This window comes from Hemibagrus wyckioides, unplaced genomic scaffold (assembly GCF_019097595.1).
Source record: "Hemibagrus wyckioides isolate EC202008001 unplaced genomic scaffold, SWU_Hwy_1.0 Contig20, whole genome shotgun sequence".
In the NCBI taxonomy this organism is placed as follows: domain Eukaryota; kingdom Metazoa; phylum Chordata; class Actinopteri; order Siluriformes; family Bagridae; genus Hemibagrus; species Hemibagrus wyckioides.
In genome coordinates, this window is record NW_026690781.1 from 1 (window position 1) to 72089 (window position 72089).

General features: G+C 38.4%; 3 non-coding genes across 3 annotated transcripts; all 3 read left to right on the forward strand.

Annotated features, from left to right (window-relative positions):
- Positions 1 to 16471: 16471 nt before the first annotated feature.
- trnar-acg (transfer RNA arginine (anticodon ACG)) lies at positions 16472 to 16544 on the forward strand. Its single transcript has one exon. It is a non-coding gene; the product is annotated as a tRNA-Arg (tRNA).
- A 328-nt stretch (positions 16545 to 16872) lies between these two features.
- Positions 16873 to 16944, forward strand: trnae-uuc (transfer RNA glutamic acid (anticodon UUC)). The gene has a single exon. It is a non-coding gene; the product is annotated as a tRNA-Glu (tRNA).
- Positions 16945 to 48149: 31205 nt separating this feature from the next.
- On the forward strand, positions 48150 to 48222 carry trnar-acg (transfer RNA arginine (anticodon ACG)). The gene has a single exon. It is a non-coding gene; the product is annotated as a tRNA-Arg (tRNA).
- The last annotated feature ends 23867 nt before the right edge of the window (positions 48223 to 72089 follow it).

Sequence of the window (72089 nt, forward strand, 5' to 3'; positions counted from 1 at the left end):
ATTAATGGAGCTTGTCGTCTTTCTTTCCTAAAGCTTAAGGGAGGATTCTTGGGCGCCTGTTTGCGGCTCATCGGCATGTGGGAGGTAGGCGTGTGGAAGCCTGCAGCAAAGGACCTACTTTAAAGTGCTTATTGTAAGTGTCTAATATCTTTACTGATGCACCTGTGATCCACTAAATTCTCAGTATTGTATCCTAAACTCCAGTGACACTATGTTGGATTGTGACAGTGATGATGTAATTTGTCCTGGGATCAGCTTACAGATCTCGCTGAAGTGCTATTTACTCAGCCCCGGAGTTCTACCAAGACCCAGCAGCCTTAGCCCTTTCAAACCAGACCTTTCCTCAGATTGAAATTAATCAGAAGATGATGGACATTTTTATTGGAAGCTCTGAGCTGTGTCCTTCCTTCTACCAAATTCCTCTTTTCTTCCTTCTGTTCCATTTCTTTTCCCTCACTTCTTTTCTATACATTGCTCAAGCTCTCCCACACGTAAGTAGAAATTAATTTTATTCTTATTTTTGATGAACTTAATATTAAAGTATACTCTTTCTTTCCCTACAGGTCTGTACAGTGAACCCAGCACCCAAGGAGTGGTTTTAGCCTCCACTCTCATCCCTCCTTAAATGTCCCTTATCAATCTATCCCTCTATCCTTGTCTATATAGATAACTACTAATAGTAATTAAGTATAAATAGTAGCTGCAAATAATAATGTTGTAAATAAACTTATAGTTGTATAGTGTTTATATGGTTTACTTTAATAAATGTTTTTCATTTGCTCCTATTACCATCTTTCTGATTATTTTTAATGTCATCAGTATAATGCTGTATAACTTTGCAATAGTGTGAATGAGAGTACATTCCTACACACCATAAAGTCTGATCATCTTTATTTGCACTGACCTTCATCAGTGATGCCTACACTGCTGGAGCCACCACTACTTTTAGAACATGGTTGGGAAGAAGCAGAAGACAGGGGTTTCACCAATTAGAGGCTTAGGAGTTGGGGATGGTGATGGAGTCAGGGTAGGGGATGTGTACTCTTAGATGTGGAGGAATTCCCAGACTGAGGCTCTTTTTCAGATCAACCTTCTGTGGAGATTGTAGGCTGAGTGTTAGGTTAGATTGATGGAAATGAACAATACTCATAAAACACACTGACTTGGTACAGTTAATATATAGTAGTTTCTAACAGAGATACACACTCGCTCACTTATTAAGACTATTTGTACAGTCCTCTGAAAATACTCAAATGTTTTTTATACTTTGAAGACAATTTGGCTTTAAGTTCCAAAAACGTATATAAGGCTATAGACCAGAATTCTCAGATTTCATTTCAGATATTTACATCTGGAGATGTGTAAACAACAACCTGTTATTTGAAATCATCTTATTTTTCCACAATCAAAATACTGGACATGTGACTGGTGTGTCCTGTTGCACAGATGTCCTGTGCTGACTGAGATGAATGTTACTGATATCTCTGAACAATTGGGGAGAGAGCTGGTACAGTTCACAAAGTCTCAGAATGATTTTGCTCTCTGAGGTCAGCTCTCCTCATTTCTCTAGCTGGCCATTTAAACTCAGTAAAGATGAGCGTTTTGCCTTTCAGATTACCTGTATTTATTTCAGACATGTGTTCAAAACTTTATCTCTAAAACTTTATTATATTTATTATTATATCTATTATTTATTATAAACCCACACATTTCATCTGTTTTTGGGGAAAAAACAATGCCAGAATTCGGAGGAACATACGTCAAAAACCAAAGGTTGAGGGTGGGCTTGCTCCTTCATAATTTCTTATTTTACAACTGGGTGACAAATATGGCCAATCTACACTGTTCCTGGTTTCAGGAGTCATTTTTGGGCTCTGTGATTGGGTCCCAGCTTGGGTCAGTATTGAAAGAGTGTTCTTGCTCCTCTCGCCTGACCAGCTGGTACTACTGTGTGGTCCTCTTACTGCCGTCTCAATGCGTTCTTCTTAAAAGTAATTCCTTTGTCCAGCAATTATTACCAATTTGGTCCCCAGAATTTTGATCCATAACTTTTTTTTGGCTATAAATCTTTAAATGTTTTTCCACTGTGACAAAGAAACAGATCAAGCGCTTGTCCTTTGATTTGCATTTTTATCGGATTTCCTCCGAGTGGGTCACAGGTTTGAACCGGATGTTCTGCAAACGCTTTTTGCTTTTTAACATTTATTAGCTAGATGTGCAATATTCTTCTGCTATGGAAACAAATTCTCCCTCCATCTTTGATGACTGGCAGTAAGATGTTATGAGGCTTCATCTCATTTGGATAAAATTAGGTACACAATAAAGGAGCAATACTGGTATGTTTTCTGGAAACTTGGGGCCATTAATTAAGGCCCGAAAGCACCAAAGGAGCAAGGCCAGAGGCCTTGCACTGTAGGTGTGGAAGCCCCTATTGTTTTTGTTAGAATTTATATTTTATTTTATTATTTTATTTTTTCAAACTTTCGGGACATTTTTGGACCCTTTAACATGTTCAAAACTCACCCGAAAATCAGCAGACAGGTTGGAATCTTTGGCCATTAGGCTTTGTCACCGTGGCTCGGCCCCACACACCCGTTACAGCGCCCCCTGGAAAATCTTGCTGCATAGCTGATACACACTTGCACGTATCCATGGTACAACTTGGGTACACACTCCTAGATCTTGCATTAGATCTGAACAACTTTCACGTTGCATGTCATTGCCAAGTCTAATCCACAGGAAGTCAGTTATTTTTGAGGACTGTTTGCAAACGCACTCCAATGGAATTCTGATGTACTCCTAGAGAATTGATACAACACGCCACCAAACCCAGGCTAATATGATCTCAAGACATTGATACAACCATGCCACCTCAAACCCAGGCTAATATGATCTCAAGACATTACTACAACCGCCACCAAACCCAGGGGCTAATATGATCTCTAAGACATTGATACCTTACCGCCACTAAACCCAGGCTAATATGATCTCCAAGACATTGATACAACCGCCGCAAACCCAGGCTAATATGATCTCAAGACATTGAGTACAACCGCCACCAAACCCAGGCTAATATGATCTCAAGACATTGATACAACCGCCACCAAACCCAGGCTAATATGATCTCAAGACATTGATACAACCGCCACCAAACCCAGGCTAATATGATCTCAAGACATTGATACAACCGCCACCAAACCCAGGCTAATATGATCTCGCAAGACATTGATAATGCAAAGGTTGATGAGTGATTTTTTGGATCTCAAATCTTGTATTCAGCTGTGAGAAGCCCTTAAACTTATGGCGAATAAAGCGAAACAGGAAGTGGCTAATAACTTCTGTGTACATTATGTGATCTACATGAAACCTTAGGATTATGTTAAGCACTGAAAGCTTGGATCACACTGATATGACAACTGTGAGTCTTCGGTCATAGCGCCACCAACTGGCAGCAGGAAGTGTGTCACTTTTTAGAAATCTCTAATATTTTCTCCCTTACTTTCACCTGATTTGGTTGAAAATCAGTCAGAATAATGTCAAGACATGGCTGGGATGTGAAACTGTGAAGGAATTTGTGAGATTGTGAATGATGTTGCTGTTATTGTGAGGACATAATAGAAAAATTAATGTTCTTTTATCTTAACAGTGGAAAGTCTCTAATGTGTCAAAAAAAAAAAATTTACATAGAAAGAACAACTTGGTTGTGTAGAGAGTAATTCTGCTTAGTTTCACATGATTTTGTGATGCTCAAACGGCTCACAACAAATTTTTACATTTAGATCAGTCCATTGACTGGACATGGTTTTGTAATCGACTCCCTGCAGTACCTAGACTATGTCCAACTAGAGGCTCTTTTCACATTTATTTTAATTTCTTTACAATATGGTTTCATTTTCACAATTCCATATATACAGAGTCAAACAAAAATGTATATACACTTTCAGGAGAAGAAAAAAATAGTATGATGTAAATTATATTAGTATAATATTAATAATATTAATCATAATATCATCATATATATCAATCTATGAACGTGATAAGCAATAAATTTAGTAACACAATACAATATTGGGCCCTAGTCATGCGAGGGCCCGCCATTGCTGCTTGCAGCTAAACTATTTATTATTTTTTCTGATTATGTGAATTCTTCTTCTATAGTTGGTCAGTCTAATCATTAGGATGTCACTTATAATTGTGGCTTGATCTTGATTCAAAAGTGTATTATTACAGTACAAAAAGTATGTGCACTGTGTATACATAACGAATTTATATATTAATGTTTTGTTTGCTGATATAAAGCGATTGTGATTATATTTAGTTAGTTAGTTAGTTAGTTAGTTAGTTAGTTAGTTAGTTAGATAGTTAGTTAGTTAAAGTTAGTCTCTAAACTCCAGAATTCAGTTTCTTCTGTACATATTTGACATACACTATTTTTTGGTTTTGTATAACTGTATATATATATAATCAGAAAGAGGACATTCTTTAAAAAAGAGGAGATTTGATTTGAAACCTGAACTGCTATCAGGTCCATACTGAACACCTTCTGACCAATCCAAATCAGAGAGTATAAATTTTAATCTCCCAATACTGCACATACAGTCTTATGCAAAAAGTTTAGGCACCCCCTTGATAAATAACAGATTTTGGTGGATTTTTAATTGAAAAGATGTTAACACCGCCTCTCTCTTGGAAATGGAAAAAAATGCACAATATTTTCAGCAAACATTGATGCATAGTTACTTCTTATGCCATAGAATTGAACAAAAATAAAAAATAAAAAGCATTATTATGGCACTGTGCAAAAGTTTGGGCACTCCAAGTGAGTTCCCAGAGTCTCCAGATTTAACTTTTTACAAAAGTTTCAGACCTTAATCAGCTCGTTAGATCCTGATGCATGGCAACAACTGTATCATTAGTAAATGCCAATTTCAAAGCTTTACAAATACTTTGACTCTTCAAACAGCCTTCAAACACTTGCAGGACATGCTGCAACAACCATGGGTTCTCTTCTCCAAAACAGCTGTGTAAGACTCTGAAAAATGAAAGTTATTGATGCCCACAATGCAGGAGAAGGCTACAAGAAGATAGCAAAGCGTTGTCAGCTTACCCAGTTTCCACAGTGAGAAATGTAATTAAGAGATGGCAGTTCAGGGGAACTGTGGAGGTCAAGATAGAGATCTGGAATGACCAAGAAAACTCTCGGAGAAGAGAACTGCTCATATGCTGGTCAGAAAGACAAATCAAAATCCCCCATTTGACTGCAAAAAACCTGCAGGAATATTTAGCAGACTCCAGGAGTGGTGGTGCAGTGGTGGAGGCGACATGCTTGCACAGAGATAAGACCTTCATGGAAGAGTCAGCAGAAAGAAAACCTTACCTGCATCCCCATCACTTAAAATCCAACGTCAGAAAGTATGCAAACACAACATCTACAGAAGCCTGATGCATTTTGGAAACAAGTGCTGTGGACTGATGTGAAGTTAAAAATAGAACTCTTTGGCCACAATCAGCAAAGGCATGTTTGGAGAAAAAAAGGAACAGAATTTCATGAAAAGAACACCTTGCCAACTATTAAGCATGGGGGTGGATCTATCATGCTTTGGGGTTGTGTTGCAGCCAGTGGCACAGGAAACACTGCACGGGTGGAGGGAAGAATGGATTCCACTAAATACCAGCAAATTCACTGGAAGCTTAAACATCACACCATCTGTACAAAGAAAGCTGAAGCTGAAAGAGAGGATGGCTTTCTACAACAGGACAATGATCCTAAACATACCTCAAATCCACTATGGAGTACCTAAAGAGAGCATAGCTGAAGGTTTTGGAATGGCCATCACAGTCCCCTGATTTAAACATCATTGAAGAATTTGTGGGTAGATCTTTAAAGAGCTGTGTATGCAAGACGACCAAAGAATATTACAGAACTAGAAGCCTTTTGCAAGGAAGAATGGGAGAAAATCCCAAGTACAAGAATTGAAAGACTTTTAGCTGGCTATAAAAGTGTTTGCAGTGGTGATATCTCCCAGAGGAGGTGTTACTAAGTACTGATTATGTAGGTGCCCAAACTTTTGCACAGTGCCACAATAATGTTTTTATTTTTATCTTTGTTCAATTTATGGCATAAGAAGTAACTATGCATCAATGTTTGCTGAAAATATTGTGCATTTTTTCCATTTCCAAGAGAGACTGTGTTAACATCTTTTCAATTAAAAAATCACCAAAATCTGTTATTTATCAAGGGGTGCCTAAACTTTTGCATACGACTGTAATTATCAAATAAAAGTCTATCAAGCTGTTATCCAAAAGTCTGAAATAATGTTTCTCTTAAGTGTTTTAATTCAAATCCATATTTTGGTGTGATTTATACACATGGGTTTGTCCATTCTGACTTTTTGGACGCTTTATTATGTCCATTTTATGATGAAACAGGAAAAGACTTTGAAAATCATCTGTCATTTTCTGATCATGTTAAATATCAACACAACTAGACTGAAATATACAGGTAAGATATGCAACTAATTGTAACATGAACAGAGCAAGATATAAACTGATATCTACTGGTTTCCTGTCAGGGTTGTGGACTGTTTTCTGGTCACTAGAGGCCCCCACTGCCTTTTTGTTGGTGTCCAGTCTCTGTCATTATGTCTAATAGAGTGTCTCCTGTGCTTTGTTTAGGTTTGTGTATTTAAGTCACCCTTTTCCTCCACAAAATACTTTGCTTAGTGTTTCCTGTACCTTGATTAAGTCTAGGTCAGCCATGTGCTCTGTTTTATGGCCTTGTTCTTAAAAGACTTTGTGCATCTGGTATAGTTCTTTGTTTTGATTGATTGACAAGTGCTCTTTTGAATGCCTTATGGATTTATTTTGTGGACTAATTAGAATGACTTTTTTGGAAGTATTGACTTTGTTTTTTGATTAGACTCCTGTGAACCTTTTGTATGCTTTTGGATTAACCTTGTGGATTTTGGGGATTTATTCTTTGGAACTACTGTCAAGTCTTTTGAGCTGACTTGTTGGATTTGTTTTGTGGATTATTTGACCTGCATTATTATCTAATTAAAGATAAGTAAACATTTCTCCAGAACTGTGATCTGGTTATCTGCATTTGTGTTCAGCCCCCTTTGATTGTATTCAAGTTTTCTCACTAGTCCTGCCCTCACTCACCGCCATAACCCACTTTTTTATATAGATATATTCATTCAGAGATCTAGTGAAGACCACACCTCTATGGGTCAGGGCTGCAGGGCTATTTTTGGCAGCAAAAGGAGGACTAACAATATTAGGCAGGTGGTCATAATGTAATGGCTTAAAAGTTTATGCATGTATATACACTACTGTTCAAAAGTTTTAGAACACCCCAATTTTTCCAGTTTTTTATTGAAAATTATTCAGTTTAATGTCTCATTGCTCTCTGAAATGAAAGCATAGTACAAATAAGCAACTGGAGTTAAAAAAGAAATCATGGAATCAATTTCTAGACCAAAATGTGTTCTAAACTTTTGACTCATCGAAGTAGCCACCTTTGGCAGATCTAACAGCTGAACACACTCGTGGCATTCTTTCTACAATAGAAATCAAATATTCTTCAGAAAGTTCTTCCCAAATCTGTTGCAGAAGTTTCCATAAATGTGTGGCACTTGTAGTTTTGCTTTCACTCTTCTGTCCAGTTCATCCCAAACCAGCTCCATGGGGTTTAAGTCTGGAGACTGTGCTGGCCACGCCATGTTTTCAAGCTTACCATCTTGTTCTTTTTTCCTGAGGTAGTTCTGGCATAGCTTGGACTTGTATTTTGGGTCATTATAGGATGAACCCCTGACCAGCTAGGTGCATACCAGAGGGTATTGCATGGCTCTGCAGAATGCTGTGGTAGCCGTTTTGGTTCAGGGTGCCTCTCACTCTGTACAAGTCACTGACCCTGGATCCAGCAAAACAGCCCCAGACCATCACACTTCCTCCTCCATGTTTGACAGTTGATGCCACACACTGTGGAACCATCCTTTCGCCTACTCGACGGCATACAAAGATCCTGCGTGATGAACTGAAGATTTCAATTTTTGATTCATCAGTCCATAATACCTTCTTCCAGTCTTCAGTAGTCCAATGGCGGTGTTTCATGGCCCAGGCAAGCCTCTTTGTCTTATTCTGACGTCTTAGTAATGGCTTTCTTGCTGCAACTCGTCCTGTCAAACCTGCAGCTCAAAGTCTTCTCTTCACAGTTGAAACTGAGACTTGCTTACTACGACCACTATCAAGCTGTGCTTGAAGCTGTTGTCCTGTGAGCTGCCTATCACACAAGCTGTTCACTCTCAGAAATTTGTCCTCTGATTCAGTTGTGGCTTTGGGTCTGCCAGACCTCTTCCTGTCAGAGTTTGCCCCAGTTTCTGAGTGCCTTTTGATGGTGAAGGAAACTGTACTCACTGACTTTCTTTGCAATTTCTCTGTAGGAAAGACCTACATTTTTAAGTGTTATGATGGTCTGTCTCTCTTCCATTGTTAATTGACTTTTTCTCGCCATTTTTGTAGCAACACGCTACTTTCTGCAGTACAATACTGTTCAACTGATGCTCACGAGGGTATGGTACCACAGTGTGTTCCAACACTGCTTTTATGCAGACAGAGGGGGTTGTAAGTAATCCAGAAAAGCTGGAAGACCTGTAGGAATTAGTAGCACCAGCTTTCAAGGCTTGATCAACCTCCATTGCTGCAGAACAGCTTTAAATTGTTAACCCATTTTGTGTTCCCTGAAAAAGGCCTTTTTGTATAATTCTGAAATGTACATTATTCTTCAGTTTTGGGTAACCTTACCTTTTTTTTAACCTCTGGCAGTTCACCACTTACCTTTGTACCATTTCAAGCTATTCATTGGACTTGAACGACTTGAATTGCAATAAATAACTGGAAAAATTGGGGTGTTCTAAAACTTTTGACCGGTAGTGTATGTGTGTGTGTATATACACACTTTACTGTGCAAACAGTGTGTATGTGTAAAAATAAGAATTAATAAGAAAAAAAGCTCAGATATTTAGAGACAGACCTTTTTTATTTATATATCTATTATAGAAGTCAGTATGAGTGAGAGTGAGGGGAATCACCTAGTCCCATCCCCTGTGAGCAGTCCATCCCCTCTCAGGACCCCATCCCCTTTGAGGAGGCCACCACCTTCAGGGAGTCCACAGCCTTCAACAGTTCCTTTGCCCCAGCCTTATTTCAATATCGACATCCACAACATTGTGGCTGGTATGTACTATGCTCCTGCCACAATAACTCCTGTCCCACGCCAGGGCATAAGGAGGAGGCAGGACGAAGAGGATGGCAATCAAGAAGCCCCTCTGAGTGAGACGGCATCCTGTGGATCCTGATGGGGAGGTGGAGTTCATCAGGACGCCTGTCCTAGTCCCCACTTGGGTAGTTAGTATTTTTGTGAACGAGATGTAACTTTAAAAAGCTCAGTCTTCACCTCATGTTCATCACCTCGTATTCATGATGTAAGGTATGTATCTGTGGTAAGTATTTCACCCCTAGATTTCAGCATTAGTCTCATCTCTATCATAATCTATAAATGTAAACATTTTAATGATTGTAGAATTGTAGAAAATGTCTGCTGGTTTTTACATTTAGTTTTTGTTAAATGTATAGGATCTTGTTGTTTTTTATTTCCTGTGTTATTAGTCTAATTTACATTAATAATATAATTATATTAATATAATTTGCATTGTTGTTGATTTATGCATTTCTGTAAATATGTAAATATTACATTTTTAAGATTAAGATATTTTTCAATAAGTTATTAAAATGTAGTGTACCCCCTCCCCCCCCATTCCCTTCTAAACCCCCTAAACACCCCCACCCCCAAGTTTAGAGTTTATTAAGATATTTATACCACAGCGATTTCCCAATGATAGCAATGTTTCATTTATTAAACATTAATGTTACATACAGTAAGCATTTCATAAAAATGTCACATCAACCTTTTTAAGAATCACTTTATTAAACAACAATCAGTTTTTAAATTCATTCATCGTCTCAGATTATGTCTGGCATACACATATTTATTTTAGAAATAATTATTATTAATATTAACGTATAATAAATGCTACTAAAATAATGCTAAAGTGATCGTACTAAAATGTTTTAAAATAATGCACACATTTCAATTAGATTCAAGCATTTTGTTGTGGTATAAAATATGTTAATATCTGTAATAAGTTTAAAGTTCGTCATTGCTTGTAAATAGTTATAAATAGTTAATAAATTATTTTTTTTGTTCAGTACTCGTGTCTCCAGTGTCTTTTTTCTATAACACATCATAAGCATTTCTCATTTATTTCTCATATAATTACACTGTAGAAATTCTCCATCTGCTGGAACTTTGGTGTTCAGAAGTAATTCCACTGTTTTCCTCTCACAAGCAAATACTTTCTAGCCAACAGTCTAAACCTGTTAAATCTGTAGAACTAATGATCTGGTGTTGTTGTAATGCCAAATAAACTGATAACAAGTGAAGCTCAAGATGTGATTTTAATTGTACATGTTCAAGTTAATTCACAAAGGTGATTGCAGCATGTTGGTCAAGTGATCAGTTCATAGATGAGACTTAGGAACTAACGCACCATGAGGAAGAAACTTCAGAGTTCAAAGCAGCATCAGCTCTAAATATGGAGGAAAAGCTGTCAGAGAGATGTTGTGGTCAGATAGACACCAGGGTTTATACATTATTAAAAACAAACTGGTCCATCTGTGGTGAAAAACACTGGCAGCTGTGGTTGCTAGAACTTTCCAAAAATGATTGTTACTGTTTATATATATACAGTATATCACTCATGGGATCAGTAAAGTCTATCTATCTATCTATCTATCTATCTATCTATCTATCGATCGATCGATCGATCGATCGATCCATTGTCAATGTGTGAATATACTTTGCCCCAAAAAAAGGGAAAAGCATTGAGTCAGAAATATATTTTGTTCACTACTTGTGTGTTATACCACATTATAACATGAACTGAAGTTTATTAACAGACTTGACATGAACACCATGTACCTCATAGTCCATACACAAGCACACCCTTCACATCACATGGCACCATGGCTCTACTTTCTTTTTGTACATACACGTCCTAGACTATATCAACACATTTGTCTTTACAAACAGACAATAAGAATTTACTACTTTTCCAACTCATCCCAAAACATGTTTTTTACTTTTTTTGTATTATATTTAATACACTACACTCACTGTACCACTTTCGCAAATAACACAACAGCCAACCAAAATAAATAAATGAATAAATAAATAAACCCTTAACAAAAAATCCACAGCATCTTTATCCAGATTCATTGGGGTTTTACAGATTTATCCTCTGGCATACTCTTCAGACACAGAAAGGCTTAATGTTAACAGACCTTTGAGATATTTCTGATACTACTGGTGAATTTTCACTTGCTCTTAACCCTGTTCCTGAAGTGTCACAGACGTTTTGTCTGACAGCTCTTCCATATCCTGCTCAGTATTCATTCATTTTGTTGCTTTTAACTGATCTACATGCTTTTTGTAGGACTTGCCCTTTCCCCAGACCAGGTAAGTAACTGGACCTAATGGCCTTCCACTTCTCTTCCCTTCCCCTGAACTGCTTCACATGTACCTTCTGCTGTGGATAAAATACTCTCACATGAACTGAACTTCTTATTTGTGTTTGCTGCTTTTCCTGCATTTGAGAAGAGAACTGTGGCTGTATCTGTGATAGCCTTCTTCTAATTTTCCTTTTCAGAAACAATTCAGATGGGACTGAAGTATTTCTGTAACAGAAAAAAAATCTGTCAATGCAATGTGGAAGTGTGATGCCTAATTGTTTTTGCTTGTCCAATGACTGCTTAAAGGTTTACAAATTGAGGCCCATTAGCCGAATCAATTACCTTCAGTAATTTATAGCTGGCAAACATACTACACATCACCTCAACTGTTGCTTTAGCAGTAGTAGTAGTCATTAGTGTGATTTCTTTGGCACATAAAAGTCTCTGAGCGTTTTCAAAATGTCAGCTAGTAGTGTTTCAGATGGTCTTTTTGGTGCCAATAAATCTGTGAGGAATGAAATAGTCTTTGCACCTACCATAGACAGAAAAAGTGTTGTGTGTTGTTTGCTTTCTTCGATTCCGCTGGCTTATTGTGCGAAGTGCTCTTCATAGCCTCTACAAAACACAGGCCCGATTCTGTGCTGAACACCGCCATCATCTCTCTCTCTCTTTAACGATCGCTTTTCAGCCTGGTGCTTCGTTGCCAAATTGTTGTCACTGGGTGGACACCTGGAATTTCTGAGCTGAGGAAGAAACCACATTATAACAAACTGAAGTTTATTAACAGATTCTATGAACATGATGCACCTCATAGCGTGTACACAAGCACACACACCTCACGTCACATGCCACCATAGCTCTACTTTTTTTAATACATACACATCAAAGATTATGTCAACATATTTGTCTTTATATTTGTTTTTATATACTTTTTAAAGGATCTTTAATACGCTACAAATAGCTTAAAATTAAACTGATAAAAAAAGGACATGCAGTCTTCAAAGGATAAATTCATAGTTCACTTCTGGCAATAATGTTCTTTATGTGTTGTGCTTAGGGATGGTATGGATGTCCAACAGGAAGTAGATTTACTTTCAAACCAAAAAAATTCATAGTCTGGATTTATTGATGAGCGCACCAGAGAGGATAAAGTAAACAATAATCTCTGGTAATGTAGTACTTGTTTGGAATGAAGACTTGTTTATTCTCAGCCCATTTGATGCTCCATGTAGTTACCGTATGAATATGAACCTCCAACTCCCTACAACCTAATCTGAAAGAAGTGGGCACTTATAATAATTATATAAAATATTAAATCATCATTAAAACTTTCTTGGTAGACAGATCATAATTCATGATGTCATCACTTACAGTTTCCTATTTCCACCTTTTCTCTCTTTTAATCTGTGCACAGTTCCACTTGCAGTACTGTTTCCTTTCCACTCTCTAACTCTGCACTACTGTGTGGTCCTCTTACTGCCGTCTCACGTTTTCCTAAAAGTAATTCCATTGTCTGATTGTCCAATTATTACAAATTTGATCCCAGTTTCGAAACCATTTTAGCCTCCAAAGTTTGCCACTGGTTTCACCTATTAATTGTAGTCCTATATCCCCCTGGATCCATTAATTATTATTTTTTCTGATTATGTGAATTCTTCTTCTATAGTTGGTCAGTCTAATCATTAGGATGTCCTTATGATTATGGCTTTATCTTGATCAAAAGTGTATTGAGTACAAGTATGTGCACTGTGTATACATAATTTATATTAATTACAATGTACACCATCATGGCACCTGTTAGGGGGTGGGATATATTAGACAGCAAGTGAACAATTTTGTCCTCAAAGCTGATGTGTTAGACGCAGAAAAAATGGGCGAACGTATGGAGAAGAGGCAAATTATGATGGCTATACGACTAGATCAGAGCATCTCCAAAACTGCAGCTCTTGTGGTGTGTTCCCGGTCTGCAGTAGTCAGTATCTATCAAAGGTGGTCCAATGAAGGAACAGTAGTTTATGGCGGTGAGTGAGGGCAAGACTAGTGAGAAAACCTGAACACAATCAAAGGGGGCTGAACACAAATGCAAATAACCAGATCACAGTTCTGGAGAAATGTTTACTTATTTTTAATTAGATAATAATGCAGGTCAAATAATCAAAACAAAACAAAACAAATCCAACAAGTCAGCTCAAAAGACTTGACAGTAGTTCCAAAGAATAAATCCCCCAAATCCACAAGGTTAATCCAAAAGCATACAAAAGGTTCACAGGAGTCTAATCAAAAAACAAAGTCAATACTTCCAAAAAGTCATTCTAATTAGTCCACAAAATAAATCCATAAGGCATTCAAAAGAGCACTTGTCAATCAATCAAAACAAAGAACTATACCAGATGCACAAAGTCTTTTAAGGACAAGGCCATAAAACAGAGCACACGGCTGACCTAGACTTAATCAAGGTACAGGAAACACTAAGCAAAGTATTTGTGGAGGAAAAGGGTGACTTAAATACACAAACCTAAACAAAGCACAGGAGACACCTATTAGACATAATGACAGAGACTGGACACCAACAAAAAGACAGTGGGGGCCTCTAGTGACCAGAAAACAGTCCACAACCCTGACAGGAAACCAGTAGATATCAGTTTATATCTTGCTCTGTTCATGTTACAATTAGTTGCATATCTTACCTGTATATTTCAGTCTAGTTGTGTTGATATTTAACATGATCAGAAAATGACATGATTTTCAAAGTCTTTTCCTGTTTCATCATAAAATGGACATAATAAAGCGTCCAAAAGTCAGAATGGACAAACCCATGTGTATAAATCACACCAAAATATGGATTTGAATTAAAACACTTAAGAGAAACATTATTTCAGACTTTTGGATAACAGCTTGATAGACTTTTATTTGATAATTATGTGCAGTATTGAGATTAAAATTTATACTTGATTTGGATTGGTCAGAAGGTGTTCAGCATGGACCTGATAGCAGTTCAGGTTTCAAATCAAATCTCTCTTTTTTAAGAATGTCCTTTTTCTGATTATATATATACAGTTATACAAACCAAAAAATAGTGTATGTCAAATATGTACAGAAGAAACTGAATTTGAGTTTAGAGACTAACTAACTAACTAACTAACTAACTAACTAAATATAATCACAATCGTTTACATCAGCAAACAAAACATTAATATAAATTATGTATACACAGTGCACATACTTCATCAAGCCACAATTATAAGGACATCCTAATGATTAGACTGACCAACTATAGAAGAAGAATTCACATAATCAGAAAAAATAAAAATTAATGGCCCCAAGTTTCAGAAAATCTGCCAGTATTGCCCTTTATTGTGTACCTAATTTTATCCAAATGAATGAAGCTCATAACATCTTACTGCCAGTCATCAAAAGATGGAGGGAGAATTTGTTTCCATAGCAGAAGAATATGCCATCTAGCTAATAATGTTACCGTTAAACGTGACTTTATTGGATTGCCTGCAGAGCTGGCAAGGAGTTCACCAAATCGCTCAGTTAATAACGGCCGGGAACGCTTCCTCAACGGAATCCGAAAACAATCACTGATTGCAGCCAGCAGCATGTTGGTGTTGCGTTCATTTCGATTCACTGCGCAAAACGTTACATAACCAAAGCCACAGTACCATTGACCTCTTCAACTTAAATCGTTCTTAAGCTTCTTGATGAACCGAGGTGAACTCTCTCAGCGTTGCTAAGCCTAAATGCTACAGTTTTACCTACTTCCAGTCCTATGTGACAATTCTAACTACTTTACTAAATGTACTACAGTACATTAACAACTATAGTGTTTTGAGTACATTCTATGTGTTGATTGGTTCTTAAAGTACATGTCTTGTGGCCAGCCCAGCAGGAGACTCCAGAGTGTGTAAAGGCCTGACATGAGCACACCATGGTAACTGTTAGAAAAACACTAACTGATTTGTCATCACTTATTTATTTGTAGGCGATATTGGAGTAGTGTCTGGATATTTTATTTCTGGATTAACTTGATTTGTCTAACGCTTACTCTATCTCCTTGCTATAGCTCTCAGTGTGTGACTGAGAATGCAGAACACTTTGGTTTCAGCTGTGAGTGCTGTGATCATAATTTGGGCATGAATCAGATCGTCTCGGGATATAGCGCTAACAAAGACTACAGCCATTCCAATCATGTCTAAATCAAAAGCCAGAGGCCCGCCAGAAAGCATAGCGCTACGTATAGCGGCTGCATTTTCGGAATCCCAAAACGATCACTGATTGCAGCCAGCGGCGTGTTGGTGTTGCGTTCATTTCGATTCATTGCGCAAAAACAGTATATAACCAAAGCTACAATACCATTGAACTCTTCAACTTAAATCGTTCTTAAGCTTCTTGATGAACTGAGGAGAACTCTCTTTTGGCTTATTTTCTCTCTCGGTGTCTGTGAGTGTCAGTCCCAGTGTCAATAGAACTAATCATGTAGTGTATCTGGGTTGCAGGATTTTTTAATTTATTTGTTTGTTTTTTTTTATTTAAAAAGCACAGAAGGTATCATTTGCATATGAATCTGTTCGTCTCTCGATATAGTGTCAAAAAAGATTCCAAACTATTCCAATCATGTCTAAATCAAAAAGCCACTGCACCAGGCCAGAGGGGCACCAGAACGCATATCACAACATGTAGCAGCTCCTTTTACCTGCCAGCCCAGGTGCATGGGGTGCCGTGATCGTATAGTGGTTAGTACTCTGCGTTGTGGCCCCAGCAACCCTGGTTCGAATCCGGGTTATGGTATTAGCTTTTCCACATCACCGTTGAACGCTAGGCATGGCTTTTGACCTCTAGCCGTTTGTCACTTGAAAAGCATAAGCAGGTATGACCCCGCTCCCCTTAAAGCTCACGTGGGCCAGTGGCGCAATGGATAACGTGTCTGACTACGGATCAGAAGATTCTAGGTTCGACTCCTGGCTGGCTCGGCTACCTTTTAAGAGCCCAGAGGTGTGCCCCAAACTCCAGCTGCCGAATTGCTGGCAGAGTAACACCTCCCATAATCCCTGAAATGCGGAGAGTCCTGTACTGGGAGGTATGCTGGCTTTCTGCACCAGGAACACCAGCCCACCCTCTGTCTAGCGGCTGATCTTCCACTGGAGTGACAGCTCGAGTAGCTGGATGTTCGGTCAGCGCTGGCCAATTTTGTGCTCTGCAATGCAAGGTTCCCATGCAAAGCTCTGGATGATACCGCGCCGGAAATCAAACTGCTTGGTGGTCGAGTAAAACACCGATCTCAACTCTCCTGGGGAGCTCTCCCATATGGTCTAGCGGCCAGGATTCCTGGTTTTCATCCAGGTGGCCCGGGTTTGACTCCCGGTATGGGAACGTGACTTTATTGGATTGCCTGCAGAGCTGGCAAGAAGTTCACCAAATCGCTCGGTTAATAACGGCCGGGAATGCTTCCTCAAGGGAAACCAAAAACGATCACTGATTGCAGCCAGCAGCATGTTGGTGTTGTGTTCATTTCGATTCACAGCGCAAAACGTTACATAACTGATTTGTCATCACTTATTTATTTGTAGGCTCCCATGGGCCAGTGGTGCTACTTGAAGAACGATAGTCTGGGTCAGCCGGCCAATCACAGCTCACCTGGGAAATCTTTCTCGCCCAATCACATCGGCCCGTTACATCTTTATTCCCCAATCCCTGGGCTGAAAAGATGGACAGACAATGATGGCCGCGCCCATAGCGAGCCAATCAAATCTCTCACAATTTTATCGTTCTCCGCTAATCACAACAATGGCCCGCCCACGGCAATCGATGGATCGTGCGTGCTAATGACGTGTCATTCAAGTCAAATGTATTCGCATAATTACAGTGTGGCACAGAAGCGGATTACAAACGAATTACTGCGTCAGGTAAGAGACTATGTTTTTTCAGTGTGGGATTTACCTTTTTATTTTAATAACTTTGTTTAACCTTTATTTTAGTAGGTTTTTATTTATCTTTACTTTAACGGTTGTTGTTTACACATCTAGATGTAAATATCTGGAAATGAAATCTGAGAATTCTGGTCTTTAGCCTTATATACTTTTTTGGAACTTAAAGCCAAATTGTCTTCAAAGTATAAAAAACCATTTGAGTATTTTCAGAGGGGACTGTACAAATAGTCTTAATAAGTGAGCGAGTGTGTATCTCTGATAGAAACTACTATATATTAACTGTACCAAGTCAGTGTGTTTTATGAGTATTGTTCATTTCCATCAATCTAACCTAACACTAGCCTACAATCTCCACAGAAGGTTGATCTGAAAAAGAGACCTCAGTCTGGGAATTCCTCCACATCTAAGAGTACATCCCCTACCCTGACTCCATCACCATCCCCAACTCCTAAGCCTCTAATTGGTGAAACCCTGTCTTCTGCTTCTTCCCAACCATGTTCTAAAAGTAGTGGTGGCTCCAGCAGTGGCAGCATCACTGATGAAGGTCAGTGCAAATAAAGATGATCAGACTTTATGGTGTGTAGGAATGTACTCTCATTCACACTATTGCAGTTTACCAGTCTCTAACATACAAAAGCCAACATGGTTGTGGACCATGAACGTAGACAGGGTATTCAGAAATGAACACATCTATCTACAAAATACATAGACCACCCTGAGCAAATTGTGTCAAGACATAGAGCAGGGTAAAGGTATAAACCATATCTAAGGTGTTGAATGTTCCAAGGAGCACAGTGGGTTCTATCATTGTGGAAAAATGTTTGGAATCAACAGGATATCCAGCCAAACTCAGTAACCAGGTTAGAATGGCTTTGATCAGAGAGAAAACAAAAGCCCACTGACAACTTTAACAGCTTTAGAAGTCCTCTGCAGAAAAGGGAGAACTTGCTGGAAGTACAGCCATCTCAGAAGTTCTCCATCAGTAAGAGCTTTATGTTGGAATAGCTAAATGAAAACTGCTGCTGAATATAAGCACTGCTCAATATTTGGGCCATACCACTGTTATTGTGAAGCATGGTGTTGGCAGGAGTACTTCTCAGTGGCAGGAGGGGAAAGACGGGTCAGAATTAAGGGAAGGGTGAATGCAGCCGAAATACAGAGAGGTTCTTAAAGAAAACTTGCTCCACAGTGGACACAGCCTCAGATTTTAAGACAAGGTTTAACCTTTCAGCACGACAACATGAATATATCCAAGATAACCCTGGAGTGGCTTTGGAACAACTTTCTAAATGTCCTTAAATGGCCCAACCAAATCCCAGACCACATAGGACTTCAGTGAAGCAACATGAAGATGGCAGTTACACCTGTAGCCTGTAGAGTCTTGTCAAAGTAGACTTAGAGCTGTACTCAGTAAATTGTGCATAAATCATATGTGATTTTTTCCTCTCTGTAAATTACCTGTATTGTTTTATTTACAGGTAGACATGGAGGCCTTTTTGACTCTGACTGATGGAGATCTGCAGGAGCTGGGGATTAAAACAGACGGGCCCAGACAACAGATTCTGGCAGCCATTTCTGAACTTAATGCTGGAAAGGTGTGTTTTTTAAAATCTGCTAGTCAGCGTTGTCTAATCTGGTCCCATGTTTATAGACGGTTTTGTTATAATATCATATGAATTTCAGGGAAGAGAAAGACAGATACTGCAGGAAACTATCCACAATTTCCAGTCATCTTTTGGGAGTAGCGCAGCATCCTGCAGGTTATTCACATTTTGAGTATTAAACACAAGATATAATAGATATAAGATATAAATTAAACATTATATAGATTGTAAATTTTCACATTTTTTGCAGAATCTTTGTGTACTTATTGCCATTTCACTGTATCTGGAAGCTCTAATATACTTTATATTTATTTTCTTATACTCCAGTTTGGGCAAGACATCAGCTGCATTCCCTTAACAAAAGGTAACACTTTTGGCCAGATGAGGGACTGGAGAATGGTGCCAACTCACTTCAAGACTGATCGTACCCAAAGCAAATGAGAAGTCACAAAGGACCTCACACGTTATTCTGCATAAGGGACGGCATCTTAGAATAACGCATACAAGCACTGACATAGGGTCGCATATTGGATGTGTCTATTTTGCCATCCAATTTGTGGTGTTTAATGTATTGCTAAGTTTGGGCATGATGACAAATAACTGTCTCAGATGATATGATGTACACCGATCAGCCATAACATTAAAACCACTTGCCTAATACTGTGTAAGGCCCTATCGATACAAAAACAGCTCAGACCTTTCAAAGCTTGGAGTCTACAAGAGCTTTGAAGTATGCTGTGGAATCTGGCACCAGCAGTATCTACAAGCACAGGTAATAAATAAAATAAGAAGGAATATAACAAAAAATACTAAAATACCCCAATTTAAGGGTACAAAAATATAACAAAAAATATACAAAAATATAACCAAAAATATTAGACATTTGTAGTCTAAAATTTAGCTTTGCTCCACAGACTTTCAGTGGGGTGTGCTCATTTTTGCATCACCCTAATTTGAGTAAAACTGAAAATTTTGTTCTCTAAGTTATCTTATTAACCTTACTTTCATGTTATAAAAGTTCAGATGTTATGACTAGTCCCGACTGACCTTTCTGACATGCTTTCCTTTCTCGAATCTGCTAGAAACATGGACGTTAGACGTGGTTCAAGATGTTTTCAATTTAATATTTCAATATAAAATACACTTCTGAAACTCTCAAAGTTTAGTAGAGAAAACACAAAACAATGACTAAGGAAATGTTTAAATGAAGTAGACTTTACTAGCAAAAAGTATTTCTTGCATAGAGAAAATTAAGTAATAAATACAAAGACTAGTCTTAATCTACATAATAATCTGATGCAAAAAGTTACCTTCATTTTTTAAATTAGATCAGGCTGGATATTTTTATCAGCGTACAAACAAACAGTACCATCTACATTTACAAGATTTATCAGACTCTCTTATCCAGAGCAACTCACATTTCCACAGCTGAGCAGTTAAGGGGTAAAGGGCTTTGCACAAGGGTCCAGCAGCAGCAGCTTGGATTAAATTGTTTAAATTGCAGTTTTATTTAAATAGCACACAAAGGTAATATTTCTAATCATGTCATTTCATATTTATGGCAAAAAAATAAAAACAGCAAGCCCACTCAAATCCAGTTTAAAACAAATGAGACAAGTCTTTTAAGAGCAAATGATGATATATAAAATAAGCTGTGTGAGCTGTGTCTGTGCTTATGGTATCTGTCTGTCCATCTCAGTCTGTCCATAATCTGAGGCGTTACAAACAGCAGAACTGATTACTGGAAGAGTTTAAGAGTGAACAGATATGTAGAGATTGATATGATTTTTTTTTCCAGAGGATGAAAGCTGATTTATAAGGTCATTCAGGTTCATGTACCATTGCATCTTGTTTTAATGCTGTTTAACTCTTTATATCTGGCACTAATTACACCAACAAAACCATCCTGTGCCATTTCTGTGCATGTGATTTTTTTTTTTTTTTAAAGTGGTCAGTCTGGTATATCTCATGCCATAATCCAGAATGTTACCCTTTACAACCCACGGTGACAAAGGTGTCACAAGCCCTTTAAATGTCCTGGGAAGTTCCTTTTATAGCTTTATCCCTGATTTTTAACTCATGAAGTCCTAAAGTGACACCTACTGAACATCCTGGTGGGTCATGTGATAGGTCATGTGATTTTGTGTTCCCACAACAACATTTGCTGACCTCCAAGATGCATGCGTCACAAGGTACAAGTACCACATGAGGTCACGGAGGTGGTTCCTCTACCTATTCTGGCAAACCATAATGCTTGCCTATGTCAATGCATGGCTGATCTCCCGCCGTGACTGTAAACTACTTGGTGTCCACAAGCCACTGAAACAAAGGAGCTTCCAGGCTGAGGTTGCAACTAGCCTTATTCTCCTGCATTCCCAAAGGGGTCGCCTATCACTCAACACCAACTCCACCACCACCTCCCAAGAAAGTTCATGTTGGAGTTCCAGATGATGTTCATGTGGACCAGGTTGCACACTGGCCTGTGAAGTGTGGTCGTTGCAAATTCTGCAAAATCAATGCAACCACCACCCTCTGTGAGAAATGTGATGTGCGTCTTAGTTTCACTGAGGAAAGAAATTGCTTCAAATGTTTCCATTTGGCCTAGGTTATTGCCACATAAACAAATTTCATGGGGTTTCATGAGAAATGGGTCCGGCTGCTTAATGCCCATTGTGACATATATGTAACATTACAGATCCCTGACAGTAGGGGGTGGTATTTTGAAAAAAAAAGTTGAGAAATGTGTTATTTGGCATCTATTTAGTCTGTGTTATGTCCCCCATCATTTTCCTTGAAGGAGAAAGGGGTCTGGGTTCTTATGGGTTAAGGCACAGTGAACTCTATAATGTGTGCTTTAATCGTCTCTGTATTCCACAGTTTTACACTTCTACACAAACAAAAAGTTTAAGTCCACATTCTCAGATGCAAAATGTAAAATACTGCAAAATGTAAAATAATAGTTACCCACAAAAACAGGATCAAAATGTGGAGGTGAAAAGAAACTGCGCAAGATCTAAGCATGCTATCATATCTGTAAAACGAGCCTGATGATGGATCTGCTGATTGCAGAAGCAAAATGAATTGTGAGGAGTATAGAAACATCAACTAAAGTTCAGGAAAAATGCCTCCAAACTAAAAACTTCAAAACTAAAAACTGGGAAATTCTTGTGAGAAAAAGTCAGTCACTTGATCTGAAACCTTAAGAAAAAAAGGGGGACTAGCAATAAATGCATGATATGGAGAAAATTGTGGACATGGCTGTAAATCATGAGCATCCCCTTCTAAATAATAAAACTGCTTGAAGCCCAAACTGGAGAAAGAAACAGAGTTCAGTTTTATTTATTTATTTTTTATTTACTGTACTTTAATGTACTTTTGTTAAGAAACTAGAAAGTACTAAAAACACACAAATTAAATCACTCTAGTGTTTCACTAACAGTGTTTTGGAATGACTGAAAGACAATAAGCATTCCTTTCCATTTTAAACATCTAACCAACCTTCATTTTCATGAACGGGATTTTTATTTATTTATTTATTTTGGAAAACACCTTAAAGACTACTGACATTATAAACTATTTCTTCTTAAAGAGTAACCTTGAGAGTTCAGAGTAACTGCATTATAAATGATGTGCTACAGTGGTGTGATTTGGTGTAAACTGTAAATCCACATTTTTAGTCCTCTACAATTTAGATTTTCAGATTTTTATCTCAAGATTTCAGACTTTTTATACACAACTGTGCTCTGGATGCTTAAATGTAAATGTGCAATTCCCCAAATGTTACAGATTTTTCTACATTTTGGAAACAAACTTTAAAAGACTATAAATATCTGAATTTTGTTGGATGTTATTTGTCATTTTTCACATTTTAGTAAACCAAAGTTTCTGAAGTTCTTTAAAAAGGATTTGTATATGAGTGAAAAGTTCATTTAGTGTTGTGTTGCTTTTTAAAGGAAAATTATATAGACATACTGATGACTAAAAATAATCAGAATGAGACGGTAATAGGAGCAAATGAAAACATTTATTAAAGTAAACTATATAAACACTATACAACTATAAGTTTATTTACAACAATATTATTTGCAGCTACTATTTATACTAATTACTATTAGCAGTTATCTATATAGACAAGGATAGAGGGATAGATTGATAAGGGACGATAAGCTTCCACAAAATGTCCATCATCTTCTGGACACACTGTTTGAGGAAAGGTCTCAGTTTGCTGGCTAAGGCTGCTGGGTCTTGGTAGAACTCCGGGGGCTGAGTAAACAGCACTTCAGCGAGATCTGTAAGCTGATCCTATAGACAAATTACATCATCACTGTCACAATCCAACATAGTGTCACTGAGTTTAGGATACAATACTGAGAATTTGTGGATCACAGCATCAGAAGATATTAGACACTTACAATAAGCACTTTAAAGTAGGTCCTTGCTGCAGGCTTCCACACGTCTACCTCCCACATGCTGATGAGCGCAAACAGGCGCTCCAAGAATCCTCCCTTAAGCTTTAGGAAAGAAAGACGACAAGCTCCATTAATATCATGTCATATCAGGGTTAACAACATGGAAAAATAAAATGAGATAAAATAAACCATGTTCTGAAACTACATTCAAGCATGGCTTTTAAATCTCCTGATAAGACTCTTACTGTCTCAGGTATTGAGCTGTTTGTAAAATAGCCGAATAGAAGCAGCTCGAAAAAGATGTCCACGAAGTTGTAGTGGTAGACCTGCACAGAAGAGAAAAGTTACAAGAAGAAATTAGCTTTACATAATGGAGTCCTGTTTTCTATCACATCAAAATCTTTTCGATTTAAACATTTGTCATGTTACACAAGCATTTATAAGCTTACATAGGACCCGGAGAGCTCTGCTGCAATCCAGTCCTGATAAGAAGGAGTCTTCAGGAAACGAATCAGAGCCTCGTAGTCCAGCTGTACACGACCTGCATCCTGTTAAAGCAAACAAACATAATAATCACTTTGGCTTCAGTTTTTTTAACGTGGAAACTCATTTTAAACCCTAAAATGAAGCAGTATGTAAGCCTCAGCATGTCCAGTACTTTACTAAAGATACACAGATGATGTATGACATGGGCCAAATGTCCAACTACTGCATATCCCAGAGCCCTCTTCATTATGTACATTTTATTTTAATATTTATCCTAAGAATGTCCTTTTTTTAGCAGGCTGTGATTGTTATAAAATTAGCTTTTGATGCTTGTTATTTTAATTATTATTCCTTAATTACTCATATTACTCATGAATCTGAATATAAGACAGCACATAATATAAGCTAAAGCAGAGTGAACTTCCCCTGAGCAAAAACAGCAGCTAAACAAAGGTTTTACTCACAGCGAACGCCTCATGGAGAGCATGCAGCTTCAGGCCGATATCAGTTACCCCTCTCTCTGTAAGATGGTCCCTAAGAAACAAAAGATTTACATGCTCAGTGTATTAAACATACATTACACCTTTATACCATTAAACTGTGAAGAGAAGCGTACCAAGTAAAGGGCACCTCCATCTCCTCTTGGCTAAGGCTCTCCTCACTCTCCTGCAAGACACATTAGCAATAAATCATTAAAACTCACACAGTAAATGTTACAGCCTCCCATTCAGGGGAATAGCAGCATCTGTAGATACACATCAGGTCTGAAACACAGAATTACCTCAGAGTCGTACTGTTCCTCTGAATCACTGTGGGGAGAGTCAACCTGCTCCTGCTCCCAGGTGGAGGTGTTCACCTGACCATCTTTAGCCACATGCAGGAACGTGCAGGACACCTTTTTAAAGGTTTGCTGTTAAATTAAAAAAATATATAAAAACACTGCAGACCCATATGTGTACAAAATTCCAAGAGTTACTATCTACAATAAAGACTTCATGACATTGCAATAAATTTACCACATAATCCTCAAGTGGCTCCATGATGGTTTCCACCCGGTTACAGGAAAGGAGCTCTGTAACCTTCCCATATTCAGCCTTAAGAGAACAATTTGAAGCGAACACAATTAGTCACTGCAACTAACAAAAGTTTTGTGACGCCACAACAGATAATCCCTCACCTGTATGGCAGTGAAATGGTCCTCGATGGTGGTCTGATAAGGGAATCCCTGCAAATGACAATTAGCTGAAACTCAAGATCTACTTCTCAAAAGTGTTCATCTAATAATCATTAATATCAATTCTCTTCATCAGAGTAACAAAGATGGTGATTACCAGCTGGTCAAAGTAGCGCGTCTTGGTGGTTTTAAACCAGCAAAATCCACTCTCAGGACCCCTTATCATCCCGAGGAAGTATCCCTTAATGTCCACTGCCTAGAAATAGAGAAACCAAACTAAACATTAGAACTTGTAAAGAAGGATGTGTGTGTGTTTGTATCTCAGCTGCAGCACTGTACAATACCCCAGACAGGAAGGTAAAGGTGCGTGCAGAGAGGAACTGGATATTTCGGCAGGCGCTGATCAGCTCACCAGCATCGAGCGTCTGTGAAATGAAGAGCATGATGAACATAACGGCTTCCTATCACAGCGATTTTATAATAACACAAGTAACATTCTCTCACTTTCTTTACAGTCAAAACAACCCTGTGAAATACAGTGATCAGATTTAGTAAATAAAGGAAAGGTTTGGTTACCAGAACAACAGCTGAAGATGTGGAGTGAGTTTCTGTGGGTAGCTGCGGCAGGATTGGCTCAACAACCTTAAGACACACACACACACACTTAGACAAAAGCAGCCTACACGTTTCAAATGTAGTTAAAATATTTTACTGACACATACCTGGAGGACTGAGGGAGTATCTGACGATTCTCCCAGCAAATCCACAGCTTCTCCAATAAATTAGTTTCATGTAAGTTTAATTACAAATAATATTTTCTGTTAAATGTAAAACATTAAAATGGCCAAATTTATAAGGTAGTAGAGAAAGAGAGAGAGAGAGAGAGACCTTGTAAAATTTTCTCTCCTTTCTTTCTAATGCTTAAAAGTTAATAAACCTGTGAGTTAGTTAGCTAGTTAATTTGTGAAGAAACAGACTAATTGTAGCATTAGTAGCTTGTGTAAATTCACTGTACATGTGACTGATTAAACTCTCTAAATCCTCAAGTCCAGGCATCCTGATGAACTCCACCTCCCCATCAGGATCCACACGCTGCCGTCTACTCAGAGGGGCTTCTTGATTGCCATCCTCTTCGTCCCACCTCCTCCTTATGCCCTGGCGTGGGACAGGAGTTATCATTGTGGCAGGAGCATAGTACATACCAGCCACAATGCTGTGGATGTCGATATTGAAATAAGGCTGGGGCAAAGGAACTGTTGAAGGCTGTGGACTCCCTGAAGGTGGTGGCCTCCTCAAAGGGGATGGGGTTTTATTTTAATAGCACTGTGTATGTTTTATACAGCAGGAAAGCCTCACTATCAAAACAAGAAGTATTTACACAAGTTATATTACTGTAATCTTCCTATAACAGTGCATTAAAAACTCAGTATTTACATTTTAGCTGCATTTATAGGTGTTATACAGGGCTCTTCCAGTATCACGGCTTCACTGTTAGTCACACTGTGCACTTATTTCAATGCTTAAAAATATCTTCCCCCAAAAAATGCAGATTAAAATACATTTCTATTACAGTCTATTACTTTAGCACTTTCTTACTCCAGTGGTTCACATCCCCTTTGAGTCCAATTGTGTCTCCTCTCAAAAATTCGCCCTTTATCGTAAATTACACTACTCCTAACTATTTTATTCACGACAGCTAGAAACAAAACCTTGCTGAACAGAATTGAAACAAACAGCTTGATATTTTTGCCTAAGCTGCACTCTACATTGCCACACTAGCTCCATTTATTTGTACCGATTGGTTTTGTTCAGCTAGCTGCCTTTCCTCACAGCCCCTTTCTCTCTCCGCTTTAACAACTCGACAAACACGGACAATGAAAAATCCTTAAAATAATAAGTTACTTCATGTTATTGTAAGTATTTTAACTTATTCTATTCACTCCATCAAAAAAAAACTATAAACACTGAAAAACAATTACTTAGCTACATGCTAACTAGCCGTCTAGCTAATCTTTGCTAATACTCCTCGGCTTGACTTAGTAAACTTTAGCAAACGTTAAGTAAACATTGGGACTTTTATGAAAAGCTGATGTTAACATATCTGAAAACATCAACACTGTTTTCTTCTTCCCTGCTCGTTTCACTGGAGTCTGCCATTTTGTCCGCTAGCTTTAGCATACTGATCGGGTACGTAAAGCGATTAGCCGAACAGAATTTCTCAGAACCATCTAATCATATAAAACGATATTCCTGATTGCGGTTTTTTGTAATAACGCGGTGTTTAAAAGACTTTATACTTAAGTGAAAAAGAGGAAACTCAGTAACTCACCGTTCCAGGGGTCGTACAGTCCGCTCCATCCGGGCTCGGGATCCACATCCGGGTGCTGAGGCTCGGCTCCTCCCCCGAAGTTCATCATCGCTGCGCTGTAGAGTCGGTGTAGGAGTCAAATCCAGTAGTGGAGTACAGAGAAATCCGAAACAGGGGTGTAGCAAAAATGCCAAAAGATAATCCAAATCTTGCGACCTTCAGAACCAGTATAAACCAACACTAACTAGTATAAAACAGCACTAACTAGTATAAACCAATATAAACCAGCACTAACTAGTATAAACCAGCACTAACTAGTATAAACCAGCACTAACTAGTAACAAGAGTCAATAATGAATAAATAATAATAATAATCATAATAATAAGCTGAAATGTCCGGGAAGCCCAGGGAGTGAAGCATAGCTGAAGTTTAAGGCAGCATGTAGCTGTACAGTTAGAATTCAAGCTGTAGGACCAGTTTAAAGACGATACGACCTTAAAAAAAAAAAAAAAACCTCCTGTTTACGGCATCTACCGAAAGCCTCCGAGAAAAACCGAACTGTACGGAAACCAGGAAGTGAAGTCCGTAAAAAATGCATTTACAAATTATATATTTTACATTTTATAATTTGCTCCTGCTGAATACACTCAGTGTCCTCAAGGTAGGATGATCTTTATCCTTTAATGCCACACTGTTTCTACAATAAATCATGTTAAAGTGACAGTGTTACAGTCTAATGTTATGTAGCACACAAGACACCTCATCTTGCCGTGAATTAGCCTAATGCTAGTTACCGTGCTAGCGAACCTGGCTACTGGTTTAAACTACACAATAAAATCATTAAGCTCGGTTTAAGAATTTATTTTATTTCCACAATGAAATATTTACCCCATTAGAAGTCCATTCTTAACAACCCCTTCTCCTGGTTTTAATAAAATAAATCGTGCTTAGCTTTGTGATTCAGCAGCTAGCGCGCTAACGGACTTTAGCCGATTTTTAGCGATTTCAATGACAGTGTAATATTTGGACTAATCATATCTACCGAGAGAACTTGTATATTTGTTGTAATTATTTAACACTTTATTGGTTATATTAATGTGAATATGATATTTCTCCTAATAATAGTTCACCTGCTAGTGAACATGCTGTTGTTTTACATTACACACTAAAATCCTGAACGAGTTGATGAGCTTGACCAACGAGAATTTCATTTATTTCCACAATATAATACTCATCCCCATTAAAAAGTCACTTTTAACAACCCTGACTACTGGTTTTATACTAAATCATACTTAGACTACTGATTAATCAGCTCTCGCGCTAAAGGGCATGGTTACAGATGTACACCGATCAGCCATAACATTATGACCACCGACAGGTGCAGTGAATAAGACTGATGATCTCCTCATCATGGCACCTGTTAGTGTGAAATAAAAATTAAATTAAAAATAAAAGAAGAGATTTTTTGGGATACAAAGAGGTGTACCCTGTGGAGGTGTCCAAGTAGATTATTTTGGTACTAGTTTGGGGTCACAGGGTCACATGACCTAGAAGCTATTGAAGAAATAGTGTTTTTTTTTAATAAAAATTAAATTAAAAATAAAAGAAGAGATTTTTTGGGATACAAAGAGGTGTACCCTGTGGAGGTGTCCAAGTAGATTATTTTGGTACTACTTTGGGGTCACAGGGTCACATGACCTAGAAGCTATTGAAGAAATAGTGTTTTTTTTTTTCAGTCGTACAGAAATTTGTCGACGGTCCCTAAACTACCGCTTCCGAATGTCTGTCTAATGTCTGAATATCAAGCTAACTTCACCGCGGTCTAACAAGCCGAATAACCTATCAGTATAACAAGTTTGAAATATACCCATACCCTCTTACAACCCCCATATGATACAGGTCTGGGAAGTGGGATCAACAAGCTGACTAGGAAGCAAGCAGAGGCTGCTGTTTTGAGAATGTGCCACTAACCCTTTTTCTAATAAAATAAATGAAAACCCATTAATGGAAGCTGTGATTCCTTTAAGCATAGTTAATTATCAAATATTATATACATTTTGGAATTATAGACACAAATGTTTATATATCTGATTTATTTTGCAATCTTTAATACACTAGAGATGAGGCGATATACCTCACCTCTAGTGAGTGGCCCAGATCTTTGTATATTTTTCTGCTTGTGGCCTTCAGTGAAAAAACTTGGACACCCCTGCATTAGATGATCACAAGCATACCTAATATTCTCTCTCTTTCTCTCCTCTGTTGAGCTAAACTGACTACTCCAGAGCTCCCAGTGTTCTGAGTACCCAGTGTGATGGCTTTTTCTCTTCGGACCTGCCTGATTCATACTGATACCCTACTTCTGGCTGGAATCTTGTTGCTTAAAGGTGCTCACTGCTACTGGGAATAGCTTTGCATGGACAGCTTGGAGACTCATGTGACTGCTGTGCATACAACCACTTGAATGCTATGGTGCCAGCTTTGAACTGCTGTTGCGGTGGTTGGTTTTGCACTCAGATGTGAATCATTGAACATTTGATGACTTCAGTAGGAAGGAATTAGTGTTAAATCTGTAATGAACTACGGTGATTTATAAGCTGCTCAAAGCTCCTGGTTAGGTACTTGACTATATGAACCTGTAGAAAGAACAGTATTTATAATCACACTCTCCAGCGTGACTCTCAAAGTTTCTTCTCAGGGGGATCTACCTTGACACCATTACCTCAGGTTTGCTCATCAGAGATAAATAAATAAATAAAAAAATAAATTGAATTTTAAACTTTGTAATTTCTGTTCAAAATTTTTTATATTTCTTTAAAGCTGCTTTGAGACAATGTCCTGATTTATTTGATGTTTTTAATGGTTGAATGGTTTTAAATACATCCTTTATAAATTGAGGCTGTATAAGATGTTATAAACATTTTTCTGTTAAAACTATTTACATTTCTTTTTTTTTTATATATTTGTCTGTTGAGGTCTTTGGTTCCAGCAGGAATCTGCAAAATAAAACAAACAGATTAAAACAGACTGATAGAAAACAGTGTATTCTTATTTCACACGTTTTTATGCAATTATCTTTTCTTAGTATAATTCCATAATCATGTTAAACTGTGCTACAGAACTCAATACTGATTCAATACAATCACATAATCTAGACTGTTACAGCATGCCATAGCTCGTATTTCATATGTTTAGTGTATCCTCGCTGTCTAACCTGGAGATTGTCTTAAACTCTCTCCGTGAACCACTCGTGGTTGATGATGTCCTCGATAGATGGCCTCAAATCAGGTTCGAGCTCCAGGCACCACAGCACCAGATCAACGAAATCTGTGTGTGCAGTGACGAGACAGAAGTTCAGCCATTTTGTTTTTTTTTGTGAGATTTACAGCTGCATCATAAAGGTATAAATGTGATGGACTCACCTCGAGACACATAAGGAGAGAATTCCAGGTGTCCATCTTCAATGTCGCTCTCGGATTCAAAGGGATAGTCTCCGCAGACCAGGTTGAACAACAGAATTCCCAGACCCCAGATGGTAGCAGGAATGCCCATATACGTGTTGGAAATCACCCACTCTGGAGGAGAGAATGCAGGCGTGCCTGAGTGTGAAAAGAAAAAGCAAAGTTAGCATTGTTAAACACGAAAAAAAAAATTTAAACTACGTCCTCTGCTGCATTCCCTTCGATTCTATTGCATCTCTATTTCCAAATTACCTGCAAACTTTCTGTATGGGACATCCAACAGCAATTCTCCACAGCCGAAGTCAATCAGTTTGACTTCCAGAGTGTCGGTGTTGATGAGCAGATTCTGGGATTTGATGTCACGGTGTAGCACTCTACGGTCACAGCAATGCTGAACCGCTCGAATCACCTGCCGCATGATGTCTCTTGTCTGATCTTCAGTCAGACAACCTCCCTGACTTTTAGCGAATTCATGGATGTCTACACAGGGGCTGGGTCTCTCCAGTACCAAGGCGATGTGATCTGGCATTTCAAACCACTCCAGGAGCTCAATAATATTGCTACACTGAGGTGATTCGGACACAAGCTTCATCAGTGCCACCTCCGCATGCACCTTGCCCTTCACTCCAGGCTAAAATTAAAACAGACATGGCCAGCATGGGTTTGGTGTGAATGCATCTAAACTATGATAAACAGATGGATTGATTTCCTTTATGTTAGTAGGAATAAGTAAACAGTCACATTGATGTGCACACATATTGGTCTGCATTCAGTTGCATCGTGAGCACAAAATACTAGAAAGTTCACTTACAATGTTCATGGGCTGGATGAAGTGATCCTTCTTCGTAAATTTGATGGCAACCTGTTCATGCATACAAAACATAATTAGTTATCAACATTTCTTTCCACAGCCATTTGCATTACATATAAACACAGACAGATTCAAATAAACCCCAATCTTATCAACATTTGGAAGAGGAATTAACTCTCAGGAAGCTGCACAACAGAAACTAACCATGTTTAGTTCTAACCAGCAGCTTCTATAGAGTGCAGTTTGTTTTATGAGGGGGAGGGAGAACACTTACCTCTTTCCCATCTTCGTTCCGAGTGGCCGCGTAGACAGACCCGAAGCCTCCCTTCCCGAGCAACTTTCCCATGGTGTACCGAGAAGCAAGGGCAGCTGTTAAACAGACAATAATTTTTTTTAACTGAAATTGAATTAAGAAAGGAAGCGTGTCAGGCTCAGTGACCTCTCCTGAGAGTAAAGAATGAGACTTGTGTTGTTAACAGCTATTAAACTGTATTATATTATGTTTCTGAGAACAGTAAAGTATTGCCAATATGAGTATCTAATAAAAGTATAACAAGTCTTTATCTCCTAAAATCTGTTTCCTCCCTATGGAGGATTCTAACATACCTTCTAGGTCCAGATCAGTATCCGCGAAAGCAGGCATCTTGTCCTTAACAGAGTAACTTCCTTCACTCGAGTCACTCGAGTTACTTCCTTCACTCGAGTCACTCGAGTTACTTCCGTCACTCTTTGCATTTTCTGAGTTCTGAAATTCAGAGGTGGTAGATGTCGCATGCTGCTCTGGCGCAGGATTAGCGTTTGCATCCCCGACTTTGAGTCTGTGCAGCTGCATAACCTCTTGCATCCACTCAGGTACTTCTCCATGTCCTTGCAAATTGATAAACCGCTACAAGACAAATGAGGAAAGTTACATTAGTCATGAAGACTTTACATTATTTTGCATTTCAAACCTGGAAACCATTTAACAATCATTAATAATCTTATTTACCGAAATGAGCCGTTCAGTGAAGCTCTTTTTGAAGATGTTGGGGAAGGTGATGACTGCCCTGGCGATGACCTCATAGTATTGAAGAGCTTCATCAGGAAAGTCAGTGAAGACTAAACGGTTGGCATGACACAACTTGAACATCTAAGGAAGACAGAGTCATTCATCCTCAGTATTCAGTGTTTAAATTTGACCGGTCAGTACCCATGAAACTGAAAAGAAGAGGAATTCCAACCTGGAAGTTTGGCTGTGCCAGGCCTGAGGTCAGCGACAGCACGTATTCGTAAACCTCTGTTCTCTCAATGGCTGCTGTCAGGACTGTCATACCAAATGGCAGACTGGTGCAAATAGAAAAATGTGTCAGTAGCAAGTCAGGAAAAACACAAAACACCTCTCACCACTCTCTTTCTCTCTCTCTCTCTCTCTCTCTCTTTCTCTCTCTCTCTCTCTCTCTCTCTCACACACACACACACACACATATACAAGCAAATACCTGTTGCATCCGATTAGGTCAAACTGACTCCGTGTCCCCAGCTCCACTTTTGCCGCCACGTAGCAGATGTGCGCAGCGTATGTCAGTTCCCTGCTGGCTGCAGGCGAAAGATTAAACATGCATATGAGAAAACAGTTAAAGAAATGATTACAGCATTTTCAGAAATATGAGGTTACTGTGGTGTTTATCAGTACCGAGATCATCTCCCATCTTAATAACAGCTTCTCTGTGATCATCGTCTGGGGCAGAGGAGCACAAGAGCTGTGCCAGAGGAAGACACCATTTGCTCAGGAACTTGAATTCATGAAGCTGCAGCAGAAATTTTCGAGTTAGTCAGAATGTTTGCAAAAACAATGCACAATCATGTACAGACAGATGCTGATATACTGACATTTGATGTCTTCTTCCTCAGTAAGCTGTAGCTCTTGAAGAGAGTTGTAGCGATCTGAGCCATTATCACTTTCTGCAAAAGAAATATCATGATGTTCCACATATTGATCTTTCATGAAAAAATATTTGCTTACAAAATCAAATACCACACGTACAATAACTATAACTATCACACTTACTCCACTGTTGTGGCAGAACAAGTCCATCATCTGCCAATATAAGTAAGCCTCCTTGTTGTCAACTTGGTCAGCATGCTGGAGACACTTGTTTGCCTGGCACTGGATGTACTGAATCAGATCCTTTTTGTCCATCACATTGCTGCAACACATGTTGGAACAGTGGGATTACTGCATGAGGATTACCCAGCACACATCTGAAATGCCTTTCGATATGATTTAAAATATTCCTGCTTATAACCTGTGAGTGTACAATGAGAACAGAAAGAGGGTTTCACCTCATAAGTGGGCCAGGAAAAGCTGCATCCATAGAATCTTCCCAGACGCCATCATCAGGTGCAGGCACGAAGCTGGGCGTATCTGGAGTTAAAAGCTCAGTTAGGGCTACATGACTACATGAATGTTATTCATTTTACAGTATTTTGTACAGTTCTTGTATTAACTGTCTCCAAAACTACATATTTCGAGAGAGACTTAAGTTAAATGATTACTTTTATGTGTGTGTGTGTGTGTGTGTGTGTGTGTGTGTGTCGTACCTGCAAAGAATCCATTTAAAGCACGGACATCTGCTTTCTCTTTGAAGTTGTGGTTCAATACATCCACCATTTTCAAAAATGTTCTGTAAAACTGTGGAAAATGAACAGTTAGCAATATATGTGGACATTCTGGCTCATTTTCACAGTTCTCAAACAAAACAAAACAGTTCAGAAAACAGAAAAGATGAACAATACCGGCTTTCACCACTGGAGGTCATTATGACCGAGATATTAATCAGTTTTTACACAGTCAGGATTCATCGGCTAGTAAATTTCCCTCATTAGCCGTCTACAAAGAGTCGGTGTGATGTGCTCGACTGTTTCAAACCATTTGTTTTTGTATTTCGTGACAACCGCAGTCGTTTATTAATGTTATTTATCATTTAAAATCGGATCTATGTTTTTAATATTCACTCACCTATCGGGTGAAAAAGAAGTTTAGGTTTGTGTTTGTAGTAGTTTGTAATGTGGTTGTTGTCCAAATCCTCCTAACGCGATACCAGCTCTGAAACACGGTCCAGTAACTGTTACTATGGCAGCGCTTTATAGCGTCACGGCTGATTCTGCTACGTAAAAATGTTCGATACGTATTGCTATTTTTTTTTTTTGGAGGGGGGGAGTCGGGGTAAATACAAACACAGAAAATACAAACACAGAACAGCAGGGAGCTTAACAACTATAACATATAAGAGTACACACAGGCAACATCAGCAATGGGGCACATAAATAAATGAATAAATAAATAAATAAATAAATAAATAAATAAATAAATAAATAAAAATTAAAGACCTATGGCATAACCAGAGGTGGACAAAGTACACAACTTCCTTACTTGAGTAAAAGGACAGATACTACTGGTCAAACATTACTCCATTACAAGTAAAAGTTGTAAAGACAGGTTTTTACTTAAGTAAAAGTACAGAAGTACTAGTTTTTAAAAGTACTTAAGTATCGAAAGTAAAAAGTAAATGTCAACGCATTGTTTTTTGTTGCACTGTTGTATGCAATACTTAGAGTACCTTTTGTAGCAACCTTGTGAATATACTGACCAGTTTGTAGTATCTGTTGAATTAAAAGCTTTTAGAATGTTACAAAACCTATAGAAAATAAACAACTGAATTGACAAAAAAGACGGGTATAATCATTTTCATTTTTATTTAACACTCCTACCACCCCCAACAAAAAAGTACAGGTACATCTCAAAAAATTAGAATATCATGAAAAAGGTCAATATTTTTTGTCACTCAGTTCAGAAAGTGAAACCCATATATTATATAGATTCATTACACATAGAGTGAAATATTTCAAGCCTTTATTTCTTGAAATTGTGATGATTATGGCTTACAGATAAGGAAAACCCAAAATTCTGTGTCTCAGAAAATTAGAATATTGTGAAAAAGTTCAATATTGGAAAGTCATGGTGTCACACCCTAATCAGCTAATTACCTCAAAACACCTGCAAAGGTTTCCTGAGCTTTTAAATGGTCTCTCAGTCTACAGCAACACTGCTTTAACAAAGAGTTATATATATTTCCACATTTCATTTACATCGTTTTAATATGCATTTACACCATTCTCAAGGCTCCTCCCTCCTGTGTGCAATGCATTGTGGGCAATATTATCCATTAGAGTGTGCATCGTTCTGCACTTTGAATTTCTACTGGAAGTAGTAGACCATCCAGGAATTTTTGGAATACTCTTTTCAGTATACTACGATTTAGAGCATACTAATTCTAATTTTGAATACTATTTAGGACTATTTTTTACAATTTCATAGTATGAGAATTTGGACGCAGAATACGTTTTTGTGTGTTAACTAACATCATTACCAATGTGTTGGTGGTGTATAATATACAAAGCATATCTTCGTCCATTTTGCCAGCAATTGATCAATTGAGTTCAAAAAATTACGGTAAACCACTGAACTTTACGACAGGTGATGCTACAAGAGTGAAAAAAATCATCCTCTGAATAACGTAACTACTTTCTACTCGATGACCTGGACAGAAATGTAGTGGAGTAAAAAGTAGAATATTTGTCTTTCAAATGGAGTGAAGTTAAAGTAAGAAGTATCCAGAAAAATAACACAAAAGTAAAGTACAGATACTCAAAAAGTGTACTTAACTACAGTACTCAAGTAAATGTACTTCTTTACTGTCCACCTCTGGTGGCAAGTGGTACTGGTTTTTCTATCCTTGCTAATGGGGCAGGTCTGGCTCTTCCTTCTCTTGATCCCCCTGGCATCCTCTGGTTAGTTCCTTGTGCAGCTTTCTGGTCTGCATGTAGCATGAAGCTCTCTCACTAAGTTGACAGAGGCTTGATTTTGGGGCAACCACTGTCATTTTTCAATGTGGGGATTCACCAGGGTCCTCACCAGCTCCTCCAAAAAAGCCTCCTCTTGTAGGGTTTTCCCATGTTCCTTCCAGGAAATATTTACACATGCATTGTATGCTGAGACTTCCAGTATATTGTAAAAGACAGCCATTGGCCATCTTTTGGTCTTCCGTTTGCATGTGAAGATGGCAATGACCTTGTCTAGATTATCAATTCCTCCTTTGTTTTTGTTGTAACTCATAAGCTTGTCTGGCTTTTTGTCCTCCCTACTGCTCGCAGCAGCATTCTTGTCAGGAGCGGACATCACAAAAACATTTTTATTTTTTCTGGGACGGTATGACACAATTGTAGTTGACTCTGTAAATGCAAACTTAGAGGAAAGACGAACCCTGTCTTTTATTCCAAGAAGTGCAAGAGGAAGTTCAGGTTTATTTTTCTTGACCATTACCACTATGACAATGTCACTTTGCTCTCGGTCTCAGTATCACTTTTATTTACAAAGATATGGTCAGTAACCTAATAGACACTGTATCTCTTGCTCATGTTGAAACAGACTGATGCTGCTGCAAAATGAAACTGATAACACACATGAGCCTTATTTATAGATAGAAATGTTCAGAGAATTCTGTGCATATTGTTCACACCCCATCCCCAAAAATGATATAAAATATTCTGTGAGAAAAGTTGTGTTCCCTCGCGGTCAGGTGTCCCCATGGAAGACAGGGTGGGTGGGGGAAGGGGTAAGCTGTGTCTGTGTGCTGGGTAATTGAGCCAAATTTGATTCACAGATCAACCCATAACTTTTATATGATGCATGTATGCATATAACAGTCAATATTCTCAGCGGGTCATATTTCCCCCGTAGCACCACAGAGGTCACTTTTTTAAAGACCTTTAGAATTTACTAAAATGGTGACAGTTTCTTCTGTTGTGTTAAAATAGCTGTCTTTGAGGATATCATGAAGCCTTGTTCCAACAGAAAAAGTAAATAGTGTTTTTTACATATCTTAACTTGAAAACGGGTCGAATTTGATCCTAACACAATATAAGGGTTAACAAAGCTCTATTGAGATATGACTCACTTCCTGTTTAGGTCTTTACCATAGAATTGTATTGGATTCCACCAACATCCACCTAGGGTTTCTATAGTCTGTCATAAAAAATGAAATTGGAAATGGAAATTTATTGGGGAAAAATTATTATTTTTGGTCAAAACCCTCTGTAGATGAAACAATACTACATTTGGTGGTGATAAGATCAGTCTAGTTCACAAAAGCGTGTTTTTCAGATAATTCAAAATGGCGGTAAATTCAATATAGCTCACTTTAAGCCCAGTGGGTGCATTGGTATCACTGTGACACAAAGATTCAGATCACAACTCTAGGACAAACAATTCAAAGGTTATAAGCAACAATGTACAAGTTTGGCCTGTTGGTGGCGCTACAGAGATTTAGAAAATGGCCTCTGTTGCAGTTTGCCGACTGTGAAAGTTTTTTGTCTTCAAAATGTCCGAGTTGTGATTAAAACCGAACAATTTTCTTCTGGTGTCACACTGATGAACATTAAGGAGATTGAAACTAGACTATTTTTATTATTATTATTATTATAACTTCACTGTAATTTTATTAAACACTTTAATTAAACATTTTCTTTTCTTTTCTTTCAAAAGCAATTATAGCATTTATTACAGGTCTAGAAAGCAAACTGTACATTACAGACAGAAAACAGTACAAAGCATTGATAACATAATATTTCTTACCAAAAAAAAACCTTTCATGCTATATTTCAGTTAAATAAAATGCACTTTTAGTAAAAGAGAGAGAGAGAGAGAGAGAGAGAGAGAGATAATATAGCACAGAAACAATTAGATACATTAAAGCAAAGACATTAGACATTCCTGCAAGAATAAATATATATAATGTCTTTTTACTGCATATAAATACAGTTTGTGGTGCACACACACATATACATTTATTAAAGCCACTATCCAAAAATATATATTATTCAATTACTATTTCTAAACATCTACATATTTTATTCCCCCGTTTATTCAGTCCTGATTATACAAATTTAATTATACAAAGTAAATAGTCCCTTGATCCTATATTCTATGAGCTGTTTGATTGGGTAGACTGCACACACACTGTACAATCTGCAACGATGCTCGATCTCTGCTGTTTATTTACTAACAGCTTGCATTTACTCAGTATTCTCACTAGGTGGCAGCAGCGGGTCTTTTGTATTTCACCTCAGCGTACTGGACACGCTCGTATTCCTTTGTACCACCAGTGGTCAGAGACGAGCCCTGAGTGCGGGAGGAGAAGAGAATGCTGGAGTAGTGAACATCATCCTGATGTGTGACACATACCTGTCCACTCTGGAGATCCGGGTCTTCAGTGGAGCTGTGACTTTGCCCTGATTTGGACTTTCTCCTCCTGAGAAAATTGAAAGCATTTTAAGCAAATGCAATGTGTCACTGATCCTGTAAATGATCTAACTCTGTACATACCACATCCACAGAGCTCCCACGATGATTATTAATAAACTTCAGTTTGTTATAACGTGGTTTCTTCCTCAACTCAGATTAGAGCTATAGATATAGATTATAGATCAGCTATAGATTACCTAAGGTAATTATTTCGGCTAATGGACCTCAATTTGTAAACCTTTAAGCAGTCATTGGACAAGCAAAAACAATTAGGCATCACACTTCCACATTGCATTGACAGATTTTTTTTCTGTTACAGAAATACTTCAGTCCCAATTGAATTGTTTCTGAAAAGAAAAATTAGAAGGCGGCTATCACAGATACAGCCACAGTTCTCTTCTCAAATGCAGGAAAAGCAGCAAACGCAAATAAGAAGTTCAGTTCATGTGAGAGTATTTTATCCACAGCAGAAGGTACATGTGAAGCAGTTCAGGGGAAGAGAAGTGGAAGGCCATTAGGTCCAGTTACTTACCTGGTCTGGGGAAAGGGCAAGTCCTACAAAAAGCATGTAGATCAGTTAAAAGCAACAAAATGAATGAATACTGAGCAGGATGTGGAAGCGCTGTCAGACAAAATGTCTGTGACACTTCAGGAACAGGGTTAAGAGCAAGTGAAAATTCAACAGTAGTATCAGAAATATCTCAAAGGTCTGTTAACATTAAGCCTTTCTGTGTCAGAAGAGTATGCCAGAGGTTAAATCTGTAAAACCCCAATGAATCTGGATAAAGATGCTGTGGATTTTTTGTTAAGGGTTTATTTATTTATTTATTTATTTATTTTGGTTGGCTGTTGTGTTATTTGTGAAAGTGGTACAGTGAGTGTAGTGTATTAAATATAATACAAAAAAAGTTAAAAAAAAATATGTTTTGGGATGAGTTGGAAAAGTAGTAAATTGTTATTGTCTGTTTTTAAAGACAAATGTGTTGATATAGTCTAGGACGTGTATGTACAAAAAGAAAGTAGAGCCATGGTGCCATGTGATGTGAAGGGTGTGTTTGTGTATGCACTATGAGGTACATGGTGTTCATGTCAAGTCTGTTAATAAACTTCAGTTCATGTTATAATGTGGTTTCTTCCTCAGCTCAGAAATTCCAGGTGTCCACCCAGCCACGACACTACTGTAGTTCCATTTTGACAACTATGATGCAATTCTGTCTTTTGTGCTTGTTAACAACAATCACTGGAACTTGCTGGTTTGTAATTCTTTGTTGTTGATTTTTGTTCGTTTTCATTTTGTATTATTTGTCTTTTAATCCACACCATTTCACAAGTAGTGAACAAAATATATTTCTGACTCTTTTCCTTTTTAGGTAGATAGATAGATAGATAGATAGATAGATAGATAGATAGATAGATAGATAGATAGATAGATAGATAGATTTTATTGATACCATGAGTGATATACTGTATATATATATATAAACAGTAACAATCATTTTTGGAAAGTTCTAGCAACCACAGCTGCCAGTGTTTTTCACCACAGATGGACCAGTTTGTTTTTAATAATGTATAATCTAAAATAAAAATAACGCATAATCTAAAACAAAATCTGTGTGAAAGAAAAAATAAGTGTTGTGGTTAATTATTAAATGTTGCAGAAAGGAAATCCAAACTTGTTATCCAAACCCTGGTGTCTATCTGACCACAACATCTCTCTGACAGCTTTTCCTCCATATTTAGAGCTGATGCTGCTTTGAACTCTGAAGTTTCTTCCTCATGGTGCGTTAGTCCCTAAGTCTCATCTATGAACTGATCACTTGACCAACATGCTGCAATCACCTTTGTGAATTAACTTGAACATGTACAATTAAAATCACATCTTGAGCTTCACTTGTTATCAGTTTATTTGGCATTACAACAACACCAGATCATTAGTTCTACAGATTTAACAGGTTTAGACTGTTGGCTAGAAAGTATTTGCTTGTGAGAGGAAAACAGTGGAATTACTTCTGAACACCAAAGTTCCAGCAGATGGAGAATTTCTACAGTGTAATTATATGAGAAATAAATGAGAAATGATTATGATGTGTTATAAAAAAAGACACTGGAGACACAGGAGTATTGAACAAAAAAAATAATTTATTAACTATTTATAACTATTTACAAGCAATGATGAACTTTAAACTTATTACAGATATTAACATATTTTATACCACAACAAAATGCTTGAATCTAATTGAAATGTGTGCATTATTTTAAAACATTTTAGTACGATCACTTTAGCATTATTTTAGTAGCATTTATTATACGTTAATATTAATAATAATTATTTCTAAAATAAATATGTGTATGCCAGACATAATCTGAGACGATGAATGAATTTAAAAACTGATTGTTGTTTAATAAAGTGATTCTTAAAAAGGTTGATGTGACATTTTTATGAAATGCTTACTGTATGTAACATTAATGTTTAATAAATGAAACATTGCTATCATTGGGAAATCGCTGTGGTATAAATATCTTAATAAACTCTAAACTTGGGGGTGGGGGTGTTTAGGGGGTTTAGAAGGGAATGGGGGGATTTGGGGGGGTGGGGGTACACTACATTTTTAAAAATGTACATCTTAAAAATGTAATATATAAATATTTACAGAAATGCATAAATCAACAACAATGCAAATTATATTAATATAATTATATTATTAATGTAAATTAGACTAATACACATGAAATAAAAAAACATTAATAATCTAAAGATCCTATACATTTAACAAAAACTAAATGTAAAAACCAGCAGACATTTTCTACAATTCTACAATCATTAAAATGGTTTACATTTATAGATTATGATAGAGATGAGACTAATGCTGAAATCTAGGGGTGAAATACTTACCACACATACTTACCACAGATACATACCTTACATCATGAATACGAGGTGATGAACATGAGGTGAAGACTGAGCTTTTTAAAGTTACATCTCGTTCACAAAAATACTAACTACCCAAGTGGGGACTACGACAGGCGTCCTGATGAACTCCACCTCCCCATCAGGATCCACACGCTGCCGTCTACTCAGAGGGGCTTCTTGATTGCCATCCTCTTCGTCCCGCCTCCTCCTTATGCCCTGGTGTGGGACAGGAGTTATCATTGTGGCAGGAGCATAGTACATACCAGCCACAATGTTGTGGATGTCGATATTGAAATAAGGCTGGGGCAAAGGAACTGTTGAAGGCTGTGGACTCCCTGAAAGTGGTGGCCTCCTCAAAGGGGATGGGGTCCTGAGAGGGGATGGACTCCTCACAGGGGATGGGGTCCTGAGAGGGGATGGACTCCTCACAGGGGATGGGGTCCTGAGAGGGGATGGACTCCTCACAGGGGGTGGGACTAGATGATTCCCCTCACTCTCAGGTTGGTGACTTGTACAGAGTGAGAGGCACCCTGAACCAAAACGGCTACCACAGCATTCTGCAGCGCCATGCAATACCCTCTGGTATGCACCTAGTTGGTCAGGGGTTCATCCTACAGTAAGATAATGACCCAAAACATAAGTCCAAGCTATGCCAGAACTACCTCAGGAAAAAAGAACAAGATGGTAAGCTTGAAAACATGGAGTGGCCAGCACAGTCTCCAGACTTAAACCCCATGGAGCTGGTTTGGGATGAACTGGACAGAAGAGTGAAAGCAAAGCTACAAGTGCTACACATTTATGGAAACTTCTGCAACAGATTTGGGAAGAACTTTCTGAAGAATATTTGATTTCTATTGTAGAAAGAATGCCACGAGTGTGTTCAGCTGTTATATCTGCCAAAGGTGGCTACTTCAATGAGTCAAAAGTTTAGAATACATTTTGGTCTATAAATTGATTCCATGATTTCTTTTTTAACTCCAATTGCTTATTTGTACTATGCTTTCATTTCAGAGTGCAATGAGACATTAAACTGAATAATTTTCAATAAAAAACTGGAAAAATTGGAGTGTTCTAAAACTTTTGACCAGTAGTGTATATATATATGCATAAACTTTTAAGCCATAACATTATGACCACCTGTCTAATATTGTTAGTCCTCCTTTTGCTGCCAAAAGAGCCCTGCAGCCCTGACCCATAGAGGTGTGGTCTTCAGTAGATCTCTGAATGAAATTTATTTATTTATTTTTATATACACTATATTGCCAAAAGTATTTGCTCACCCATCCAAATAATCAGAATCAGGTGTTCCAATCACTTCCATGGCCACAGGTGTATAAAATCAAGCACCTAGGCATGCAGACTGTTTTTACAAACATTTGTGAAAGAATGGGTCACTCTCAGGAGCTCAGTGAATTCCAGCGTGGAACTGTGATAGGATGCCACCTGTGCAACAAATCCAGTCGTGAAATTTCCTCGCTCCTAAATATTCCACAGTCAACTGTCAGCTGTATTATAAGAACGTGGAAGTGTTTGGGAACGACAGCAACTCAGCCACGAAGTGGTAGGCCACGTAAACTGACGGAGCGGGGTCAGCGGATGCTGAGGCGCATAGTGTGAAGAGGTCGCCAACTTTCTGTAGAGTCAATCACTACAGACCTCCAAACTTCATGTGGCCTTCAGATTAGCTCAAGAACAGTGCGCAGAGAGCTTCATGGAATGGGTTTCCATGGCTGAGCAGCTGCATCCAAGCCATACATCACCAAGTGCAATGCAAAGCGTCGGATGCAGTGGTGTAAAGCACGCCGCCACTGGACTCTAGAGCAGTGGAGACGCGTTCTCTGGAGTGACGAATCGCGCTTCTCCATCTGGCAATCTGATGGACGAGTCTGGGTTTGGCGGTTGCCAGGAGAACGGTACTTGTCTGACTGCATTGTGCCAAGTGTAAAGTTTGGTGGAGGGGGGATTATGGTGTGGGGTTGTTTTTCAGGAGCTGGGCTTGGACCCTTAGTTCCAGTGAAAGGAACTCTGAATGCTTCAGCATACCAAGACATTTTGGACAATTCCATGCTCCCAACTTTATGGGAACAGTTTGGAGCTGGCCCCTTCCTCTTCCAACATGACTGTGCACCAGTGCACAAAGCAAGGTCCATAAAGACATGGATGACAGAGTCTGGTGTGGATGAACTTGACTGGCCTGCACAGAGTCCTGACCTCAACCCGATAGAACACCTTTGGGATGAATTAGAGTGGAGACTGATAGCCAGGCCTTCTCGTCCAACATCAGTGTGTGACCTCACAAATGCGCTTCTGGAAGAATGGTCAAAAATTCTCATAAACACACTCCTAAACCTTGTGGACAGCCTTCCCAGAAGAGTTGAAGCTGTTATAGCTGCAAAGGGTGGACCGACGTCATATTGAACCCTATGGATTAGGAATGGGATGTCACTTAATTTCTTATGCGAGTCAAGGCAGGTGAGCGAATACTTTTGGCAATATAGTGTATGTATATATTCATTCAGAGATCTAGTGAAGACCACACCTCTATGGGTCAGGGCTGCAGGGCTCTTTTGGCAGCAAAAGGAGGACTAACAATATTAGACAGGTGGTCATAATGTAATGGCTTAAAAGTTTATGCATGTGTATACACCACTGTTCAAAAGTTTTAGAACACCCCAATTTTTCCAGTTTTTTATTGAAAATTATTCAGTTTAATGTCTCATTGCACTCTGAAATGAAAGCATAGTACAAATAAGCAACTGGAGTTAAAAAAGAAATCATGGAATCAATTTCTAGACCAAAATGTGTTCTAAACTTTTGACTCATCGAAGTAGCCACCTTTGGCAGATCTAACAGCTGAATACACTCGTGGCATTGTTTCTACAATAGAAATCAAATATTCTTCAGAAAGTTCTTCCCAAATCTGTTGCAGAAGTTTCCATAAATGTGTGGCACTTGGTTGCTTTGCTTTCACTCTTCTGTCCAGTTCATCCCAAACCAGCTCCATGGGGTTTAAGTCTGGAGACTGTGCTGGCCACTCCATGTTTTCAAGCTTACCATCTTGTTCTTTTTTCCTGAGGTAGTTCTGGCATAGCTTGGACTTATGTTTTGGGTCATTATCTTGCTGTAGGATGAACCCCTGACCAACTAGGTGCATACCAGAGGGTATTGCATGGCGCTGCAGAATGCTGTGGTAGCCGTTTTGGTTCAGGGTGCCTCTCACTCTGTACAAGTCACCGACCCTGGATCCAGCAAAACAGCCCCAGACCATCACACTTCCTCCTCCATGTTTGACAGTTGATGCCACACACTGTGGAACCATCCTTTCGCCTACTCGACGGCGTACAAAGATCCTGCGTGATGAACTGAAGATTTCAATTTTTGATTCATCAGTCCATAATACCTTCTTCCAGTCTTCAGTAGTCCAATGACGGTGTTTCATGGCCCAGGCAAGCCTCTTTGTCTTATTCTGACGTCTTAGTAATGGCTTTCTTGCTGCAACTCGTCCTGTCAAACCTGCAGCTCAAAGTCTTCTCTTCACAGCTGAAACTGAGACTTGCTTACTACGACCACTATCAAGCTGTGCTTGAAGCTGTTGTCCTGTGAGCTGCCTATCACGCAAACTGTTAACTCTCAGAAATTTGTCCTCTGATTCAGTTGTGGCTTTGGGTCTGCCAGACCTCTTCCTGTCAGAGTTTGCCCCAGTTTCTGAGTGCCTTTTGATGGTGAAGGAAACTGTACTCACTGACACCTTGACTTTCTTTGCAATTTCTCTGTAGGAAAGACCTACATTTTTAAGTGTTATGATGGTCTGTCTCTCTTCCGTTGTTAATTGCCTTTTTCTTGCCATTTTTGTAGCAACATGCTACTTTCTGCAGTACAATACTGTTCAACTGATGCTCACGAGGGTATGGTACCACAGTGTGTTCCAACACTGCTTTTATGCAGACAGAGGGGGTTGTAAGTAATCCAGAAAAGCTGGAACACCTGGAGGAATTAGTAGCACCAGCTTTCAAGGCTTGATCAACCTCCATTGCTGCAGAACAGCTTTAAATTGTTAACCCATTTTGTGTTCCCTGAAAAAGGCCTTTTTGTATAATTCTGAAATGTACATTATTTTTCAGTTTTGGGTAACCTTACCTTTTTTTAACCTCTGGCAGTTCACCACTTACCTTTGTACCATTTCAAGCTATTCATTGGACTTGAACGACTTGAATTGCAATAAATAACTGGAAAAATTGGGGTGTTCTAAAACTTTTGACCGGTAGTGTATGTGTGTGTGTATACACACACTTTACTGTGCAAACAGTGTGTATGTGTAAAAATAAGAATTAATAAGAAAGAAAAGCTCAGATATTTAGAGACAGACCTTTTTTATTTATATATCTATTATAGAAGTCAGTATGAGTGAGAGTGAGGGGAATCACCTAGTCCCACCCCCTGTGAGGAGTCCATCCCCTCTGTACACCATCATGGCACCTGTTAGGGGGTGGGATTAGACAGCAAGTAAACAATTTTGTCCTCAAAGCTGATGTGTTGCTGAAAAATGCAGAAAAAATGGGCGAGTGTATGGAGAAGGGCCAAATTGTGATGGCTATACAACTGGATCAGAGCATCTCCAAAACTGCAGCTCTTGGGGCATGTTCCCAGTCTGCAGTAGTCAGTATCTATCAAAAGTGGTCCAATGAAGGAACATAGGGTTATGGCAGCGACTGAGGGCAGGACTAGTGAGAAAACTTGAACACAATCAAAGGGGGCTGAACACAAATGCAGATAACCAGATCACAGTTCTGGAGAAATGTTTACTTATCTTTAATTAGATAATAATGCAGGTCAAATAATCCACAAAACAAATCCAACAAGTCAGCTCAAAAGACTTGACAGTAGTTCCAAAGAATAAATCCCCAAAATCCACAAGGTTAATCCAAAAGCATACAAAAGGTTCACAGGAGTCTAATCAAAAAACAAAGTCAATACTTCCAAAAAGTCATTCTAATTAGTCCACAAAATAAATCCATAAGGCGTTCAAAAGAGCACTTGTCAATCAATCAAAACAAAGAACTATACCAGATGCACAAAGTCTTTTAAGAACAAGGCCATAAAACAGAGCACACGGCTGACCTAGACTTAATCAAGGTACAGGAAACACTAAGCAAAGTATTTGTGGAGGAAAAGGGTGACTTAAATACACAAACCTAAACAAAGCACAGGAGACACCTATTAGACATAATGACAGAGACTGGACACCAACAAAAAGGCAGTGGGGGCCTCTAGTGGGCAGAAAACAGTCCACAACCCTGACAGGAAACCAGTAGATATCAGTTTATATCTTGCTCTGTTCATGTTACAATTAGTTGCAGATCTTACCTGTATATTTCAGTCTAGTTGTGTTGATATTTAACATGATCAGAAAATGACAGATGATTTTCAAAGTCTTTTCCTGTTTCATCATAAAATGGACATAATAAAGCGTCCAAAAGTCAGAATGGACAAACCCATGTGTATAAATCACACCAAAATATGGATTTTTTTTTAAAACACTTAAGAGAAACATTATTTCAGACTTTTGGATAACAGCTTGATAGACTTTTATTTGATAATTATGTGCAGTATTGAGATTAAAATTTATACTTGATTTGGATTGGTCAGAAGGTGTTCAGCATGGACCTGATAGCAGTTCAGGTTTCAAATCAAATCTCTCTTTTTTAAAGAATGTCCTCTTTCTGATTATATATATACAGTTATACAAACCAAAAAATAGTGTATGTCAAATATGTACAGAAGAAACTGAATTTGAGTTTAGAGACTAACTAACTAACTAACTGACTAAATATAATCACAATCGTTTACATCAGCAAACAAAACATTAATATAAATTATGTATACACTGGCCAGAGGGGCGCCAGAACGCATATCACAACATGTAGCAGCTCCTTTTACCTGCCGGCCCAGGTGCATGGGGTGCCGTGATCGTATAGTGGTTAGTACTCTGCGTTGTGGCTGCAGCAACCCTGGTTCGAATCCGAGTCACGACATTGGCTTTTCCACATCACCATTGAACGCTAGGCATGGCTTTTGACCTCTGGCCGTTTGTCACTTGAAAAGCATAAACAGGTAGTACCCCGCTCCCCTTAAAGCTCACATGGGCCAGTGGCGCAATGGATAACGCATCTGACTACGGATCAGAAGATTCTAGGTTCGACTCCTGGCTGGCTCGGCTTCCTTTTAAGAGCCCAGAGGTGTGCCACAAACTCCAGCTGCCGAATTGCTGGCAGAGTAACACCTCCCACAATCCCTGAAATGCAGAGAGTCCTGTACTGGGAGGTACGCTGGTTTTCTGCACCAGGAACACCAGCCCACGCTCTGTCTAGCAGCTGATCTTCCGCTGGAGTGACAGCTTGAGTAGCTGGATGTTCGGTCAGCGCTGGCCGATTTTGTGCTCTGCAATGCAAGGTTCCCATACAAAGCTCTGGATGATACCGCGCTGGAGCTCAAACTGCTTGGTGGTCGAGTAAAATGCCGATCTCAACTCTCCCAGGGAGCCCTCCCATATGGTCTAGCGGTCAGGATTCCTGGTTTTCGCCCGGGTTTGACTCCCGGTATGGGAACGTGACTTTATTGGATTGCCCGCAGAACTGGCAAGGAGTTCACCAAATCGCTCAGTTAATAACGGCTGGGAACGCTTCCTCAACAGAAACCAAAAACGATCACTGATTGCAGCCAGCAGCATGTTGGTGTTGTGTTCATTTCAATTCACAGCGCAAAACGTTACATAACTGATTTGTCATCACTTATTTATTAGTAGGCTCCCCCTAAGGCTCCCATGGGCCAGTGGTGCTACCTGAAGAACGATAGTCTGGGTCAGCCGGCCAATCACAGCTCACCCGGGAAATCTTTCTCGCCCAATCACATCAGCCCGTTACATCTTTCTTCCCCAATCCCTGCGCTGAAAAGATGGACAGACAATGATGGCCGCGCCCATAGCGAGCCAGTCGAATCTCTCGCAATTTTATCGTTCTCCGCTAATCGCAACAATGGCCCGCCCACGGCAATCGATGGATCTTGCGCGCTAATGATGTGTCATTCAAGTCAAATGTATTCGCATAATTACAGTGTCATCCATCAATCTAACCTAACACTAGCCTACAATCTCCACAGAAGGTTGATCTGAAAAAGAGACCTCAGTCTGGGAATTCCTCCACATCTAAGAGTACATCCCCTACCCTGACTCCATCGCCATCCCCAACTCCTAAGCCTCTAATTGGTGAAACCCTGTCTTCTGCTTCTTCCCAACCATGTTCTAAAAGTAGTGGTGGCTCCAGCAGTGGCAGCATCACTGATGAAGGTCAGTGCAAATGAAGATGATCAGACTTTATGGTGTGTAGGAATGTACTCTCATTCACACTATTGCAGTTTACCAGTCTCTAACATACAAAAGCCAATATGGTTCTGGACCATGAACGTAGACAGGGTATTCAGAAATGAACACATCTATCTACAAAATACATAGACCACCCTGAGCAAATTGTGTCAAGACAGAGCAGGGTAAAGGTATAAACCATATCTAAGGTGTTGAATGTTCCAAGGAGCACAGTGGGTTCTATCATTGTGGAAAAATGTTTGGAATCAACAGGATATCCAGCCAAACTCAGTAACCAGGTTAGAATGGCTTTGATCAGAGAGAAAACAAAAGCCCACTGACAACTTTAACAGCTTTAGAAGTCCTCTGCAGAAAAGGGAGAACTTGCTGGAAGTACAGCCATCTCAGAAGTTCTCCATCAGTAAGAGCTTTATGTTGGAATAGCTAAATGAAAACTGCTGCTGAATATAAGCACTGCTCAATATTTGGGCCATACCACTGTTATTGTGAAGCATGGTGTTGGCAGGAGTACTTCTCAGTGGCAGGAGGGGAAAGACGGGTCAGAATTAAGGGAAGGGTGAATGCAGCCGAAAAACAGAGAGGTTCTTAAAGAAAACTTGCTCCACAGTGGACACAGCCTCAGATTTTAAGACAAGGTTTAACCTTTCAGAACGACAACATGAATATATCCAAGACAACCCTGGAGTGGCTTTGGAACAACTTTCTAAATGTCCTTAAATGGCCCAACCAAATCCCAGACCACATAGGACTTCAGTGAAGCAACATGAAGATGGCAGTTACACCTGTAGCCTGTAGAGTCTTGTCAAAGTAGACTTAGAGCTGTACTCAGTAAATTGTGCATAAATCATATGTGATTTTTTCATCTCTGTAAATTACCTGTATTGTTTTATTTGCAGGTAGACATGGAGGCCTTTTTGACTCTGACTGATGGAGATCTGCAGGAGCTGGGGATTAAAACAGACGGGCCCAGACAACAGATTCTGGCAGCCATTTCTGAACTTAATGCTGGAAAGGTGTGTTTTTTAAAAACTGCTAGTCAGCGTTGTCTAATCTGGTCCCATGTTTATAGACGGTTTTGTTATAATATCATATGAATTTCAGGGAAGAGAAAGACAGATACTGCAGGAAACTATCCACAATTTCCAGTCATCTTTTGGGAGTAGCGCAGCATCCTGCAGGTTATTCACATTTTGAGTATTAAACACAAGATATAATAGATATAAGATATAAATTAAACATTATATAGTAAATTTTCACATTTTTTGCAGAATCTTTGTGTACTTATTGCCATTTCACTGTATCTGGAAGCTCTAATATACTTTATATTTATTTTCTTATACTCCAGTTTGGGCAAGACATCAGCTGCATTCCCTTAACAAAAGGTAACACTTTTGGCCAGATGAGGGACTGGAGAATGGTGCCAACTCACTTCAAGACTGATCGTACCCAAAGCAAATGAGAAGTCACAAAGGACCTCACACGTTATTCTGCATAAGGGACCGCATCTTAGAATAACGCATACAAGCATTGACATAGGGTCGCATATTGGGTGTGTCTATTTTGCCATCCAATTTGTGGTGTTTAATGTATTGCTAAGTTTGGGCATGATGACAAATAACTGTCTCAGATGATATGATGTACACCGATCAGCCATAATATTAAAACCACTTGCCTAATACTGTGTAAGACCCTATCGATACAAAAACAGCTCAGACCTTTCAAAGCTTGGAGTCTACAAGAGCTCTGAAGTATGCTGTGGAATCTGGCACCAGCAGTATCTACAAGCACAGGTAATAAATAAAATAAGAAGGAATATAACAAAAAATACTAAAATACCCCAATTTAAGGGTACAAAAATATAACAAAAAATATACAAAAATATAACAAAAAATATTAGACATTTGTAGTCTAAAATTTACCTTTGCTCCAGAGACTTTCAGTGGGGTGTACTCATTTTTGCATCACCCTAATTTGAGTAAAACTGAAAATTTTGTTCTCTAAGTTGTAAAAGTTATAAAAGTTCAGATGTTATGATTAGTCCCGACTGACCTTTCTGACCTGCTTTCCTTTCTCGAATTTGCTAGAAACATGGACGTTAGACGTGGTTCATGATGTGTTTATGTGTAATGTTGGTATTTGCAATATTTTGTTGTGCAATGAGAAGTAAGGTCCAACTGCCAGCATGAGGAAGTGGACCAAAAATGTCCTCCAAGAAATGTGATCTCAAGGTGATCTTGCATGTCTAAAAGCTATACAGATGCCATTGATGGTAGACGATTATAATGAGCTAGCTCTTGACAGTTGTTGGTTTTATACTGCACTTTCTCAGGTTGTGCTCTATTTTGGTTTATAATGTTAATTTCCAACTATCATTGCCCTACCTGCTGCTGACTACCAGGATCAGGTGTGTATATTTCAATTAAAAATCCACTTTTGAAACTCTCAAAGTTTAGTAGAGAAAACACAAAACAATGTCTAAGGAAATGCTTAAATGAAGTAGACTTTACTAGCAAAAAGTATTTCTTGCATAGAGAAAATTAAGTAATAAATACAAAGACTAATCTTAATCTACATAATAATCTGATGCAAAAAGTTACCTTCATTGTTTAAATTAGATCAGGCTGGATATTTTTATCAGCGTACAAACAAACAGTACCATCTACATTTACAAGATTTATCAGACTCTCTTATCCAGAGCAACTCACATTTCCACAGCTGAGCAGTTAAGGGGTAAAGGGCTTTGCACAAGGGTCCAGCAGCAGCAGCTTGGATTAAATTGTTTAAATTGCAGTTTTATTTAAATAGCACACAAAGGTAATATTTCTAATCATGTCATTTCATATTTATGGCAAAAAAATAAAAACAGCAAGCCCACTCAAATCCAGTTTAAAACAAATGAGACAAGTCTTTTAAGAGCAAATGATGACATATAAAATAAGCTGTGTGAGCTGTGTCTGTGCTTATGGTATCTGTCTGTCCATCTCAGTCTGTCCATAATCTGAGGTGTTACAAACAGCAGAACTGATTACTGGAAGAGTTTAAGAGTGAACAGATATGTAGAGATTGATATGATTTTTTTCCAGAGGATGAAAGCTGATTTATAAGGTCATTCAGGTTCATGTACCATTGCATCTTGTTTTAATGCTGTTTAACTCTTTATATCTGACACTAATTACACCAACAAAACCATCCTGTGCCATTTCTGTTTTTTAAAGTGGTCAGTCTGGTATATCTCATGCCATAATCCAGAATGTTCCCCTTTACAACCCACGGTGACAAAGGTGTCACAAGCCCTTTAAATGTCCTGGGAAGTTCCTTTTATAGCTTTATCCTTGATTTTAACTCATGAAGTCTTAAAGTGACACCTACTGAACATCCCGGTGGGTCATGTGATAGGTCATGTGATTTTTTGTTCCCACAACATTTGTTGACCTCCAAGATGCATGCGTCACAAGGTACAAGTACCACATGAGGTCACGGAGGTGGTTCCTCTACCTGTTCTGGCAAACCATAATGCTTGCCTATGTCAATGCATGGCTGATCTCCCGCCGTGACTGTAAACTACTTGGTGTCCACAAGCCACTGAAACAAAGGAGCTTCCAGGCTGAGGTTGCAACTAGCCTTATTCTCCTGCATTCCCAAAGGGGCCGTCTATCACTCAACACCAACTCCACCACCACCTCCCAAGAAAGTTCATGTTGGAGTTCCAGATGATGTTCATGTGGACCAGGTTGCACACTGGCCTGTGAAGTGTGGTCGTTGCAAATTCTGCAAAATCAATGCAACCACCACCCTCTGTGAGAAATGTGATGTGCGTCTTAGTTTCACTGAGGAAAGAAATTGCTTCAAATGTTTCCATTTGGCCTAGGTTATTGCCACATAAACAAATTTCATGGGGTTTCATGAGAAATGGGTCCGGCTGCTTAATGCCCATTGTGACATATATGTAACATTACAGATCCCTGACAGTAGGGGGTGGTATTTTGAAAAAAAGTTGAGAAATGTGTTATTTGGCATCTATTTAGTCTGTGTTATGTCCCCCATCATTTTCCTTGAAGGAGAAAGGGGTCTGGGTTCTTATGGGTTAAGGCACAGTGAACTCTATAATGTGTGCTTTAATTGCCTCTGTATTCCACAGTTTTACATTTCTACACAAACAAAAAGTTTAAGCCCACATTCTCAGATGCAAAATGTAAAATACTGCAAAATGTAAAATAATAGTTACCCACAAAAACAGGATCAAAATGTGGAGGCGAAAAGAAACTGTGCAAGATCTAAGCATGCTATCATATCTGTAAAACATGAGCCTGATGATGGAACTGCTGATTGCAGAAGCAAAATGAATTCTGAGGAGTATAGAAACATCAACTAAAGTTCAGGAAAAATGCCTCCAAACTAAAAACTTCAAAACTAAAAACTGGGAAATTCTTGTGAGAAAAAGTCAGTCACTTGATCTGAAACCTTAAGAAAAAAAGGGGGACTAGCAATAAATGCATGATATGGAGAAAATTGTGGACATGGCTGTAAATCATGAGCATCCCCTTCTAAATAATAAAACTGCTTGAAGCCCAAACTGGAGAAAGAAACAGAGTTCAGTTTTATTTTATTTTTTATTTACTGTACTTTAATGTACTTTTGTTAAGAAACTAGAAAGTACTAAAAACACACAAATTAAATCACTCTAGTGTTTCACTAACAGTGTTTTGGAATGACTGAAAGACAATAAGCATTCCTTTCCATTTTAAACATCTAACCAACCTTCATTTTCATGAACAGGATTTTTATTTATTTATTTATTTATTTTGGAAAACACCTTAAAGACTACTGATATTATAAACTATTTCTTCTTAAAGAGTAACCTTGAGAGTTCAGAGTAACTGCATTATAAATGATGTGCTACAGTGGTGTGATTTGGTGTAAACTGTAAATCCACATTTTTAGTCCTCTACAATTTAGATTTTCAGATTTTTATCTCAAGATTTCAGACTTTTTATACACAACTGTGCTCTGGATGCTTAAATGTAAATGTGCAATTCCCCAAATGTTACAGATTTTTCTACATTTTGGAAACAAACTTTAAAAGACTATAAATATCTGAATTTTGTTGGATGTTATTTGTCATTTTTCACATTTTAGTAAACCAAAGTTTCTGAAGTTCTTTAAAAAGGATTTGTATATGAGTGAAAAGTTCATTTAGTGTTGTGTTGCTTTTTAAAGGAAAATTATATAGACATACTGATGACTAAAAATAATCAGAATGAGACGGTAATAGGAGCAAATGAAAACATTTATTAAAGTAAACTATATAAACACTATACAACTATAAGTTTATTTACAACAATATTATTTGCAGCTACTATTTATACTAATTACTATTAGCAGTTATCTATATAGACAAGGATAGAGGGATACATTGATAAGGGATGATAAGTTTCCACAAAATGTCCATCATCTTCTGGACACGCTGTCTGAGGAAAGGTCTCAGTTTGCTGGCTAAGGCTGCTGGGTCTTGGTAGAACTCCGGGGGCTGAGTAAACAGCACTTCAGCGAGATCTGTAAGCTGATCCTATAGACAAATTACATCATCACTGTCACAATCCAACATAGTGTCACTGAGTTTAGGATACAATACTGAGAATTTGTGGATCACAGCATCAGAAGATATTAGACACTTACAATAAGCACTTTAAAGTAGGTCCTTGCTGCAGGCTTCCACACGTCTACCTCCCACATGCTGATGAGCGCAAACAGGCGCTCCAAGAATCCTCCCTTAAGCTTTAGGAAAGAAAGACGACAAGCTCCATTAATATCATGTCATATCAGGGTTAACAACATGGAAAAATAAAATGAGATAAAATAAACCATGTTCTGAAACTACATTCAAGCATGGCTTTTAAATCTCCTGATAAGACTCTTACTGTCTCAGGTATTGAGCTGTTTGTAAAATAGCCGAATAGAAGCAGCTCGAAAAAGATGTCCACGAAGTTGTAGTGGTAGACCTGCACAGAAGAGAAAAGTTACAAGAAGAAATTAGCTTTACATAATGGAGTCCTGTTTCCTATCACATCAAAATCTTTTAGATTTAAACATTTGTCATGTTACACAAGCATTTATAAGCTTACATAGGACCCGGAGAGCTCTGCTGCAATCCAGTCCTGATAAGAAGGAGTCTTCAGGAAACGAATCAGAGCCTCGTAGGCCAGCTGTACACGACCTGCATCCTGTTAAAACAAACAAACAAAATAATCACTTTGGCTTCAGTTTTTTTAACGTGGAAACTCATTTTAAACCCTAAAATGAAGCAGTATGTAAGCCTCAGCATGTCCAGTACTTTACTAAAGATACACAGATGATGTATGACATGGGCCAAATGTCCAACTACTGCATATCCCAGAGCCCTCTTCATTATGTACATTTTATTTTAATATTTATCCTAAGAATGTACTTTTTTTTAGCAGGCTGTGATTGTTATAAAATTAGCTTTTGATGCTTGTTTTTTTAATTATTATTCCTTAATTACTCATATTACTCATGAATCTGAATATAAGACAGCACATAATATAAGCTAAAGCAGAGTGAACTTCCCCTGAGCAAAAACAGCAGCTAAACAAAGGTTTTACTCACAGCGAACGCCTCACGGAGAGCATGCAGCTTCAGGCCGATATCAGTTACCCCTCTCTCTGTAAGATGGTCCCTAAGAAACAAAAGATTTACATGCTTAGTGTATTAAACATACATTACTCCTTTATACCATTAAACTGTGAAGAGAAGTGTACCAAGTAAAGGGCACCTCCATCTCCTCTTGGCTAAGGCTCTCCTCACTCTCCTGCAAGACACATTAGCAATAAATCATTAAAACTCACACAGTAAATGTTACAGCCTCCCATTCAGGGGAATAGCAGCATCTGTAGATACACATCAGGTCTGAAACACAGAATTACCTCAGAGTCGTACTGTTCCTCTGAATCACTGTGGGGAGAGTCAACCTGCTCCTGCTCCCAGGTGGAGGTGTTCACCTGACCATCTTTAGCCACATGCAGGAACGTGCAGGACACCTTTTTAAAGGTTTGCTGTTAAATTAAAAAAATATATAAAAACACTGCAGACCCATATGTGTACAAAATTCCAAGAGTTACTATCTACAATAAAGACTTCATGACATTGCAATAAATTTACCACATAATCCTCAAGTGGCTCCATGATGGTTTCCACCCGGTTACAGGAAAGGAGCTCTGTAACCTTCCCATATTCAGCCTTAAGAGAACAATTTGAAGTGAACACAATTAGTCACTGCAACTAACAAAAGTTTTGTGACGCCACAACAGATAATCCCTCACCTGTATGACAGTGAAATGGTCCTCGATGGTGGTCTGATAAGGGAATCCCTGCAAATGACAATTAGCTGAAACTCAAGATCTACTTCTCAAAAGTGTTCATCTAATAATCATTAATATCAATTCTCTTCATCAGAGTAACAAAGATGGTGATTACCAGCTGGTCAAAGTAGCGCGTCTTGGTGGTTTTAAACCAGCAAATCCACTCTCAGGACCCCTTATCATCCCGAGGAAGTATCCCTTAACGTCCACTGCCTAGAAATAGAGAAACTAAACATTAGAACTTGTAAAGAAGGATGTGTGTGTGTTTGTATCTCAGCTGCAGCACTGTACAATACCCCAGACTGGGAGTTGGAGGAGTCTGCAGTGTTGTACTCAACATTACAGCAGGTGCTGTTCAGCTCACCAGCACTGAGGGGCTGTGAAAAGTAGAAGATGAGGATCATCAGTGTTTTTTATCATAGCAGTTTCATGCTAACACTTTCAAACATTCTGTCACTTGTAAAATCCAGAGATCAGATTTAGTAAATAAATGACAGGTTTGGTTACCAGAACAACAGCTGAAGATGTGGAGTGAGTTTCTGTGGGTAGCTGCAGCAGGATTGGCTCAACAACCTTAAGACACACACACACACACAGACACACAGACACACACACACACACACTTAGACAAAAGCAGCTTACACGTTTCAAATGTAGTTAAAATATTTTACTGACACATACCTGGAGGACTGAGGGAGGATCTGACGATTCTCCCAGCAAATCCACAGCTTCTGCAATAAATTAGTTTCATGTAAGTTTAATTACAACTAATATTTTCTGTTAAATGTAAAATTTAAAGATGCCAAATTTATAAGGTAGTAGAGAGAGAGAGAGCTTGTAAATTTTTCTCTCCTTTCTTTCTAATGCTTAAAAGTTAATAAACCTGTGAGTTAGTTAGCTAGTTAATTTGTGAAGAAACAGACTAATTGTAGCATTAGTAGCTTGTGTAAATTCACTGTACATGTGACTGATTAAACTCTCTAAATCCTCAAGTCCAGGCATCCTGATGAACTCCATCTCCCCATCAGGATCCACACGCTGCCGTCTACTCAGAGGGGCTTCTTGATTGCCATCCTCTTCGTCCCGCCTCCTCCTTATGCCCTGGCGTGGGACAGGAGTTATCATTGTGGCAGGAGCATAGTACATACCAGCCACAATGTTGTGGATGTCGATATTGAAATAAGGCTGGGGCAAAGGAACTGTTGAAGGCTGTGGACTCCCTGAAGGTGGTGACCTCCTCAAAGGGGATGGGGTTTTATTTTAATAGCACTGTGTATGTTTTATACAGCAGGAAAGCCTCACCATCAAAACAAGAAGTATTTACACAAGTTATATTACTGTAATCTTCCTATAACACTGCATTAAAAACTCAGTATTTACATTTTAGCTGCATTTATAGGTGTTATACAGGGCTCTTCCAGTATCACGGCTTCACTGTTAGTCACACTGTGCACTTATTTCAATGCTTAAAAATATCTTCCCCCAAAAAATGCAGATTAAAATACATTTCTATTACAGTCTATTACTTTAGCACTTTCTTACTCCAGTGGTTCACATCCCCTTTGAGTCCAATTGTGTCTCCTCTCAAAAATTCGCCCTTTATCGTAAATTACACTACTCCTAACTATTTTATTCACGACAGCTAGAAACAAAACCTTGCTGAACAGAATTGAAACAAACAGCTTGATATTTTTGCCTAAGCTGCACTCTACATTGCCACACTAGCTCCATTTATTTGTACCGATTGGTTTTGTTCAGCTAGCTGCCTTTCCTCACAGCCCCTTTCTCTCTCCGCTTTAACAACTCGACAAACACGGACAATGAAAAATCCTTAAAATAATAAGTTACTTCATGTTATTGTAAGTATTTTAACTTATTCTATTCACTCCATCAAAAAAAAACTACGAACACTGAAAAACAATTACTTAGCTACATGCTAACTAGCCGTCTAGCTAATCTTTGCTAATACTCCTCGGCTTGACTTAGTAAACTTTAACAAACGTTAAGTAAACATTGGGACTTTTATGAAAAGCTGATGTTAACATATCTGAAAACATCAACACTGTTTTCTTCTTCCCTGCTCGTTTCACTGGAGTCTGCCATTTTGTCCGCTAGCTTTAGCATACTGATCGTGTACGTAAAGCGATTAGCCGAATAAAGATTAGCCGAACAGAATTTCTCAAAACCATCTAATCATATAAAACGATATTCCTGATTGCGGTTTTTTGTAATAACGCGGTGTTTAAAAGACTTTATACTTAAGTGAAAAAGAGGAAACTCAGTAACTCACCGTTCCAGGGGTCGTACAGTCCGCTCCATCCGGGCTCGGGATCCACATCCGGGTGCTGAGGCTCGGCTCCTCCCCCGAAGTTCATCATCGCTGCGCTGTAGAGTCGGTGTAGGAGTCAAATCCAGTAGTGGAGTACAGAGAAATCCGAAACAGGGGTGTAGCAAAAATGCCAAAAGATAATCCAAATCTTGCGACCTTCAGAACCAGTATAAACTAACACTAACTAGTATAAACCAATATAAACCAACACTAACTAGTATAAAACAGCACTAACTAGTATAAACCAATATAAACCAGCACTAACTAGTATAAACCAGCACTAACTAGTATAAACCAGTATAAACCAGCACTAACTAGTATAAACCAGCACTAACTAGTAACAAGAGTCAATAATGAATAAATAATAATAATAATCATAATAATAAGCTGAAATGTCCGGGAAGCCCAGGGAGTGAAGCATAGCTGAAGTTTAAGGCAGCATGTAGCTGTACAGTTAGAATTCAAGCTGTAGGACCAGTTTAAAGACGATACGACCTTAAAAAAAAAAAAAAACTCCTGTTTACGGCATCTACCGAAAACCTCCGAGAAAAACCGAACTTTACGGAAACCAGGAAGTGAAGTCCGTAAAAAATGCATTTACAAATTATATATTTTACATTTTATAATTTGCTCCTGCTGAACACACTCAGTGTCCTCAAGGTAGGATGATCTTTATCCTTTAATGCCACACTGTTTCTACAATAAATCATGTTAAAGTGACAGTGTTACAGTCTAATGTTATGTAGCACACAAGATACCTCATGTTTCTGTGAATTAGCCTAATGCTAGTTACCGTGCTAGCGAACCTGGCTACTGGTTTAAACTACACAATAAAATCATTAAGCTCGGTTTAAGAATTTATTTTATTTCCACAATGAAATATTTACCCCATTAGAAGTCCATTCTTAACAACCCCTTCTCCTGGTTTTAATAAAATAAATCGTGCTTAGCTTTGTGATTCAGCAGCTAGCGCGCTAACGGACTTTAGCCGATTTTTAGCGATTTCAATGACAGTGTAATATTTGGACTAATCATATCTACCGAGAGAACTTGTATATTTGTTGTAATTATTTAACACTTTATTGGTTATATTAATGTGAATATGATATTTCTCCTAATAATAGTTCACCTGTTAGTGAACATGCTGCTGCTTTAAATTACACACTAAAATCCTGAACGAGTTGATGAGCTTGACCAACGAGAATTTCATTTATTTCCACAATATAATACTCATCCCCATTAAAAAGTGACTTTTAACAACCCTGACTACTGGTTTTATACTAAATCATACTTAGACTACTGATTAATCAGCTCTCGCGCTAAAGGGCATGGTTACAGATGTACACCGATCAGCCATAACATTATGACCACCGACAGGTGAAGTGAATAAGACTGATGATCTCCTCATCATGGCACCTGTTAGTGTGTGGGATATATTAGGCAGCAGGTGAACATTTTGTCCTCATAGTTGATGTGTTAAAAGCAGGAAAAATGGGAAAGTGTAAAGATTTGAGCGAGTTTGACAAATGGTGATGGCTGCACGACTGGATCAGAGCATCTCCAAAACTGCAGCTCTTGTGGGATGTTCCCGGTCTGCAGTGGTCAGTATCTATCAAACGTGGTCCAAAGCAGGAACGGTGGTGAACCGGTGACAGGGTCATGGGCGGCCAAGGCTCACTGATGGACGTGGAGAGTGAAGGCTGGCCCATGTGGTCCGATCCACAAGACGAGCTACTGTTGCCCAAATTGCTGAAGAAGTTAATGCTGGTTCTGATAGAAAGGTGTCCGAATACACAGTAAATCACGGTTTGTTACTTATGGGACTGCATAGTCAGGGCGCCCATGTTGACCGCTGTGCACCACTGAAAGCACCAACAATGGGCACGTGAGCATTAGAACTGGACCACGAAGCAATGGAAGAAGGTGACCTGGTGTGATAAATCAAGTTTTCTTTAACATGGTGTGGATGGACGGGTGTGTGTGCACATGGCACCAGGATGCACTATGGGAAGAGGGCAAGCTGGCGGAGGCAGTGTCATGCTTTGGGCAATGTTCTGCTGGGAAACCTTTTGGGTCCTGCCATCCATATGGATGTTGCTTTGACATGAACCACCTACCTAAGCATTGTTGCAGGCCATCTACACCCTTTGATGGTAACGGTATTTCCTGATGTCTGTGGCCTCTTTCAGCAGGATGATGCACCGTGCCCCAAAGCAAAAATGGATCAGGAATGGTTTGATGACCACAATAATGAGAATGAGGTGTTGACTTGGCTTCCAAATTCCCCAGATCTCAATCCAATCGAGCATCTGTGGGATGTGCTGGACAAACAAGTCCAATCCATGGAGGCCCCACCTCGCAACTTACAGGACTTAAAGGATCTGCTGCTAACATCTTGGTGCCAGATACCACAGCACACCTTCAGGGATCTAGTGGAGTCCATGCCTCGACAGGTCAGGGCTGTTTTGGCAGCAAAAAGGGGACCAACAGCATATTAGGCAGGTGGTCATAATGTTATGGCTGAGCGGTGTATGGTATCTACCTAGAGAACTTCACTAATGGTTTCATTTCCACAATATCATAGTGAGTATAAAGGTTTTAATAATTATACAGTATAATATTTTTTATAGATTTGGGTGGTGGACAGGGGCAGGAGGTTTTAGAGAGTTTAATCAGGTCACATGTACAGTGAATTTACACAATCTGACTGCTACAATTTTTCTGTTTCTTCACAAGTTAACTAATTATCAAACTCACTGCTTTATTAACTTTTATGCATTAATAGGAAAGTTTGATATTGTGTAATTGAAGAGTCATAATTCTGAGTCACAGAAAAATAATCTATTGCAGAGCCTGTGGATGTGCTGGAGGAATCAGCAGATACTCCCTCTGTCCTCCAGGTATGTGTCAGTTAAATAGTAATATTTTAACTTTATTTAAAACCTACAGGCCACATTTTTCTAAGTGTGTGTGTGTGTGTGTGTTTGTGTGTGTGTGTGTTTGTGTGTGTGTGTTTGTGTGTGTGTGTGTGTTTGTGTGTGTGTGTTTGTGTGTGTGTGTGTTTGTGTGTGTGTGTTTGTGTGTGTGTTTGTTTGTGTGTGTGTGTTAAGGTCATTGAGCCAATCCTGCAGCTGCTGCCCACCGAACCACACGAAGAACCTTCAGCTGTCATTCTGGTGAGAAAATCCTTCATTTTTTTCCTAAAGCCAATCAATGGATTTTACAAGGTTGTTTTTACTGTAAAGAATGTTAGTATAAATCTGATATGATAAGAAGCACTTATGATCTTCATGCTCTACATTTCACAGCCGCTCGATGCTGATGAGCCGGACAGTGCCTGCTGTGATGTTCAGTGTGTGTCTGTAGTCTCCTCCCTCTCCCAGGTATTCTACACTGCTGTAACTGAGATACAAACACACAAACATCCTTCTTTACAAGATCTAATGTTAAGTTTTGTTTCTCTATTTTCAGTCAGTGGAAATGAAAACATACTTCCTGGGGATGATAAGGGGCCCACAGAGCCGTCTTTGTTGGTTTAAATCCACCAAGACGAGCAGCTTGAATCACATGGTAATCACAGACTTAATTACTCTGAGGAAGAGAATTGACCTTGATGATTATTAGACGCTCACGTTTGTGAAATAGGTCTTGAGTTTCAGCTTTTTGTCATTTGCAGGGATTCCCTTATGAGTCCTCCATAGAGAACTGTTTCACTGGCATACAGGTAAGGGATTATTCGTTGTGGCATCACAAAACTTTTGTTAATTGCAGTGACTAATTGTGTTCACTTTAATTTGTTCTCTTAAGGCTGAATCTGGGAGGGTTACAGAGTTCATCTCCTGTAACCGAATGGAGACATCATTCGTCGTGCCACATTATTCTGTGGTAAATTTATTGCACTTTCATGAAGTGTATCTTGTAGTTAGTAACTTTTAGAATTTTGTCAGTTGTGCTTTTATTTGTCTTCAGTGTGGATATTTTTTTATTCAACAGCAAACCATTACAACGGTAACCTGCACTTTGCTGTATGTGGCTGAAGATGGACAGATGTTCACCTCCACTTGGGACTATGATCACAACGACTGTGAGGTAATTCAGACTTTCAGACCTGATGTGTATCTACATATGCTGCTATTCCCCTGATTCGGATACTGTAAAATTTCCTGTGTGAGTTTTAATGATTTAATGATTTGGCTTGCAGGAGAGTGAGGAGCGCCTTAACCCAGAGGAGTTGGAGGTGCCCTTTATTTGGTACGATCCTCTTCACTCTTTAATGATGTAACAGTGTATTGTATGTTTAATATACACTAAACATTTACATCTCTTGTTTCTTAGCTGCCATCTTTCAGACAGAGGGGTGACTGAAATCGGCCTGAAGGTGCCCGCGCTTCGTGAGGCGTTTGCTGTGAGTAAAACCTTTATTCAGCTGCTGTTACTGCGCAGGTAAAGTCCACTCTGCTTTAACTTTTATATTGTGTGCTTTCTTATATTCAGACTCTGCTTGCCAGCATCCACAACCAGAACTTCTTGTTCATGGTTGGAAAGAAGATCGTCATGCGACTGGCAGCAGCTAACAACCAGGTGACTTCAGAATGATGAAAGACTGTATCATTTTTGTGATGGAAATAATTTCAGTTTCTCAGCCATAGCCAAAGTGAGTTACAGAGATTTTTTCGTTTGCTTTAACAGGATGCAGTTGGTGTGCAGTTGGCCTACGAGACCCTGATTCGATTCCTGAGGACGCCTTCCAATCAGGAATCGATTAAAGCAGAGCTCAGCTCCTGTGTAAGCTAATAAACGCCTGTGTGAAATGACAGATGTTTAAAGATAACAGATTTTGCTAATATAGAAAACAGGACTCCAATATGTAAAGCTAATTTATTTTTGTATCTTTTCTACTCTGTGCAGGACCACCACTACAACTTCCTGGATGTTTTTTTGAGCTGATTTTCTTCAGCTACTTTATAAATGGCTCAAAACCTCAGCCAGTAAGTGTCTTATCAGGAGATTTCTAAGTAATGTTTGAGTTTCAGAACATGGTCTATTTGATCTGGTTTTCTTTTTCCATATTTTTTAAACCTGATAAGACATGGCATTAATGAAGCTTGTCTTTCTTTCCAAAAGTTTAAGGGAGGTTTCTTGGAGCGCCTGCTTGCGCTCTTCAGCATGTGGGACGTGGACGTGTGGGAGCCTGCAGCAGAGCTGTACTTCACAGTGCTTATTGTAAGTGTTGAATATCTTCTGATGCCACGATCCACAAATTCTCAGGATTGTATCTTAAACTCAGTGACACTATGTTGGATGTGTGTGGAATTTGTCAATAGGATTACCTTACAGAGCTTGCTGAAGTACTCTTCACTCAGCCTCTGGAGCTCTACAGTGACCCAGCAGCCTTAGCCACCACAGTTCAGCGACTCCTCAAGCTGCACGTCCAGCTGATGATGGACATTTTGGAGGAGCTCTGAGCAATGTCTTTCCCCTTACCCACTTCATCTTTTCTTCCTCTGTTTCATTTCATCTTCTTTTCTCTCACTTCTTTTTCCTACATTGCTCAGGCTCCACACGTAAGTATGAAATCATTTTATTTCTATTTTTGATCGACTTAATATTTAAAAAATCTCTTTTCTTTCCTACAGGTTTGTACAGTGAACCCCAGGACCTGAAGAAGGGCTTAACCTTAGCATTTAAGATCCCTCATCCCTTAATAATCATCCCTTATTAATCTATCCCTCTGTTCCTATCCCACTCCCCCTATTCCCATCAATAGCCTATAGATTGTAAATACATATATAGACTTGTTTAGAAATAAACTTATTTGTATACTTCTTATAGACTTTGCTTAAATAAATGTTTATATTTGTTCCTATTGCGGTCTCATTCTGATTATTTTTAGCCATCAGTATATGTATAAAAGTTTCCTTTAAACGCAACACAAACTGAATTTTTCACTCATATACAGATCATTTTTACAGAATTTCACAACCTTTAAATGGTTTACTAAAATGTGAAAAATAACAAATATATTATATATTTGTTATTATATTATATATTTTATTATATATTATATTCAGTGTTGGGGAAAGTTACTTTTAAAAGTAATGCGTTACAATATTGTGTTACTCCCTAAAAAAGTAACTACTTGCATTACTTAGTTATTTTTTTATAAAAAGTAATGTTATGTTACTTTTGCGATACTTTTTCTTAAATTTGACCAGTAGACTGTAGTCTAGGTCTGACAGCATTAATCATACTGCAGAATTACTCTTACTAATATAACTTGTGTAAATACGTCTTGTTTTGATAGGGAGGTTTTCCTGCTTTACAAAACATACACAGTGCTATTAAAAAGGGTTTCTGCTTCTTTTTATGAGACGTTTTTAAATGTGCCACATTGTCTGTTTATCTTCTTTGACACAGGGACACAGAGGGAGACGTTTGTGTTTCCGGAGGATGAGCTCAGCTACAACAGAGAGCTCAGTGACTCTGAGGACAATGACATCTGGCCTATGAGAGGTCTCTCTCCTGTATGGATCCCACCACCTGTGAGGATCCCATCCCCACCTATGAGAGGTCTCTCTCCTGTATGGATCCCACCACCTGTGAGGAGCTCATCCCCACCTATGAGAGGTCTCTCTCCTGTATGGATCCCACCACCTGTGAGGATCCCATCCCCACCTATGAGAGGTTTCTCTCCTGTATGGATCCCACCACCTGTGAGGAGCCCATCCCCACCTGAGAGGTCTCTCTCCTGTATGGATCCCACCACCTGTATGGATCATCCGTTTCCCCGTTAACTTGGTTTCTATTTCCATGGGAGAGGTGTTCAAAAGTTCAGAAGCTCAGTCATCACCTCATGTTCATCACCTCATATCCATGATGTATGGTAAGTATCTGTGGTAAGTATGTGTGATAATTATTTCACCCCTAGATTTCAGCATTAGTCTTTTTTAATAATTATGTAAGTATTTCAGCCTTTTAAACACGTGGGGTGGTGAGAATCCGCTTGATACCTTCTCGTCTGTTGTGTTGGAAAAATATTTAAAAAAAAACATTTTGGAGCTAACTATGTAACCTGTTCCCAAAATTTTCAGTAGACCCAAGAGCCCAGTGTTCATGCTCAGGCCTCTTCTGTAGTTTTTTAAGAACACCTCTTATGAGCTCATAGCCCATAGTTCATAGCTACATCATTCGGTCACTTTATGAATCTCGGTGTGATTGCGCAGGCATCCAGAGGATTCTTACCACCATCTCTAGCATAATCTCTAAATGTAAATCATTTTAATGGTATAATTGTGGTATGATTAAAGTAGTTATGGCATCTAGTTAAATATGTGTCTTTTTTTGCATTTGCATTTAATTTGTATTAAATATATAGGATTTTTATAATATTAATATTGTAATGTATAGTATTTATGTTGTGTATTATCGTAATTTATATTAATAAATAAATAAATATAATTGTATTGTTGTTGAATTATGCATTGTTGTAAATATGTAAATATTACTTTTTTAAGACTTTTACTATTAAATTATACAAATGTGTTGTGGTATAAAATGTTAAAATATTATATAAAATATTAATATCTGTAATAAGTGTACAGTTTGTCATTGCTTGTAAATAGTTAATACAATATTTTTTGGTTCATTACACACGTGTCTCAAGTGTCTTTTTTTTATAACACATCATAAACATTTCTCATTTGTTTCTCATATAATTACACAGTAAAAAGAGTAGAGTATTGCTGTATTACATATCAGTATTTTTCTAAAACAACAGTCATGTTACTGTGTGAAATGCTGTGAGAGAGAGAGAGAGAGAGAGAGAGTGTGTGTGTGTGTGTGTGTGTGTGTGTGTGTACTGAGATGAAACAATTAAACAGTTAAACAACAGCATCTCACCATATGCTACTGAATACTAGAACACTGAGTTATATTTTTGTGTGTGTGACTTGTCTTGGCATTAACTGTGAAAAGCAAAGAAAGAATTTCATTGTACAGGGAAACTTGTTTTCCTCACTGTGCACAAGACAATAAACACTTTGAACTGAATTGAATTGAGTTGTTTATACTGTATCATATATGTAGATATAATCATATATACAGATATGAGCTATATTCTAATCCATTTTAATCTTAATGAAAACGTATGAAAATTGCACTTCCACAACGTATTTCATTTCCGTTTACCAAAAAAATTTGATGCTTTTAAAAACTTCTCAAAGATACAGAAATAATTTTCTGCACGATTCCCTCTAGATGGCGCCATTGAGATGTTTCAGGTTCTTGTTAGGGAATATTTGACAGTCTCAGCGCGCCCTCTGCTGGTGAAATAGAAATCACAGCGTCTTCATGACACCTTTATTAACCATTATGAATGAGTTTTATCTCCTAAAGTTACTGTAAATAATGATAAAACATTTAAACCAGAATGAATCTGAACTAACAAAATAAATCAGCATACATTTTCCGTGTTTCTTATTATTTGTCCTTTATTTTATTACTACTTTATTATTTTATTAGTATTTTATTATTTATTGGGTTTATTTGATGTCCAGAGAATGCTCTCATGGAAGATCATGTCTGATTATTTTTTAAGGCTTCATCCAGAATCTATTCAGCTTCTGTTTCTGTTGACATGTGAGTCAGAATATAAAACACTCTTACGGCTGACAAGTGCATGAATTCTACACACTGTCTCAACACAGTAGTTTATAAAGATTTAGGTCACAACAGAAGATGATTTTTACCTATTCATATTGTAAAGACTGAACTTTATGGAACTACAGTGATTGGTACAAGCCTCTGAAATGGCATGTTCCATTAAATATCTACACCAATACGAAGGTCATTGGAAATACCAAGATTGTGTGCACGTGTGCATGTGTATGCATGTTTGTCTAGACATGCTGGATGGGAGAGTATGTGATGATAGGATGATATATTTTAGTTTGTAGTCTTTCAGTTAGAACTCCATCACCATTTCCCACAAAAATAATAATAAACATCATTTATTTAGAGTAAGCGCTCAGTGTGCTGCCATTGTATAAAGTCCATTATGATTAACTCATGTTAATAAGAAGAATATGAACAATAAAATAATTACAACACAGGACAGCTGTTCTAACTGTTAGATAAGCTTTATTAACTCCACTGATCAAAATGTTTGCTTCCAGTTCCCTTTTAGTCCTACTGCCAACACCATTTTTCCATTTTCAGACAGATCACATTTATCTATGACAAGAAGCAAGATATGCCACAAATGATCTAAAACCACACCATCAGACTGAGCTTTGTCCAGCAACTTCCATGTACATTAGTGTCTTAAAAATCAATTTCAGCCACAGCAGTATGTCAGAGCTTGAGATGCATTTCCTCAAAACACCTGGAATCAGTTATAAATGTTGCCTGCACAGACAAAACAAGGACATTTTAAGACACATTGAGGCCACTTCTGTCATAAATGAACACACTTAAATTCATACACTAGCCTTCAAAATAAGGAATGTACAAAACAGAAAAGAAATATATAAAAGCTGGACACTTTATAGCCTTGCTAAGGCCATAATAAAATATATAGTGGGGTCCAAATGTCTGAGACCACTAGTAAAAATGCTTCTTTTTGGCATTTTTTTCTAATTTAATACATCAATTTGTTTTACAGATTATATTATTTGACAACAACTTTCTTTCTTTCTGCAAATCTTTGAAATTTATGCAAGATGCCTTTCTGAGCTTCTAGCATTTAGCATGTTGCCTTTTTTGCTTTAAATGAGTGTGTGCATTTGAGCTGCATGGACACCACAAGTTTATGTAAAACCTTACAAGCCATTTTAGATCAAATGCATCAGTGTGTCACTTGAACACATGCTTCAGTAAAAAAGATCAGACATGAGGAAAATCTGACCTTTAAATAGACACCTAGAAAGAGTACAGAATCTTAAATGAACTATTGTTTACTTTCTATATTTTAAATAGGAAAAAATGCAGTTGAAGAAAAATCCCAGATTATTAATGTGGTCACAGAATTTTGGACTTTTTTTCAGTGGACATAATCAATACATTTATCACATTACAATTATTTATGTGAGTAATAAACCATATAAACATACTGTGATAACACTTTACATTAAGGCTCTGTTAACTTACTTTATTTACTGCATTAGTTAACATTAAAGAAATGCTTATATGAAAGCTGATACCTTCTTTATAACAGATCACCTTAGACCCTGAATCTCTTCTTGGAGCTGGATTTGATTTGTATTGTGAAATGTGAACTGACAGAAACTTCTTAACAATTACTGGTATACTTATGAAGAACAATTTACTTTAAAATAAATAACAGAACTGTAGGATGGGAATAATGAGGATTTAAGTGTTTTAAACCTAAGTGCCAGAATCTCTTCACAGAGCTTTAACTATGCGGTATTTCAAGATAATCACAGCCACATACAGTGTGATGAGATGAAATAATAATTCTCTTGGACTCAAGGTCTGAGACACATGTATGACATTCACAGTGCTGACGAGACTAAGCATGCAGGGAGGGGCTATGGGTAACAGTGGGGGTAAGTACACACATGGGTAGAGTGTAAGTATAAGAGTATAGGGTATAAATACTGAAATCACAAAAAAGTACATTCAAAATGAAAATTATACATTATAGAAAACACAGGGTCCAAAGCTTTAAAGTGCAGTAATGCTTCTAAAAGTAACCTGAGATGAATGAAATTTAAAGTGACACAGTGTGTAGTAAGGTGTTAAGTCAGTAGCCTGTGTTATTCCTGCTGCCACCTCTGTATGATGGCCTTCTGCCTCTTTAAACAGCTGAGCACACAGACCGTCAGCCAAATATGGCAATTCTGTAAACTTTTACATTCATCCTGAAGGAAATTTCAGAGTGCTTTAAGTGAAGGAAAGTGCAGGGACAGGCCTTGTTTTCTTTCTACATCCTCCAGCTGAAATTAATCACCAGACCTAACTTATAAACACTGATTCAGATGTCTGAAACTGAAGTGTTTAACAAAGAAAAGAAAAGAAAAGCTATTTATTATATCAAGAAGTACAAGTATAAAAACAAATTTCATTCAAGTCATTTAATTCATTTATTATTTCTATTTCATTAAGTGGTTACAGGCTGGTCTTCTTGTGAAAGTATATAGAGACTTAATGCATTACTTCTATACTCTGTGGTACCTGATAGTAAGTCTCCTGTATTAGGTCAATTCTCAATCTCACCACAGGATGGCAGTATCGGATACAGCTTATATAAAACAAGGCGAAACCTAGAACTACCTCATCATCATTAGATTACATATCCAACAGTGAGATTGATTTGTTGTGAGAAAGCCTAGTGCGTAAATTGATTGAAATAATAAGTTGCTGAATTTTCTCAGGAACAGTCATCTAGTTCAATTCAGTGAATGTCAGATGATGTTTGTGTGTTGCCAGGTGTGTGGTTTTTAGACCAAACAATTATTTCAGGTCTTGTGTGTGGCACATGTTCCATAATACTTCGTGCCAAGTAAGAATGTCACTTTTGAGAAGTTTTTCTCTGCTGACCAGACACAAGGAGTGAGTTTTGACCAGTACCTTGCGGAACTGCACACACTAAGTAAGACTTGTGAATTTGGAGATTTTAGAGACTCAATGGTGAGGGACAAAATAGTCTGTGGGATTCCTGATAATGGTCTCAGGGAAAGACTGTTATGTGAAGCAGCTCTGACACTGGAGAAAGCAGTCAATATGTGTAGACCTAAAGTTAACTACAGCTAGTAGTTAGTGTAAGTGACCTTTCATCTGAGGGTTTCATCAGTTTTCAAGATTCTAACACAGAAGCAGTCACCCACACGTTACACAGCATACAGATCAGAAGAGTGAATGTCAGAATGAATTTACTGAATGTCATGACTTTCTGCTGGAAAGCTTTAAAAAGGTCTGTTTGCAGGTCCGAAACCGGAGACAGTGGCTGATTTCTGGAGAATGGTTTGGGAGCACAAATCTGCCACCATAGTCATGCTGACTAACATAAGAGAGAGAAAAGAGGTAAAACACATGAATATAGCACACAGTTTGCTCTGGAAATGCTTGTAAAGGTTAAATGGTTTTGAATCTGCATGTGTTTCTAGGAAAAATGCTGTCAGTACTGGCCAGAGCAGGGCTGCTGGCTGTACGAATGTGTGAGGGTGTCTGTGGAGGATGTAACGGTGCTGGTCCACTACACTATCCAGAAGTTCTGTGTGCAATATGTAAGTCTGAAATAAACAAATGAACAGAAGAATAAAGAATGCAGAATTGCAAGTATATATACCGTACACTGGCTCATGGTGATTTGTGAGGAATTTCATATATATAATGTAAACATAAATATGCTAATTCAGGCTAATTCCAGAAACAAACAATGTGATTTCTGTGGCATTTCACACTGACACTGTGGACCATATGTGTGTATGTGATGTAGCACTAAATGTGATGCCCTCTTTTATGTTTTAATCAACATGCTGGAGAGCTTCAATGTCTTTTTAGCCACTTCACTTTACTTAGCATTTTGCACAACATTTCTTATAGCACAACTTGCGGTTCCCCTCTATTCCTTTGAGTAGCTTTGAGTATTCGAGTAGCTACTCAAAGGTATGGATACATACCAATACGTACAAACAAAAGTGTATGAAGACAACCAAGGTACAATAGCAATAGCCAGAAACCCAGTTTACAGGCAAAGGTGCAAGCACATTGACATCAAGTAGCACTTTATAAAGGAAACTGTGAATGATGGCAAGGTAATCTTGGAATACCTACAGAGCAAATGGTTGCTGACATTATGACAAAGCCAGCCACTAAGCTAAAGTTAAAGAGGTTTGCTCGAGATATGTTTGGTACTTAAAAGAGTAAAAGGTTTATGTTTACATCGTTTATGTGAAAGAGAAGCCTTATTTGTTATTTTGTTTTCAGGTAACTTAATAAGCTAAGAGCAAGTGTGGGTGTTAAGTATTGCACTCTTA